At 47.0% G+C, this 70,695-nt stretch overlaps 2 protein-coding genes across 8 annotated transcripts; one reads left to right on the top strand and one right to left on the bottom strand.

Moving 5' to 3' along the window:
* The first annotated feature begins 17,448 nt into the window (after positions 1–17,448).
* AZIN1 (antizyme inhibitor 1) lies at positions 17,449–47,787 on the top strand. 7 transcript variants are annotated; one of them, XM_040972674.1, is made up of 13 exons: positions 17,449–17,869; positions 22,294–22,430; positions 28,391–28,535; positions 33,069–33,265; positions 34,423–34,596; positions 35,263–35,435; positions 37,106–37,240; positions 39,468–39,549; positions 39,833–39,907; positions 43,467–43,629; positions 44,722–44,834; positions 45,108–45,322; positions 45,495–47,787. In XM_040972674.1, exons 4-13 carry the CDS (start codon positions 33,164–33,166, stop codon positions 45,604–45,606), a joined length of 1,344 nt encoding a protein of 447 aa, XP_040828608.1. In that variant the 5' UTR covers positions 17,449–17,869; positions 22,294–22,430; positions 28,391–28,535; positions 33,069–33,163; the 3' UTR covers positions 45,607–47,787. The 7 variants fall into 7 exon arrangements, with proteins under 7 accessions (XP_040828608.1, XP_040828604.1, XP_040828610.1 ...); XM_040972670.1 differs by having other exon boundaries at positions 44,719–44,834; XM_040972676.1 differs by having other exon boundaries at positions 28,391–28,547.
* On the bottom strand, positions 17,841–18,737 carry LOC121151353 (basic salivary proline-rich protein 3-like). Its single transcript, XM_040972695.1, has one exon. It carries the CDS (start codon positions 18,735–18,737, stop codon positions 17,841–17,843), a length of 897 nt encoding a protein of 298 aa, XP_040828629.1.
* Positions 47,788–70,695: the final 22,908 nt, after the last annotated feature.

The following is a 70,695-nucleotide window of genomic DNA, read 5'->3' as shown; positions in this document are numbered from 1 at the left end:
CAACCCCTGTCTGGTCAAGTGCCATCTTCCATGTTTTCTTAACCTCTTCCAGGTTCACTCCAAGGCTGTAATTGTTTCTCCATCTGCCATATTTCCTACGTGACTGTAAGTTTCCTAAAAGCAAGGAGTCAGTGTTTTTTAGTGTTCAATCCCCAGTGTCTAAACATCTTAAATGAGAGACTCAGTTTCTTCGTCTGTACAAGGGAAAACCCAGCCTTTTAACGTGTTTGTGGGGCTTGGTGATAGCTGATGTCAACTGTTGAACATGTCTAGGGAATTACTGGTTTGCATGGGATGATAACTTAGATGCTATCACTGTTGCTAGTTTTTCAATCAACCTAAATGCTGTCCCACTACATCTAAGCCAGTAGACTGGACCTGCACCTATCAGGGAGAGTTGCCATTTTACTGTGCTAGATTTGTCCTTCTTCAGGCTGTATTTGAGTTCCAGGTCAATGGAACCCTTGTGCAAGTACCCCTTGTCACAATAAGCAGAGAATGTACACAAGATGAATAATTCTAGAATTCACTGTGTTTCAATAGAAAGAAATAAATCTTGAAAAGAGAGAAAGAAAGAAAGAAAGAAAGAAAGAAAGAAAGAAAGAAAGAAAGAAAGAAAGAAAAAAGGAAGGAAGAAAAAGAAAGAAAGAGAGAGAGGGAGGGAGGAAGGAAGGAAGGAAGGAAGGAAGGGAAAGAAAGAAAGAGAGAGGGAGGGAGGGAGGGAGGGAGGGAGGAAGGAAGGAAGGAAGGAAGGAAGGAAGGAAGGAAGGAAGGAAGGAAGGAAGGAAGAGCAGTTGGGACTCAAACTAGTGCCTATACAGGATGCTGGCACTGTAGGTAGTGTCTTTCCCTGCTATGCCCAATGCTGGGCCCTACCTGTTTTTTTTTTTTTTTAAAAAAAAAAAAGTTTATTTAAAAAGCAAGTATTTGAAAAAGTAACCTAACAAGAAAGAGATCTTCCATCCACTGGGTCTTCCATATGGGTGTCAAGGTCTCAAGTACTTGAGCCACTATCTGCTGCCTTCCAGGATGCAGGGGGTAGGGAGCTGGATCGAAAGTGGGAAAGCCACAACTGTACCCAGACACTCCAAAATGGAATGTGGACTTTCCAAGATAACTCACTGAGCCATAATGTCCACCCTTGTATTTTTTTTTTTAAATACACAATAAAGGATTTAACACAGGTAATGGCAACTGCAAACATGTCAGTATTGGGGCCAGTGCAGTGGGTCATAAGCTAAACCTCTGTAGTACTGGCACCCAGTTCTAGACTCAGTTCCCTGCTTATTGCCTAGGAAACAGCAAAGGATGGCCCAAGTCCTTGGGTCCCTGTACCCACAGAGGAGAGCTGAAGGAGGTTCCTGATTTCAGATCTGCTCAGCTATATCTGCTGCAAACATTTGGGGAATAAACTGGTGGATAAAGAACTCTCTGTCTCTCCTTCTCTCTGTTAATCTGCCTTCCAAATAAAAATAAATATATCTTTTCTTTAAAGTCAGATATACAGAGAGGAGGAGAGACATAGAAGAATATCTTCCATCCGATGATTCACTCCCCAAGTGAGTGCAACGGCTGGTGCTGTGCCAATCTGAAGCTAGGAGCCAGGAGCTCCTCCAGGTCTTCCACACAGGTGCAGGGTCCCAAAGCTTTGGACCGTCCTGGACTGCTTTCCTAGCCCACAAGCAGGGAGCTGAATGGGAAGTGGGCTGCAGGGACCAGAACCAGCACCCATATGAGATCTTGGCGCGTTCAAGGCAAGGACTTTAGCCACTAGGCCACGGTGCCGGGCCCAAATAAACCTTTTTAAAAAGTCAGTATTACTGTTACATAATCATGTATTGCTACCATTGTTATAGTAGAAAAAGTTTAATGTTGTAATGTCTCCCAACCTATACCCTCTACATTTCTGAAATGTAACTGACCAGGTCAAACTGAGGGCAAGTCCTTTAGTAGGGAACTGACCTCAAACCTCACTTCTTCCGTTTCCTTTTCACAGAGGTGTAACTGCAGGCCCCAGGTGTTGGGTAATCTCTGAATGACATGGGGAGCCCCACTGTACTTTTTGGTGTGAAAGAGGAAGGAGGTGGGGTGTTCTTGCTCTCATACCTAGTTTGCATAACTGTACTATTCTCTTTCAGGCTGAACTGAGAAAGAAGCTATGTGGTGATAACTCAGCAGGATTCTGCATGGAGCAACTTTGGGGAACAGGAAGTTGCAGGGCAACTTTGGGGAACAGGAAGGATGCAGTTCCTAGCATCCTAGCACTCCGTGTTTTGTGACCTGAGCTAATGCTCCCTCCAACTCCTGAAAGTGCCAGGTCTTGCATGTGAATACAAGTAAGGTCTTGAACCTTGACATGAAACTTGTAAGGATGTTCCTGGAATTCCTCGGGAAGCCATGGCAGCTCAGAGCATTCCAAGGACTGTTGGAAGTGGCACTGTTTATAAAAAACACAACCTTGGGCTCTCTCTTTCTCTTTCTGACTCTTACTCTGAAATAAACAAAAATTTATAATAGTAAAACATTTTTTCTTTAAAAAGTATTCAAGATATCACCCTCTTAACAGCTATATGACTTGTAGGTTGCCCTTTAACTGCTAAAAGTGATTTTTGATGCAGCATATTTTTAATTTTCAGGAAGCCAAGTTTGTCTGTTTTTCCATTAACTACCTGTGATTTTGCTGTCATATCCAAGATATCAATGCCAAATCCAATATCACAAAGATTTTGTCTAGGGCCAGCACTGTGGCAGAGTTAATTAAGCCATCACCTATGATGCTGGTAATCCATATGGACACCAGTTAAAGAGTGTTATATGCTCCACTTTGATCCAGCTCCCTGCTGATGCACCTGGGAAGGTAACAGAGGAAGGCCCAAGGGCTTAACCTCTGCTCTTACTTAATCGAAGACCCAGAAGCAGCTCCAGGCTCCTGACTGGTCTGTCCCAGCCCTGGTTGTTGCACTCATTTGGTGAGTGGGCCAGAAGATGGAAGGTCTCTCTCCCTCTCTCTCTGTCTCTCTGTCTCAGTCTGTCTCTCTTTCTCTCTCTGCAACCCTGCCTTTAAAACGAATAAAAGAGGGCCCAGTGGCGTGGCCTAGTGGCTAAAGTCCTTGCCTTGAAAGCACCAGGATCCCATATGAGTGTCGGTTCTAATCCCGGCAGCTCCACTTCCCATCCAGCTCCCTGCTTGTGGCCAGGGAAAGCAGTCAAGGATGGCCCAAAGCCTTGGGACCCTGCACCCATGTGGGAGATCTGGAGGAAGCTCCTGGATCCTGGCTTCAGATTGGCACAGCACCGGCTATTGCAGTGCCGTTGCAGTACTTGGGGAGTGAATCATCAGATGGAAGATCTTCCTCTCTGTCTCTCCTCCTCTCTGTATATCTGACTTTGTAATGAAAATAAAATAAATGTTTTAAAAAAAGCTAAAATGAATAAAAGAGTCTTTTTTAAAAACAAAGGGAGAGGCAGGGAATATCATTATATTCTTGGAACTGTATATTGAATCTGTTCTCTTTGTATTAATATTAGCACGAAAAAATAGAGGATCAGAAATGTGGGAGTGACAGGAAGATATCAGATGATGCATGCCTGGCCGGATGTGGACAGGGCATGCCAGCTGGCTTAATCCCTTACTTATTTTCAGAGCAGTGATCTTCTGGCAGCTTTGTGGAGCCAGGAGAAGACCAACCCTGCCCACCTGCCCTGACATCTATGAGAACTGGCAAACATCCCTCACTTGAAGATGACAACAATAGAAGTTACATGTTTATAAGACAGACCTATTTCTGTTAAGCAGAAAAGTAGGAATATCTGGGGATTCAGGCCAGCTTGTTCATCATCCAAAGGGGAATTCCAGAGGGTACCTCAGAAGGCAAGGAATAGGTCCTGGTTCAATAGCCCTAGTGGCTGAATTCTCACCTGGCATCTGCCGGGATCCTATATGGGTGCTGGTTCATGTCCCAGCTGCTCCACTTCCCATCCAGCTTCCTGCTTGTAGCCAGAGAAAGCAGTAGAGGATGGCCCAAAGTCTTGGGACCCTGTACTTAACGTGGGAGACTTGGAAGAAGCTCCTAGTTCCTGGCTTCAGATTGGCTCAGCTCCAGCTGTTGCAGTCACTTAGGGAGTATCTCACCTTATTTCTATATATCTGCCTTTCCCATAAAAAATAAATAAAATAAATAAAAAAAAGAGAGAGAAAGACAAGGAGCAATGGGGGAATGAGCAGAGGGAAGCACAGGGCAGTCTTGAACCAGTTTTCAGGACAAGACGGATATGCAGAGGCACTTCCATGACTATGAGGAAACTGAAAGGGGACTAATAGCCATGCAGCATCCAGAGAGACACTTGTTATGAGGTTTAGCACCAGTGAAACATGCTTCCAGGGATATGAACAGGATGTTGGACTAGACCTGGGACACCCTGCACAGCAGCATGTAAAATAACACAAAACCAGACAGGCAGAATTCAGTGGGTGAGCAGGCTGGCTCCCAAGGGTGAGGTCGGTTCTGGAGAGCCTTCTAAGCCAGCAGAGGAGTCGAGACATGATTCATAAGAAATAGGGCCTCATTATGGTTTCTTACCAGTGGAGGGACAGGTTAAAAATAAGAAATTTAAGGAAGATTAGTGTAAGAAACATCCACCTTGATAGATTGAGGCAGGGAATGTTGGATTCCTGGAAGATTTTGCAAGCACAAAATACAGAACTTGGGAGGAGAACAACAAAAGAATTTGAAAATAAAAACCAAAAAGAACATTTTCATGACACAGGGGAGGGGAAGAAGAGGAAGTTCAAAATGTTGAACTTCGTTAATTGAAGAGCAGTATCAAGAGCCTGCGCGGGGAACCTCATCTTGGGGGTCTTCTATCCAGCAGGCCTCAGGACCACAGAGGGGTGAGGTGACAGTGCTCTTTTGCAGCAGAAACACTGGAGACAAATCGGTGGTGAAGAATATCAATTATTTGAAAGAAGTCACAAGCTTATATAGGGTAGGAAAAGGGGGGTAGGCAGAAGGTGGTCCCAACAGTATTTCCACCCAACAACAACATTGTGATTGGCTAACAGGTATATCTATTTCTGGGTCCTCCAATAAAGTTAAAGGTCAAGAAGCCCAAGAAACACAGGAAACTGTGTCTCAGGGCAGACTCCTGATCTGCTGAAAAGCAGCTTGAATGTAATATTTGACTTCATACAGTTGTTTGCAAAGGAAATGCTACCACAGTTCATTAAGAGGCAGAGAAGAGAGACTGAGGTGTAGCCCATCACTCTTGCTGCATGCCCAATGAACAGGCCATATTGGTGTCTCAGCCAGCCGAGACTCCTGTCAGGAGTTCCCTTTGGGGACACAGTGAGCCATGTACCTAAGGCCTCCCACATAGGCTAGGCACGCAGAGATCCAGGGGCCATCTCCCATAACCCGATAGAGGCAGAATGCAGTTAAGAGGGAAGGACAATGATGGACTTGGTGTGGAACCTAAATTTATTAGACTTTCACAGCTAGAGGACACTCTTGTATGTGGCTATATGGGTTAATGACGCTGTTGCATAGCTGAAGCAACCTTGAGTTAGAGATCACACAGGACATACTGGTGTAGATGTCCTAGAGGCTGTTAGTGATGCAGAACCATACTTGAAAGGCACAGCAAAGAGAGGAGAGAGGAGACAGGGCTGGACTAGGTTAAGGCCAGAAGCCCAGAAGCCCACCTGGTCTACTGCCTGGATAATGGCAGGGACCTAATCACTTGGGCCATCTTCTGCTACCTCCCAGGAATGTAATAGGAAGCAGGACAGGATGCAAAGTTGCTGGAACTCAAATCGGCACTCTACTATAGGAGGCACGCATCCCAAGAGGTGACTTAGCCTGCTGTGTCACAGCACCTGCCTACATCTGTGCTTCAATGAAACAAAATTACTACACCAATATTGGAGCCACAGGAATAGTCTTGCCAGGTGATTACATAAGAATGGAAGGACTATCCAACAAGGCAGCAGAGTGAAAAGCCTGAAGACTTGGGAGGAGACAGCAGTTAATCCAATCGATTGGCAGAAAAGAAGCAGGAATGCTGGCTCTATTACTTGTTTGCTTTAAGCAGCTGATGATATATCAGCCTTCTCTGGGTCCCAGGGTGCAGTTATACCAAGGCTTCTCTAAGGACCCATCTCAAGCTTACTGGCCAAGCCTCTGATCTTTGCTGGCAGGTGACTGGACATGCATCCTGGTCATGTTGGCCCCTCCAGAAGGCACTGATGATATAACAGCAGCCGGTTCCTTCAGAGCCAGAGAGCAGTCAAGGTGCTAAATAACTCCTGAGCCTTTCAAAAGCTGATCTCTGAAGTGACATCCCAGAGCTAGATCCTAGCCTTGCATGTGCAGGATCCCATATGGGTACTGGTTTGTGTCCCAGTTGCTCCTTTTCCCATCTAGTTCTCTGCTTGTAGTCTGGGAAAGCAGTGGGGGCTGACCCAAAGCCTTGGGATTTGTGCACCTGTGTGGGAGACCAAGAAGAACTGGCAACCCCTCACTTGAAGATGACAACAAGAAAAGTTACGTGTTTATAAGACAGACCAGTTTCTGTTAAGCAGACAAGTAAGAATATCTGGGGACACAGGCTAGCTTGTTCACCAACCAAAGGGGGATTCCAGAGACACCTCAGAAAGGCCCTCTTTCTGTGTGGGAAACCAACAGGAAGCTCCTGGTTCCTGGCTTTGGATTGGCTCAGCTTCAACCATTGTGGCCATTTGGGGAGAGAACTAGTGGATGGAAGATGTCTCTCCTTCTCTCCATAAAATCTGATCTGCCTTTCTAATAGAAATAAATACATCTTTAAAAACAAAATTTAAAAAAAAAAGAAAAAGTGTCCTCCCAACCTCAGAAACCAATCAAGGAGTCCAGGGGAAGGGATTTCACAGGGTGTGAATTCGGAAGGCTGGACCATGGAAGATGACATCTCTCCCTGTAACCACTTCACTGCTGTAGTTTGGATGTGGTCTGTCCCCGGCAGTGAAGGTTTACCCGTTGAAGACTTCGTGCCACTGTGGCAGTACTGGGATGGTGGAAACTTGAAGAGATGGGACTCGATAGGAAGTAAGTAGATCTCAGAGTCTCCATTCTCAAGCAGTGCATCGAGTTTCAATGAATAGGAAGGTTCGTGAGAGAGTTGTTTTAGAAAGAATTTGGCAGCTGCACCCAAGCTCACTGCATGGACCCATTTTTTCTCACTGCCATGTGATTTACCCCTGGGACTCTTGCCAGGACACTGGGCCATACTGTTTGGACTTAGCAGCTAGCAGATTCAGAAGCTAAAGAAAACTCTTTTCCTTATGCACTAGCCAGCATCAGTGACTCTTTTTTTTTTTTTTTTAAAGGCAGATATACAGAGAGGAGGAGAAACAGAGAGGAACATCTTCCATCTGACGATTCACTCTCCAAGCAGCCGCAATGGCTGGAGCTGGAGCTGAACCAATCTGAAGCCAGAAGCCAGGAGCTTCTTCCAGGTCTTCCACGTGGATGCAGGGTCTCAAAGCTTTGGGCCGTCCTCGACTGCTTTTCTAGGCCACAAGCAGGAAGCTGGATGAGCAGCCGGGATTAGAACCAGCACCCATATGGGACTCCGGCACGTGCAAGGCAAGGACTTTAACCACTATGCTATTACACCAGGCCCAGTAAACAAATTCTTAATCCACTGAGTTAGACACAGGCATGGCTAAAGCACACAGAAAGTCAATTTTTTTCCACAAAAGAGAAAGCTCATGGAAATTTCCAGGAAAGGTAATGGTGCTTGTAATAAGTTTTAAAGAATAAACTATCAGATGACAAGATGGGGAAGTTTATTAAGTTTTATCTGATAGTAAGTTTGGATTGTGGAGTTCTTTAGTACTGATTTTTAAGGCTGAGTAGAAGTACGGCAAGCATGAAGCAAATATTTCATAACTTAGATAATCTCTGACCTTATCAAAATGTGAATGAAGCAACTCATAGGGTTTCATCATCTGATTTCAAATATACTTTTAGAAATCCTAATAGTGTATCACACTCTACATTTTCCAAAATTGGTACTCCTAAAACTTCGTGTTTTCTAAACATATTACTAGCACAGTGATCAATTCAAAACTTGTATGAAGTCCACAATTTTCTTCAAGAGTACAATGTATAAAAATCTCTGAAAAACACAAATGTTCTCCTATTTCCAAGGCAGTTACAAGGGAGCTAAAGCTCTGTTTTTGTTTTTTCAATTATTGATTCTTCTGACTTTGGGATCTTTGTCCTCCTCATAATTCAGATTTGCCCCAAATGCTAGTATTTTCCTTGACCAATTTGATATTCTACAAGGTATAGATGGACTGTGTTAAATAAGCTGGTTTTTGAGTTTCCCAAAGTGGCACAAATACCAAGGGCTTTTCTTCCCAGTAAAAAGGCTGTCTCTGTACAATACACTGTCCTTTATTTTCTCCCTGCAGATTTGGCTTGCTCTCAGGGGGCTGCCAGCCCACCCAGGCTTTGTCCCTGTTGCACCCAGATCTGAAGTCCAAGCAACCCCAGGGCAGGATGGAGCAGTGGTGGGGAGTCCAGAGCACCTGGAAGAATGCTGTTTTGCTCTTCTAGCTATTATTCTTCTCTAACATAAGGTTTAGTTCATTATTTTCCTGTGCCTTAGCAACCGAATGCTGGGATCCAGCACACCACCATCCTGAAAGTCCACTGCCAGTGGGTTCTGATGCCCAGGAGGAGGGGGCAGGCCCCAACACAGACCCTCCTGCATGAAATCATCCTCATGGAGGGTGGCTGCTGGCAACTGGAAATTTGATTTAGGAAGCAAGATACTGTTAAGCCCCATTGTTTTCGTGTACAAAGAACAATGAGGTTGTTTCTTTTCAAACATTCTTGTTATATTATAGTGCCCCTCATTTTCTATTCATTCACTTTCTTTGAATAGCAAACACTCTCTTCTTAGTAATTAGGAACAAAAATAAACATGAAACACCCCAGTCATTGTTTGATAGTTCATTTCCATTTTCCTGGCTAAAATTTAAAATTTATAACTAAATTATATTATATATTCCTTTCAAATTAGATCTAGGATTTTTTGTTTGTTTGCTTGCTTTTTAGGATTTGTTTGAAAGGCAGAATGACAGAGAAAAAAAAAAAAGGAAAGGAGAGAGATTGATATTCCATCCGCTGGTTCACTCCCCACATGACCACAGTAGCCAGGATTGGGCCTCTCTGGAGCCAGGAGCCAGGAATTCCATCCAGGTCTCCCCACTTGGGTAGCAGGGGTTCAAGCAGTGGGCCAACTTCTTCTGCTTCCCCAGTCACATTTTGCAGGAATCTAGATGGGAAGTGGAGCAGCTGGGACATGAACTGGCATCCCACAGGCAGGCTTTACCTGCTCTGCTAGTGTTGGCTTTTCTGTGAGAGATTTTGTTTTCAATTTTGTTTTTAGATTTATTTATTTATTTATTTATTACTGGAAAGGCAGATGTACAGAGAGAAGGGAATATAAAGTTCTTTCTACTGGTTCACTCCCCAAGTGGCTGTAACAGCCAGAGCTAAGCCGATCCAAAGCCAGGAGCCAGGTCCTTCCTCCAGTCTCCCACATGGGTGCAGGGTCCCAAGGGTTTGAGCCATCCTCTACTGCTTTCCCAGGTCACAAGCGGGAAGTTGGATGGGAAAAGGAGCAGCAGGGACACAAACCGGTGCCCATATGGGATCCTGGCACATTCAAGGTGAGGGTTTTAGCTTTTTAACCATAATGCCAGTTCCCTGTGAGAAATTTTTAAAAAAGAATCAAAATCCTTGTCCTAAAGAAACATATTGTCTTATTTCCCAAAATTCAGACAGTAATGATAATATTAGACAGATAAATGAAAAGGATCATAGAAAGATGCAAATGGGACTGGCATCATGGTGCAGTAGGCTAAGCCTCCACCTATGATGTTGTCATCCCATAACAGTGCTGGTTCCAATCCTGGCTGCTCTACTTCTGATCTACCTCTCTGCTACTACGCCTGGAAAAAGCAGCAAAAGATGGCCCAAGTCCTTGGGCTTCTACACCTATTTAGGAGACCTGGAAGAAGCTTTTGGCCTCGGCTTCAGACTGGGGCAAGTCTGGCCAGGGCAGTGATTTGGGGAGTAAATCACTATAGAAATGTCTCTCTCTCCCCACTCACTCCTCTCAGTAACTCTGCCTTTTAAATAAACAAAACAACACACTCCAAACCTCCCGGAAGCTTGTAGGAGAGAAGATGGCATATACCTGGTCATGGGAAGCCCAATTGGGTCTGGACCAAGCCTACAGCTTGTTTCTTTTACCTGTCAGTTTGATATATTCCCAGGACAACAGTTCTACACCTGAGCAGGGTGAAGCTTGACCTTAAGCTCTTAATGTCCTTGGATAACTACTGGGATCCTTGCTGTTCAGCCCGGTGACCCTGAGCAAGTTAGACAGTCTCACAGTGCTTGTTTTCCCACTTGCCAAAACAGGCAAAGGAGAGACCTGGCTGTGAGCTTAATGAGCGAGTCAGTTAATACAGTGTGCTCTGAACAGTACCTGGGTCTGGGTGTTTAAAGACAGTAGCTCTGTGACTTTTTTTCTCACTTTTTTCTTCCCCTCCCTCTGTCATTGTCATTGTTAGCAGCACGTGGGTTCCTAGTTCGCCTTTATGTCTTTCCTCTTCCAACCTTGCCAGTTTTCAATTCTCCTGAACAATGTGTTATCATCTGAGAGATGTCAGTCAGATGGAACTGTATTAACAAAATTTTCTCTCAAAATAGAAAAATGAACAGTGGGGTAGCTGACCATTTGTAGTTAATCAAAGCTTTGGTGCCCTCCCAAATGACATCAAATTTGTATTCATATGTATATGTATTCACATATATATACATTCATACATATATACACACAAATATTATACACACACACAAATATTATCTTTGCCTTAAAGCAATTCTGTGCTTTTGTTGATTTATGGCAAAGCCTTTAATGAACTAACACCTCCAGCCACTTTTTAAATAGTAAACAACCAGGCCCTTCCTCTCTTATAACAGTGCAATGGATTTCTTAAGCTCTAAAGGATACTCTTTTATATTTAAGGATGCCCTTTTTATTTCTCTTTTGCATAAGTCTGAACTCTTGGTTGCATGTGACAGAAAGCTAGCAGTACCCACCTGAGATAAGGAGAGTCTTTGTGTAACTCTAGAGCAGGAAAGATGGTACACACAGAAAGCTGAGTCATCCCTCATCATAAGGAGCATTGATCTCTCTCGATCTTTTTTTTTTTTTTTGCTCAAATGGGTTTATTCCAGGCACTCTGGTTCCTGACAGCTCCTGGCTCGTACTGTCCTAACTTGAGCCTTTCAAAGAAATGATCCCTTCAAGTCCTCCTTTCCCTGGCAGGAAAGCAATGCTCTATATAGACATGTGTTATCATCCCTGAACTGCCTGAGGTTGAGGGTATGGTGAGAGGATGTGAACCCTGACACTATGTCAGCACAGGACCAGACTGAGAGGATGGGGCCAGTGCACAGAGTTCAGGCTGTGACAGGGGAGAAGTTCCTGCCAAGGAACTGGGAGAAAGCTTCTCTGCCACAAACCCTGATGGTTTAGAATGAACTCCCTCAATCAAAGCAGAACTAGGATTGGAGGGAGGTTTTTGAGCTACTACTATACTACCTACTGGTGGTTGGATGATCTTTTGGTCTGATCCAAAGCAATCATTTTTGCAAAACCAAGTTGTTCCTGCTTCTTGTCCCTATTTTAATAAAAAGCCGGTATTTTGTTTTCTTTATTACACGGGCTTTTCCCCTTCTAGCCGAAGTTGGATAAAGCAAATTACAATAACTATGTTTATGATTGCAAAACTACAAAGTAGATGACCAAGTAATCTTAAGCATCTCCTTAAGTCAAGTGTAGCTTGCAGTTCCTGTTATTAACCATTTAAGGTAACAGAAAAAGCTCAGATGACAGTACCCAGGCTAGATTATTTATTAAACAATACAGGGCAAACCACAATTCAAACCAGACAAGATTAGATTTCAGAGCTAGTGTTTTCTAAGGCCTTGACTAAAAAATCTAGGCCATCTGCCAGGCAGCTGTTCTGAGACAGATATAAACTTATCTTGCTACTGCTCAACAAACAAAAAATATATATACTTTTGGTTATCAGATATCTGGCAGTAAAATGACAACAAAGTAAATTTTCCAGAGATTTCCTAACTTACAAGGAATATGGAAAAATTCCCGGGTCCTGTCCATTGATTATTCTAGCCAAGATCATTACATTCAATTTGTAAAACTAGATTATTGCGTTGGCCTCTTACACAGGTTTCTAAAATGAGTCCTCTGACACGAGCAGTGAGTCACTTGCTGAGAGATGTCAGTCTCTTGTTTACAACAGACTTATCACAGAAGCCACATCACTCTGCAGAGGTGGAAGTACTAGTCTGCATCTAATACAATTGTAGCCACTGAGATGAAAATAAGACCAGCATTTTTCTAGGCCTCATATCTGACCTTGAACCTGGCCTCTATACACCCGTATGCTGGCCCTACTTACCACTACTTTTTTTTTTTTAAAGATTTACTTTTGGGGCAAAACTGCGGCATAGCAAGTAAAGCTGCCACATGAAATGCCACTCTCCCACATGGGCACAGGTTTCTGTCCTGGCTGCTCCAATTAGGATCTGATTCCCTACTAATGGTCTGGGAAAGTAGTAGAAGAAGGCCCACGTGTTGGGACCCTACCATTCGTGTGGGAGGTCCAGATGGAGCTCCTGGCTTTAGACTAGGCCAGTGCTGGCTGTTGCAGTCATTTGGGAAGTGAAATAGTGGAAGATCTCTGTCTCTTTGCCTTGCCTCTTTCTGTCACTCTGACTTTAAAATAAATACATCTTAAAAGAGTTTCTTTTTAGGACCCAGCATAGTAGCCTAGGATCCCATATGGGTGCCAGATCGTATCCCAACAGGACCCACTTCCCATCCAGCTCCCTGCTTGTGGCCAGGGAAAGCAGTTGAGGACGACCCTAAGCCTAGGGACCCTGCACCCATGTGGGTGATCTGGAAGAAGCTGCTGGCTTCTGGCTTCAATTTGGCTTAGCTCTGGCCATTGTGGCTACTTGGGGAGTGAACCAGTGGACGGAAGATCTGTCTCCTCTCTATAAATCTGACTTTCCGATAAAAACAAATCTTAAAAAAAAATAGTTTATATGTATTTTATTTGAAAAACAGTGACAGAAAGAAGAGTAGTAGGGTGGGAGAGGAGACAGACTGATCTTTCTCTATGCTGTTTAGTTCCCCAAATGGCTACAATGGCCTGGTCAGGTCCAGGCTGTGAGACCAGCAGACAGGAACAGCATTCTCGATGTCAGAAACCTACGTACTTATTTTCCACTTCCCTTTCAGGAGCATTAGCAGGAAGCTGAACTAGAAGTAGAGCTGCTGGGACACAAACTGGAAGTGGTGACTACCTGCTGCAGGGTATGGCTGGCCCCTGGGAGGACACATTCTTACCCACAGCAGCTACTAAACTTGAGTCCTACTGTCAATCTCTGTCAAACTTATATTTGTGACATTTGTATAGAATTTTCCTTATACTTTGATAATGTTTACCTGTTATTTTGGGGAGACCTACTTTTATCTAATATAATGTTTACCTGTTAATTTAGGAAGACCTACTTTTATCTAATATCTAATTCATTCAATCATTTATATCTTCTGGCACACTAGCTAATGGGTTTGAATCAATGCGATCTAAGTGTGAGTGGCATATAACTTCATCTTAGGGCTCTGTATTTAACAATACTATTTCCACTGTCACTACTTCGGTATTTGTGCCTGAGCAATTTGACTTGGCAAGATAACCAAAACTCCAAATGCAATTAATACGCTTTCCTCACCAGGTAACTCTCATTGTGTGATTGGTACACAGTATGTTGTCTAATCTAATGCAGTCCAGTTTATAAGGATCTGCATTCCTCAAAAGCTAGCATTATTCTTTAAGCATGACTACACAAATGCTAAAGAAATGGGCACAAAGTTTAAACAGCATAGTTTAAAAAAAAAGAAAAACAAAAACAAAAAAATAAACAGCCTAGTTGAATTGCTTCATCAATTGCTAATGTTGGATTAGGCCCTAGTTCAGAGCTACGCACTTGCAGGGGGTCAACTGTCAGAGAGCTCACTACTGGTTGCTCAAATTTCTGTAACCCTCTGTTCTTCCTACTCTGACATGTTTAAAGGTCATCGACAGTGGACAGTGCTGTGGCATAGTAGGTTGAGCCACTGCCTGCAACACCTATATTCTATAGGATCGCCTGTTGGGGAGGTCCAGATGCTTCAACTTCCTTTTTCTTTTTAAAAAAGATTTATTCATTTTTTATTACAAAATCAGATATACAGACAGGAGGAGAGATAGAGAGGAAGATCTTCCATCTGATGATTCACTCCCCAAGTGAGCGCAACAGCCGGTGCTGCGTCAATCCGAAGCCAGGAGCAAGGAACCTCCTCCAGGTCTTTCCCATGGGTGCAGGGTCCCAAGGCTTTGGGCTGTCCTCTACTGCTTTCCCAGGCCACAAGCAGGGAGCTGGATGGGAAGTGGAGCTGCCGGGGTTAGAATCAGTGCCCATATGGGATCCTGGCACTTGCAAGGCTAGGACTTAAGCTGCTAGGCCACGCCGGGCCCAGATGCTCAACTTCTGAGCCAAGTTCCCTGCTAATTGCCTGGGAAAGCAAAAGCTGGCACAAGTTCTTGGGTCCTGGAACCCATCTTGGAGACTTGGATGAAGCTGCTGGCTCCTGCTTTGGCCTGTCCCAGCCCTGGCTATTGCAGCTATTCAGGGAATGAACCAGCAGATGGAAGATCTCTCTGCCTCTCCTTCTAACTCTGCTTTTCAAATAAATCAAATAAATCTTCAAATAAATAAAGGTCAAGGGCAATTTCTTTTCAGACCCTAATCATTCTCCATAAATGACAAGTGCTTCCAAAGTGGTCTCTCTTCCACAAACAGCCCTTTCTCTCTCAATCCCTTATCCTCTGCTTTTGAGAAATGTAAATCACTCCAATGATTGTAACCTGTCTCATGATTTTTCGTATAAAATTCCAAATTAAAAAAAAAACTATGTAAATTACTTACTTGAGGCAGGAAGAGAGGGAATGAAGGAACAAGCAAGCCTGTGAGAGAGCACTCCCACTGGCTGGTTGACTCCCTAATGTCCACAACAGCCACAGTTGGGAACCTCATGCCAGGTCTCCAGGGCAGGTGGAGGAACACGACTCCTCGAGCCATCCGCACCGCCTCTCAGGGAAGCAGGAAGTGCTTGGAGTGTGGAACACACCGCTGCCCTAACTTGATATACAGTTTATTACTCTTTTTTAAAAAAGATTTATTTTTAATTGGAAAGGCAGATCTACAGAGAGGAGAGACAGAGAGGAAGATCTTCTGCCCACTGGTTCACTCCCCAAGTGGTTACAATGGCCAAAGTTGAGCTGACCCAAAGTCAGGAGCTTCTTCCAGGTCTCCCACGGGTACACAAGTACCCAAAGACCTGAGCCATCATCTGCTGCTCACGCAGACTGTAAGTAAGGAGCTGTATGGAAAGTGGAACAGCCGAGACACGAACCGGCACACATAGGGGATGCTGGCACCTCAAGACAGATGATTAGCCTGTCAAGCTACCATGCTGGCCCAGAGAAAAATCTTTCAAAGACATGTCTTTACACGGCTGGTGTTTGGTGCAGCAAGTTAAGCCACTGCCTGCAATATCAACAGCCCAGAGCAGGATTGGTTCAAGCCTTGGCTGTTTCACGTATGACCCAGCTCCCTGGAAATATGCCTGGGAAAGCAGACAGTCCAAGTACTCTCATGAGGGAGACTTGGGTGGATCCTTACTTCAGCCTGGTCATTGCGGCCACTGTGACCAGCAGGTAGAAAATTCTCTGGTCTCCTCTGTAACTCTGCCTTTCAAATAGATAAATCTTTTTAAGTTATCTTTGTGCATATCACATTCCAGAATACAAGTCCAAGTGCCAGACCCTTGTAGATCTCACTTCTGTCATGCTCCTATGCAGGAGGCAGAAAAACGACTGAGTTTCCCAGTGTCTGAGACGTCTTATCAGCTGTTCCCCTTGCCTGCAACTTCCAGCTTTCAAAACCCCTCCACCTTTCCCCAAGCAGCCAGTGCCCTAGCTGCCATCACTTTCTCTCTCCCTAACTTCCTTGCAGGCTCTCCTCACTCAGTACTTGTCCTAGTTGCCTGTGGCTTTCCCTCCACTATGGGGTCTGTTGCTTCCACCAGAACTATTGGAAAGTGAAAAACAAAGCCGAGGTACACTGGAGCAAAACAGAGAGAAACACAAACTGCAAATGTCTACAGCTCCTGACTCCTGTGCAAGATCCCAGCATCCCCGTATTGCCTGCCTTTGCCCCGCTGCTGACTGACTCACTAACCACAATGCTGCTGCTACAGCGGCAAAGCAAGAAAGGAAGCAAGGCGTCAGGGCCTTGTTCTCCAAGTCAATACGTATTTCACGGGTGTCACCGTGTCTGCGTGGCACAGGGCAGTAGAAGAGCCCTGGGGTTTCCTGATCACAGGTGCACACATCTTATTAAAAACAAAAAAACTCTAAGAATTGAAAGCTATATAGGTAATTTTAGACCCTGCAGTTAAAAACAAACAAAAAAAGTTGGTTCTACAGGAAATTAAAATGACCGCGAAAACGAAGCCTGGGGGATTAATGTAACTTGCACTTTGAATCACCACTAACGCCTCTCCAGCACAGGCCCCTCATTAATAAAACACAAATGTGACTGCAGTAAGCCTTCTTACAAAAGCCACATTTCTGTAAAAAAAAATATTCCTGCGGCTCCATGCCGCTACTGCCACGGAAGGACAGTGAGGACACTTGCCCGCGGTCACAGGCCTCTGCCACCCACTCAAACAGCGGGGCCGGCTCCTGGCTGGCCCTGAACAACTCGCCTCCATAACGGAGCACCACCCAGTGAAACGCGGCAACTCCCCGCAACACCCTGCCTCCGGCCCTGGGCCTCACGGAGCTCTCAGCCATGGCGCCCCACAGGCCTCCCGGCACCCAGCACCGCACAGGCAGCCCCGGGTCCTTCGTGGCGGCGGGGACGGTCGAGCTCACAAAGCGCAGAGCCGAGCCACGACCGGCGCGGCCCCGAGCGCGGGACTCCCGGGGCGGACGCCGCAGTCGCGCTCAGCCGCCTCCCCGGCCCGCCCCTCCGCGCCCGCGCTCAGCCGCCTCCCCGGCCTGCCGCCCGCGCCCGCGCCCACGCCCACGCCCGCGCCCGCGCCCGCGCAGGGCGGGAAGCGGCCGGCTAGCCGCGCGCGCGGAGGGGCGGCCTGCACCTGCCCCGCCGGGCCGGCCCGCCCCCTCTTCCGCCCCGCTCGCGCGCCGCCGGCCGGCTGTGACGTCCCCCCGGCTCCGCCCCGGACTATAAACACTGGCGTCGGCGGCACCGCCTTCCCACACTCGCTGCCTCTCCCGCCGGCCGTAGCGTTCCTTCTCTCCCTTTTTCTTCTTCCCCCCTCCCCTCCTTGCCGGGTCGTCGCCTCCTCTCACCTCTCTGGCTGTGCTGTCCCCTCTGCGCCCTGACGAGGCCGAGTCCTCTCCCCCGCACCGGGCCCCCCGCCTCTTCCTCCTCTTCGCCCGCGCTGCTCCGGTTTCTCTCGGGCCGCCGCCGTCACTGCCGCACAGCTGCTGGTGTCGGGGCCGCGCTTTTTCCCTCACGTCGTTCCCGCAGCCTATGGCCCAGGCCGCCTTGGGTATTTCTGCTCAAGGTAACCACATCCCTCTTTAAAAATTCCGCCGAAAAAGAGAAGACGCTTTACCCGACTCTTTGGGCCGTTATCTCACGTGAGTAACCGAGGCGGAAGGAAGGGGGCCCGCGGGGCGGGGCGGGATGGGGCCGCGGCCCCGGCACGGGACGGGGGCTCCGGGGGCAGAGCAGGGATCCCCGGGCTGTCCTCCTCCGGGGCCCCGGGGCTCCCGCGCGGCGTCCCCGCAGCGCCCCGAACATGGCGGACGCCGGCGTGTGTGGCGGCTGTCGGTGCCTGCGGCGGCGACGCAGCGGAGCTAGGGCGGCGGTCGCGCCTCGAGGGCTGCGGGCGGCTGCCTGGCTGCTTTTTTTTCCCCCTTTGGGCGAGCGGGAGTCGCCCCGGTCGGGGCGAGGGGGGCGTGTGCTTAGGGGCGTGCGCAGGGAGACAGGGGGTCCCCGCGATCGCCTGGCGCGGCGTGCGGGGGCCCCCATCCCTCTCCCGTGGTGCCTTGCTGTTTCCGGGGAGGGGGACCGGCCGCCGGCCCGGAGGGGCCAGGGTCCCCGCATTCCGGACCCTGCACGCGCGGTGCCTCCACCTTGGCTGCCTGCGGAGTTGGGCGGGCAGGAGGGCGTCGCGCCGGCTTGCAACGGCCGGGGCCCGGGGTTATGAATGGAGCGGGGCGGGCCCGGCGCCCGCCGCTGGTGACAGCTGCAGAGGAGGTCGGATTCTTGGGGGGTGGGCGGCCGTGGAGCGGGAGCGCGGTCCCCCTCTGCTGGAGGAAAGTTGACGCCAGCCGGGGCCCGGCGGCGGGGAAGCCCTGGTGTCAGGTAGCGAGCGAGAGGGAGGCCTTTGGCCCCTTCTGGAAAAGCCTCGGGGCTGCCGCTCCGCCCCTGCGGCGCTCCTGATTGGACCGAGTCGCCTTCACTCACCCGGTCACCTCCCGGAGCCGGAGGATTAGTCACCATGGCTTCGCTTTCCCGTCCGCGCCACGATTCCTAGGCAGACGGGAGAATGGGCTGGGGTGGCTTTTCTGGGTTACTACCTTGATTGCCAACAGTTAGCTGGGGTGTGACGTGTTTGAACCCGGCAAGTCCGTGGATGTGGAAAACCGCTGGTTCAGAGACGTGAAGGACACGTGGTGTTGCGGCAGATGGAGCCGGGTTTTGTGCTGGCGTCTTGGGCACGTCAAGCTCTACATGTGCTGTTGGCAGCATTGAACCTCCACCTTGGATGAGAATGAGCTCACGGGGGAAGGGGTGATGGGCACTAGGGTGGCAGGAGTAGGAAAAGAATTTAGATGGCCTGGCAGGGCTCATGAGAACCCTTACAAACGTGGTGACCAAGATGGAGAAGCGGGAGGAGTTAAAAACGTTAAGTAGAAAGGGGTAAGCCCTGTTCAGTAAAGAAGGTGCTGGAGATCAAATGGTCTTTGCGGTAAGAATTGCATTTCAGAGAAAATGGGAGACAATTGGGGTACTTGCCAACTGTAGCATGCCCATATCATTAAATAGAGCTAGGTACGTTGGCAGTGAGGGTGTTTCGATGTTCTGGAACACCGATAGGATATTACACCAGGCATTATTTTGTATACAAGGCTTTTTTAACTCAGCAAATTTTTGATATCCATCCATTGCTGCTTTTACCAGGTTTTTTTTTTTTTTTTTAAGTTTTATTTTTATTGGAAAGTCAGACATACAGAGAGGAGGAGAGACAGAGAGGAAGATCTTCCATTCAATTATTCATTACCCAAGCAGCCACAACGGCCAGAGTTGTGCTGATCGGAAGCCAGGAGTCAGGAACCTCCTCCAGATCTCCCACACGGGTGCAGGGTCTCAAGGCTTTGGGCCGCCCTCTACTGCTTTCCTAGGCCTCAAGCAGGAGCTGGATTCAGGAAGCGGAAATGCCGGGATTAAAACTGGCACCCATATGGGATCCTGGCATGTTCAAGGCGAGGACTTTAGCCACTAGGCTACCCGGCTGGGCCCTATCAGGTTATTTTTTTACTTCTGAGTAAGTCATGTGACTATATTGCTTCATCTTTTTTTTTTTTTTTGAAGGTAAATAGTTTTTCACAGACGTTAACAGACTTCGCATGCTTAACAGTTGACATTAGCATTACCTTGCCAAAGTTCATTTGTGGGAATTAGGAAAATGGATTTGGTAGTGTGGACTCCAGATTTTGCTTGGATTCCCTGAGCCAGAATCCAACCCAGGGCACTACATGGTCTTCAGTTGTCATGTCTGCCCGTATCTTTGGCCTGAGACAGTTTCTTGGTCTAACCTTGCTTTTTATACCCCTCCCTTGACAAGAGAAGTGTTAGCTAAACTGTATGTGTAAACACCTCCCAAAGACAAAGTGTGTTTCTAAGTGAGAATAAAGTATTTTTCCAATCATGCCTTATCTTAACTGGATAAACATCCCATCTATTCTGTGTGTAGGTGGCCCTCTTTTATCCCCATGTACTCCTTTCATTACATTGTAAAATAAACCTTTCAAATTGGGGGGTTTTCATTCCTTACCAGTATTTTTAGTTGTTCATTACACATGTTGCAGATACTCAACAACATTTGTGAAGGTCTGAGGCATAATGTTCTTGATGTTGCACCTCACTGCTTGAGTTGCATAGCAGGAAAAACATGAAAAAATAGTGATTATTCTGTTTATTTGAATGATCTGGAGTGAACTGTCCCCAGCATAAATTGGCTTCCCACTCACACTCCCCTTCCCCCCTCCGCCAAAGGCAGGAGCCAGAAGCTAGGAGCTTCTTCCGAGTCTCTCTTGGGTGCTGGGGACCAAGCACTTGGCCATCTGCTGCTCCTTTCCCAGGTGCATTATCAGGGAGCTGAATGGGAAGTAGCACAGCTGGGACTCCACCTGGTACCCATATGGGATACCCATGCCACATTCCACTGTATTATGCCAATCTCAATTGGCTTGTTTTATTTTTAAAACCATTTTTGATGTAAAAAATGGAGTGTGTGTTATGGTTGTAGTATATTATTTAGAACCTACAGTTAAAAGTCTCCATTACCCAAGGTAGGAGTTCTTTTCTAATCATCCTTGTCTTTCAAATGTGATCTAGGAGGAGCTTTTCACCTCCCTTAAGGGTGTCCCTGCTTTAGTTGACTGAGATAAGCTTTATCAAGGCATGCTTAGGATGCTCATTACCTTCTTTGTAGCAGGTGTTAGGAGGTTGTGCTACATTAAGCAGTAACTCCTGGGTTAGAGGTAGAACTAGAGGTCTCCCCTCTGAGCTTAAGTGACAACTCTAGCCGGTCAGTCATGGCAGCTGGCGACTTTTTTTTTTTTTTTTTAAGATTTGTTCATTTTTATTGGAAAGGTGGATATACATAAAGATATTCCATCTCCCCTTTCACTCCTCAAGTGGCCAAAATGGCTGGAACTAAGCCAATCCAGAGCCAGGAGCTTCTTATGGGTCTCCCGTACAGGTGCAGGGTCCCAAGGCTTTTTGGGCGATCCTCAACTGCTTTCTAGGCCACAAGCAGGGAGCTGGATGGGAAGTGGAACAGCTGGGACATGAACCGGCACCCATATGTGGGATTCCAGCATGCAAGGTTAGGACTTAAGCCACTATTAGGCTGTTGTGCCAGGCCCAAACTGTTTTTGCTTTTAATTTTTTTTTTTTATTTGAAAGGCAGAGTGTTACAGAGAGAAAGATTTTTCATCCATTGGTTCACTCTCCAAATGGCCACAACAGCTGAAGCTGGACTGACCAGAAACTAGGAGCCAGAAGCTTCTGAGTCTCCACATGGGTGCAAGGGTCCAAGGGCCTAAGCAATCCTCTGCTGCTTTCCTAGGCTTTTAGCAGGGAATGGAATCAGAAGTCGATCAGCTGGGACTTGAGAAATGAGATCTCCATATGGGTTCTGGTGCTGCCAGCGGAGGCTTAGGCTAGTATGCTACTGTGCTGACCCCGATCATTTCTAGGAATTACTCAGCATGTTACACAAGGTGCTAAGCACTTAAGCATGGGTTGTTCCTGATGGTGATATAACGGAAAAGAGCAGCACAGGGTGTGTGTGAGGAGACAGAGCTTACTTGCCCAACATTGAGTAAGTGCAATATTGAGATAGTTCTCTATTATGTCAGATACATACTGTAATATATTAGTTAATCACATAACTAATATAACAGCCGTTTATACTTGAAAAAGTTGAATTTAGGAATAAAAGGGTATTCTGTGGACATTCCAGACCATGCTAGTTAAAAGTGTTTCATACACAGTTGAACATTTTAAAATTTTAGGCCACCTACAGATTTGGGTTTTGGGGGACAGACTGTGATGTCAAGGTCTGACTTTTGTGGTACAGTGACTTAGCAAAGTCCTTGGTATTATTGTAGAACCCTTAAAAAAAATTGTGTCATGTGACTTTAGTAAAACATACTCTATTAAAAATACTGTTCTCTAGTTCATCCAAATCAGCCTAACCTGCTTGAAGCGCAACCTAACCATTGTTTAACGTAGGACAACCTACTGCTTCTTTGGTTTTCTTCTTTAGGGCGAACTTTCTGACCAAGTATACAACTACCCAGAGGGCCTAGGAGAAGTGCTGTATAGAGAGCAGTTCGACTTCAACGCTGAGCCACCTTGGGAACCTAGCTGATGATAGGGGGTTCCATCTCCTAACTTGTCCATGTAAGTATTTCGCCTTGGGGGTGGGGGTCTGAGGTAGAGTACTGTGTTGCTGTCTATTTCTCAAAACCTGAGATTTTGTTTACCTCCTTATAAGTGCATTGACCTTAAAGCTTTTTTGAAATTCTGAACTAGAAACCTGATGGTTACTGGTTACAGGCTTGACCGAGTTGTAGGAATCATTTACCATTGACTAAAACACTAAAATTTATCTTTAGTATGTGATAAATATTACTTTTTTTAAAAAGATTTGTTTATTTTTATTGGAAAGGCAGCTATATATATCTAGTGAGGAGAAGAGAGAGAGAGGGGAAGATCTTAAGTCCGATGATTCACTCCCCAAGTGACCGCAACGGCCGGAGCTGAGCCAATCAGGAGGCAGGAGCTCCTCCAGGTCTCCCATGTGGGTGCAGGAACCCAAAGCTTTGGGCTGTCCTCAGTTGCTTTCCCAAGCCGCAAGCAGGGAGCTGGATGGGAAGTGGGGCTGCCAGGAATCGAACCAGCACCCATATGGGATCCCAGCTCGTTCAAGGCGAGGACTTTAGCCGCTAGGCCACCACACCAGGCTCAGGAGACACATTTCACAAACAAAGATCAGCGGAAACTGTATCTCGTGGGTTTTGATTTTCTTTTCTTTCCTTTTTTTTTTTTGTTAATTTCATCTCTTCAAAACGCTTTCTTATGATCAAATTCTTCAATGACTCATAGACAAAAGGAGAGGTGTGGGCGGCTGGGGTCATACCTTCCATCCACTTGTTCATTTGAAAGTACCGAGACAACTAGGCCTCAGTTCCTGGAATACAGCTGACATTATCCAGACGCTCTAGCTATTGATACTAACTACACAAGCAAAGCTTCCAGGGCCACTATAGCTGCACCTTGATGTGTGGTTTTATTAAATAGTCCATCAAATAGAAGTGTATTAAAACGAGCAAATACACTTGATAAGTCCAGTTAGAAATTTAGCTTAGGTTTATTTTACTTCTAACATCTGATGTTTTCACTCAAGTTCTCAGGGAGATTCAAAACTTTACTCTTATGAATTGGGGTCTAGTTGACATAGTTACTGGTGAATTCTGAGGTGGGAATTCAAGAACAAAAAGGATATGTCTCTTATGTTTACGGAATCTTAACCTTCTTTTTATCTTAAAGACTTAAGAGACTGATACCAGTGAGCTGATACATGAATGGTTCTACCAAATCAGAAAAAGTAATACAGTGAATAGTACTGTAGGAGTCAGAAAGGCTATAAATTTCCCTCTTGGTGTTGGAATAGTTATGACCATTCCTTCCTTAGATTGTGCTAAAGAGACTTAACAGAAGACGCAATGCAACATGCATCTCTGCTTCCAAACATAAGATGGACTCCCAACGAAAGTGTCGGATATATATATATTTAGACAGTGGGATGATGGACTGTCTGACATTGTCTGTACCAGTATTGTCGGGGCACACTTAAATAGCAGACTGATGGAATTGTAACTCATTGTGAAGAGTCTGACATGGGACAAATCAATGGGGGGAGGCGCGAGGAGAATCCCACACTACACAGAATTGTATAAGTTTTAAGAATTAAAAATATATATGGTGCAAGCATTAAAAAAAGACTTACTTTCAGGTCTGTCAGCCAGAATGACCAATTAAATTTATCATGCCCAAGTACAGTGTATATTAAACTGTAGTACTTTATGCTTTACTATGAAGCTGAAGGTCCATAATTCCTTTCCATATTCTGAAATGCCAAGAGCTGTTGAGATTTTTTTTTTTTTTCTATTTATTTGGAAGGCAGAGACAGTGAAAGAGATCTTCCTTCTGCTAATTCATTCCCTAAATGTCAGCAGCGGCCAAGGCCGAGCCAGGCCAAAGCCAGGATCCAGGAGTTTGTTCCACCCAGGGTCTCGTGGGGTGGCAGGGGTCTGGGCTCTTGTGATATTGTCTGCTTCCTCCCAGGTTTGTTTAGCAGGAAGCAGCAGCAGAGGTGGATGCGGTCCTAGGCGCTCCAGTAATGGAAGGTTGGTGTCCCAAATGGGGCTTAACCTGCTGGGTCGTAGCACCATCTCTGCAAAGTAATTCCCTTATAGCTTCCTTGATGTGCCCTAAACTAATTTTAGAAAATAAACCTGACCTGAATCTGTCTTGACCTGTGGCTATTTTTATCTTATCCCATTTAATGTTAATATTCCTAAATTTTGCTATAGAAATATTGTGATTACAGGATGCTGACTCACATTCTTCTGGTTACATAAAATACTGTCTGGTCCCAAAAGTTTCTTGAATTAATTTTAAAGGTGTGTGGGGCAAGAGAAATTTCCTTATCCCAGAAATGTGTTATTTAAGACTTTCTTTGCCTGGTTGTCATAACTCGCCTGTTAACGTAGGAAGTTCATAAAAACATCAGCATTTTGTAAATTGACGCTCTGCCTTCTAATTATTTTGAATTTATACGTCTTAACAGGCCTTGCACTCTTTAACCAACATGAATTTGCTAATGCTACTTTTTAAAGGTATTTCAATCCCATTGGCATGGAGAAAGTAATATTTAAGTGATGTCTTACAAATAAATGGTGTCTCTGTATTAGCACAGTGTGAAAAAATGGCACATGGATGGATAAAGAAGGTTTTGGGGCCGTGATATTCTTGCTTTGGGAAAATTGGAATGTTTTCAGAGAGAGCTAAAGAGATTACAGGGCATAGAAGACAGCTCTTGCATTAATTCTAAAGGATAGTTGATATTCTGTATGCTTTGTTAAGATAATCTACATCCGTTCTTATGGAGTTTTTCATATCTTGTATATTTTCCTGAAAAGTAAGGATTACTTAACTCCCAACTATTACAAATGAAGTGTTACAGAAACATTAAACTATAAAACTTAAGTGGTAGGCTGCTATTCCAAGCTGGTTATTGCTCAGATGGCCTGAGGAGGCTGTCCTAATTGAAGTACTCACATACTGGTAAGGCCCAGAAAACAGATAATGTCCTTCACCTTCATTCCAAAATTCTCCATGCCCACTTAAGGGATTTTTCACATGGTAAGAAGCAGAGCTTCAGCCGTCCAGTTCTCTAACCTGTATTCTTCATGTTATACTGATTTAATAGGACTAGTCAAGCCATATCCAGCTATTATATGTTACGAAGTGTTAACAGCCAACTTCACTTAGAGCAGCAGTCAAGACAGCACATTGTAGAATACCCTGCCCTAAACTGTGTCTGGTGTAAGCGCATAGTTCAAGTCTATTCAGGACTTGATATGAAGTTTTTTTTACTGTTTGCTCACATAGGCATTGTGCTGTAAGCTTTGGGTTGATTTTTGTTTGCTTTTTTAAATTCTGATGTATGCAGACTTAATCTCTACCATGGAAAAGGTACCCTCTAGAACTTTTTTCCCCCCCAAAATGTATTTTATTTTAAAGGCAGAGATCTTCACCTGCTGGTTCACTCTCCAAATGGCTGCAGCAGCTGGCGCTGGGCCAAGCTGAAGAAGCCAGGAGTTTTCCAGTCTCCCACATGGGTACAAGGGCCCAGGCACTGGATCAGAAGTAGAGCAGCCAGGATTTAAACTGGTGCCGATAAGAGATTCCAGTCCTACAGGCAGCAACTTTACTTGCTGTGTCACAGCACCAGCTGTTGAACATCTCTTCAGAACAGTAGCTACTAGACATATTGTAGCTATGGATTTAATAAAGCTGAATTAAATTAGAGATTTACATTCTAATGTAGATGTAAAACCCACATATGTAGCTGGTTATTGGCTGTTGCTTTGGACAGTACCAATAGAGGACATTGTAGTCATCCACAGAAAGTTCTGTTGAACAGCAGTACTCTGGGATAGTTTTTAGGAATGGAGGAACATTAGCCGTAATTTTTTAGTTTCTTAAAAGCATATGCTTAGGAAACAGCTCCTTACTATTTGTATGTGCTTCTATAGGTTGAATTTAATATTAATTTTATGCTGACCTTAGTTAATTTCTATGTCTGTTGTTTGCAAGGATTTCCTAACACTAGCTTTTATTTTCTTTGTATTCAGTGTAGTCAGCCTGTGTTTGGGATCATCAGAGCTAGGAAAGGATATCACAGCATGATAACAAAGGGCCTGGCACGGTAGCCTAGTGGCTAAATCTTGGCCTTGTGCATGCCAGGATCCCATATGGGTGCTGGATTCATATCCCAGCTGTTCCACTTCCTTCCATCTCCCTGCTTGTGGCATGGGAGAGCAGTAAAGCATGGCCTAAAGCCTGGGAACCCACATGGGAGACCCGGAAGAAAGTCCTGGCTTTGAATCAGCTGAGCTTCACCCATTGTGACCACTTGGGGAGTAAACCAGCAGATGGAACAGGAATATCTGTCTCTCCTTCGCTCTAAAAAATCTGGCCTTCCAATAAAAATAAATCTTTTTAAAATATGTTAACAAGGACGCAAACAATAATCCCAAATACAGAGATTTCTGGGGAGGGGAAGCGTGTTTCTGAATATTTCTTATTAATCCAATAAGAAAAAGCAATGATGTATGTTTTAAAACTGTTACTAACCCAGCAGTGTAGCTGTTGTACGCGGTTACATGCTCTGAACTCCAGCACCTAGACCAGTACTGCTTACCTGTCAGGATAGAGCCTCTTACCAGAAAGGGAAGTGTCACACTGCCAGATTCTAGGTCGAATACAATCAACTGTTAAGTAATAAGCAGTTGTTTGAAAAATTGCAAACAACATCTAAAGGAGTTAGAGCAAACACCTGGGAGATTTACACAGGGGACTGTTTATTTGGAAGGCAGAGGCACAGAGCTGACTCGCTCCCATCCTGGTGTCCCACGTGGGTGGCAGGGCCCAGTCACTTGGAGGATCATCATCTGCTATCCAGAATCGTTTGCAGGATGCTAGATCACAAGCATTGTGGTCAGAACTGGAGCCAGAGCTCTGATGGAGTTGCTGATAGTGCAGGGGCAGTTTAACCTGCCGTAATGTCATACCTACGTGTAACTTTAATGCATAATGAAGACAAATTTTCATTGAGCATAGACATCGGATGGACAATGAGATCTTACTGAGATAAATAGGGTTATTTGCTGTGCTGCATGGAAACCAGCAAAGCTAGAAAATTTGCACTTAATATGCATCTCAGTTACCAAAAGTAGTTAAGTATTTAACTTGTGTTTAAGTATACACCATCTCCAGAAAAATGTTTAGTCTTTATATCAAATAATCAAGAATTGCCTAAGAGTACCTGATCATGCCTTTTCCATTTGTAAAAACGATGCAGATTGCTGTGAAAATCGGCAATCAGTGAAAATTTTCTCATTAAGGTATGTTTTAGCATTTATTTTGAGGCAATTTTGTTTAGGTAGCCTTTGCACAGTCACTTTGGGTATCTTTATGCTTTTCTTAAGTATAGCATGTTTATTCTTACTCCCTTTTTGAAAAATTCTTCAGTGGTCACCTTTGGTGTTCTTTCTTAGGGTTATTTAGCTTTTTTTCAGCCTCATCACCTGAAAAAACTCAACGTAGGCCTGCCACTTGTTTTTGCTCCAATATGGCAAAAGTTCATCCTTTTTTTGTTATCTGACTTGCTCCGGGCCTCAAATATGTTAAGTCAGTCATCTTTTTCAAGTCTTTCTAGTGCTCTTTCGGGCAGTCATTTATAATTATTTATAAAGATATTCTGTATGGGTAAGTAATTTTTTTGTTTGTTTCTCTTATAGGTAGAATGTAGAGGGAATTTAAATTGTCTATTTTTTGTAAAATTGTGAGCTGAGTACTGAGTGATGGAGTGTTGTATGAAAATAAAGGGGACACTGCCAGTAGGCATCATTAAGAGTTGTGTAAATTTCAAAGTCCCTCTTAAGTTCTCATTTTTAATGAGGCAGAAGCGGTGCTCGCCAGGAGCACTGGTGTGTTAGGGTTGGGTTTCCTGCGTAGGTGTCTGGGAAGCCGTACTCTCCGCCTTTCAGCTCTCCCTGTTCTACTTCCAGGGAGCTCTTCACTGCAGAAACCCAAGACTCATATTCATCCAGCTTGGTGTCAAGTGGGCTGTGCTGCCAGAATTATCTTGTGATTATTTGAGAGATGTGTCAGTTTCTTCTGAAGTACAATCAACTGTAGACGCCTTTGTAGCAGGTGTGTAACAAGGCAAGTGCCCAGCTGCTGCAGCCACTGCTCCTGGATCTCCACTCAGGAACAGGAGGGCTGAGTGCCCTCAGGAAAGGCTCCAGGGAGCAGTGAACGATTCTTTGGAACCTTTTTCTTTCGGCAGCTCTTCATGACCATGTGTTCTCCAAACACACCAATACAGCGGTGTAAATAAGGGTTACTGTTGTGCTTTTTTTTTTCCCTTGCCATATATGATCCAAAAGGCATCTTATTCCGTGAAAGTAGTATTGGGATTATAGCTATTGTTAGCAAAATAACATGAACTTTTGAAATATGTATTAATAAGGTCTTTGATTGTGAAAATAGTTTTAAAGTGCTTGTGAGTAAAGAATACTTACTGTGTATTACAAACGCCCAAATTTTTGTTAACAGTAAAATTGCTCTTCTGTTTTGAAGAGAATCTTAAAACTTGCTTTGAATAGATTTTGGAAAGTGTGATGAAACTAATTCAAGGTCCAGCAGCATCAGGCTGTAGTACAATACTGATCCATTATGTGTTGGAGCCAATTAGTGTTATTTCTTAATCTGTAAGCCAGATAACAAGATGTGGTGTTAGTTGGGGGTTGTCATCATTGTCAGCAAGAATTGCAGAGACTTGGTCTGTCTCTGTAAGCTGGGCTTGCCTTCTTAGTGGAGGGTATGGTGAAGTCTTGGGAACTGAAGTGTGGTGACGTGGGCCTGGAATGTGGTGCTGTTACCTCCCAGCATGTGTCATTCACACTGGCTCTTCAGAACATGCCGCATCTCGAGATTTTGGTTTAACACATGATTCACCAGTTAATTTTAGTAAAATATTAGTGTTTTAAATAGAGCAAAAATGTGAGAACCTAGACCCTTGTGATCAGGGGAGCTGTGATATATTTTGGCCTACCATGTTAAGAAACTTGCAGGAGAATGATTTTAAACCACATTTTAGAACTCCTTTATATTTGGGGCTTTGAAAGTAAGAAAGACTAAGGATCATCCCATCCTTATCCACCTGAAAATTACTAGAAACTTTGAGCTTCCAGATGATTTGAACAGTTTGTTGCCCAAAATGTATTAGAAAACCTGTCTCCTACAAGTGTTTATATTCTGCAGATTCCAAGGAGTTAGTTTTTCCTGGGTCTGGGAAGGTGTTACCAGTCAGATAGTCCAGCTTTGAACTTACATGTGGATCACTTGTCTATAAAGGTTATGGACTGTTAGAGATGTGAAAGGTGGGCCTTTGTTTTTAACACACTTTTGGGGAATTTGTTATCATTACTTGTTCCTGAGAGAGACCTCACTCTGGTCTAGGAATTTGTATGAATCCCAAAGCCTTCAGACTGCATACAGTATAATCAACTATCTTCGTGTTAATCTAATTAAGGATATCAAATAACACTGGCATGTAATGCATCTTTTAGTGCACTTGAATTTGCCTTAGTCCTTTTTTGTTGAAAACTGCTAATAGAGCAAATGAATTTTATTGTAATAGAGTCTTTTTGTCAGTTTGGTTAACTACATTGCAATTTCTTCTGAAGTGACCATTCCATTTCAAAGATGAATCCTCACTTCATAAGCATTATATCTTTCCTTTAGAGCAGTACTTGATTTTCATATTTGTACTCCTTGGTGTATGTTTTTATTCATTGTGATCCCATTATTTGTCAACTTTTAGATTTTGAGTTGACATTTAAAATTATTTCACTTGTATGAAATGAGTTTGTAGTGTCAAGAAGCAGGTGTCTGGTTGGCTTAATTGTGTGGATGAAATCAGATTTACTACCAAAAGCACTTGATAATACGGTTGTGGAGATGTGCCAGTAGAAGAAATAGTTTAAGGTTCAGGATCTACTTATCTAAAATCAAAGAATAAAATAAATGGAATCATAAAGGAAAATAGAAAGGCCTAGGTGTAATAGGAGATTTATTATAGCAAGAGTAAATTTAGAGTTTATTCACTACCTATGGGAGTTTAATATGCCTCAAAGTGGTTACTTGATTTGGGAAATGTAATAATTTTATTATGAGAGCTCTGTTGGATTTCCTCTCCCTCTGCTCCTCAGAAGAAGACATCCTGTGCTTTATAGGAATGAGGTATTGGGAGCACCATATTGTCTGCTTTGCTTAAACACAGTTTGATTACAAACTTGTCTGTGCCTCAGTGTCTTCATCTGTAGAATGGGGATAGCGTGTACCATTGTGATTTTAAGGATTCAGAGAATTGATACTAAGAGCAGTATCTAGTATATTGCTAAGAACATGCCTGCTATGCCTGCTATGATACCTAAGCTAGTTTAGCAGCCAGAAGGAGTTGAACCTACTAGATTATGTTGCTTGAGAGTAGTTGAGAAATAGTCTGCTCTTGTGCTCTTACTACTCCAGAAAAAGCTCTGAAGAACGTGGCAGTCAGCAAGAAAGGCACAGTCTGTTCTGGTAACAGTTGGGGAGCTGAGTGAGAGGCAGAGGGCCACCCTGCAGCTGTAGGGAATGGAGACTGAGTCTTGTTCTGATGGGAATTTTCTGCTCATGGGAGCATTTAGTCGCCTGCAGTGGTTCCTGATTGGATAATCAAGTGTTTTTAAGCAAAACATATGGCAAAGAATTTGTGGAAATTGATAAATGTTTTGGTGCAAAACATTTTAAAATCGATGGATATGAGGGTTCTTCAAAAAGTTCATGAAAAACACATGAAGTAAATTTCAAAACTTCTTGCACCTAAATAATCGTTACTCATTACTGCTTTGACATTTACCTCTTTAAGTGGCCTTGTATTGCTCTTGATGCTTGCTTGAATGTTATTCTAGAATTCTTCTTATCTTTTGCTTAAAGTAGACACCCTTACTCTGATCAGATTTAATCGTTAGTCATGTAGCGGCCTTTAGAAGAATGCTAAGTTGTGCTTTGACTTACTGCCTGAGTGTTAGATTTCATGCAGATAAGCATAAAATAACTTCTTTGGTAAAACGAAAATATTCCTCAACTTTTTTGTCTCTGCCACAGCAAGAAAGAGATTTGACAGTTCAACTAAATGTAATTAGGTCCTTGGGATATGAACTTGGTGTTTAAAAATAAAATTTTGTATTTCATGAACTTTGACTATTGCTATAGCTTATTTAGGATATTTTGGGAATCACTGAAATTGGAGTACTTGCAGGATAAGAACGAACCATCACCCAAGGTGACCTCTAATGTGATGCAGAGGGAAGATGAAGGAGGACACGCAGCATGAATGAATGACAGGTTTTAAATCAGGTTGCCAAGACAGCTTGTGTTGGCCACTATTATGTCTTGATACGCTGCTAAAAAGAATAGGTGAACTAAACAATGGGGAAAGGTTTGATTGGAGAATAGGATTAGGCCTAAATAGAGCTAGAGGGTTTTGTTTGTTTAAATAAGATTTATTCACTTTAAAGGCAGAGTTAGATCTTCCATCCACTGGTTTCCTTCCCAGATGTTCACATCAGCTGGGGCTGGGTAGGTCCAAAGCCAGGAGCTGCTTTCAGGTCTCTCACATGGTTATACGGGCCCAGGCACCTGGGCCTTCTCTGCTGCCAGAGCAGAAGTGGAGCAGCTGGGACAGGAACCTGTGCTCATTGAGATGCGGGGCTTTACTCACTGTGCCAAGCTGATCCCTAATCAGAGTTCTTGGTAACTGAGTGAGTGTGCAGGTAGCTGGTTTGTACCTTGTTACCAATTTTGATGGCAGTTTTTCTGTTTTCAGCAGTTGACAGTCCATTTGGACCCATTCTTTTAAACAAATGTTTTTAATTAATGTGCTGTATGATTTTTTTTTTCCTTAACACATTTGTGTGCATTTACCTGGAAATGCCGTTGTATGGATGTAGTATGTTGAAGACAAGCTGTTAACTTCTTGACTGCAGATAGATCACTAGCTGCCTATTGACTTACGAATTTATTTGGAGGACAGTAACAGACCCCTCCTCCCCCCCCCCCCCCCCCAAAAAAAACAACTCTTCCATCTGCTGGTTCACTCCTCAGTTGCCTGCAGCAGAAGTGACGTCAGTTATCCAATACTCCCAGTTTTCCGTGTGAGTGCCAGGTAATGAGTATATGTTAGAGAAGAAGTATAAAGCAAGGTAGGGACACAGATGGTATGCAGCAGTTGTCACTGCTTGAGATATACTTAACCATCACTAGGACCTACTGCTAGTGCACATCCTGGGAGGCAGCAAAGATGGCTCAGAAACTGAATCTCTGCCACTCATGTGTAAGACCCAGTTAGAGTTCTGGGCTCCTTACATTCACTTTGCCCACCCGAGTTGGAATTTGGGCACTGAATCAGTATTTGAAAGATCTTTGCTTATTTTAAAAGATTTAAGATTTACATTTTTTTAAATGTGTGAGGTGTACATTTGCTTTTCAATAGCATGAAACAATATTACCTGGTTTTTCTAAATAGTGCTTATAATTGTATAAATTCAGTAAATTAGACATGTTGCATACGCTTTCATTAATAGTTCTGTTTAGCTGTTGAAATAATACGAACTTTTGATCCAATTTCTATTTTGACAGTTTGTTGCATATTCTAAGGACCCAGACATAGGCTTGCTGGCCCATCTCTTGTTTTTCCTGGTATATGACTTTCGGCTTTGTGGAATACGGCTGAGATGAAAGGATTCATTGACGATGCAAACTACTCCGTTGGCCTGTTGGATGAAGGAACAAACCTTGGAAATGTTATTGATAACTATGTATATGAACATACCCTGGTAAGTGTATCTGACAATTTCAGAAGAAAAAGTCCCTTTATTTCTCTCTTCCTTTACCATTAGGCTTCTTGAAATACTAGTTATACTATTGTCAAATTGTTCAGCCCATTCCTGCCAAGCCATCCACAGGAAGCTGGCAGTCAGATGTCACTCTTTTCTGACTTTAGCAGTACTTTCCTGGCTCTGTTACCCACAACCAGTAACATTTCAAGACTCAGATTATGCCTAAGAAAACGGCCTACCCACCTTTTTTTAAACCCTTGCTTTTTGGTGGTGCCCATAAATCCTGGTGTTTTTCCACCAGAGTAGTTTATTTGAAAAGCAGTTACACAGAGAGACGAAGGTGGAAATGTTCCATCTACTGGCAAACTCCTAAATGGCTGTAATGACCAGTCCAAAGGCAGGAGCCAAGGGACTTTTCCAGTTCTCCCATAAGGTTGAAGGAACCTAAGAACTTGGGCTGTCTGCTTCTTTCCTAGGCACACTACTCTCAGGAAGCTGAATCAGAAGTGGAACCAGCCAAGGTGCCTGTATGGAATGTCAGTGGAGTAGGCTGTGGCAGATCTGAAAGAAGTGCCACGCTCCTGGCTTCAGCCTGGCCCAGCTCTGGCCAATATAGCCATTTGGGGAGTAAACCAGTGGATGGAAGATCTGCTGGTTCACTTTGCAGATGCTCTTGACAGCTGGGACTGGGCAAAGCTGAAGCAGGGCTGGCCTCAGTCCAGGCTTACGGTATGGGTGGCAGAAATGGAGTCTGCATCATCACTGCTCCCTCCCAGGGTGCATGTTAGCAGGAAGCTGGACTCCCTGCCAAGTGATTTGAGCATTCCGAGTACTGTCTTAGCCATTTCACTGACAGATTCCCCTCTGAACAGATAGGTCGTCTTCTCTCAACTACCAAGAAGTGAAATTGAGGCAATTATCAAAGGTGCAGGGTTTTTTGTTTTTTGTTTTGTTTTGTTTTGTTTTTTTTTTTTTTTTTTGCTTTGCTGTTTTAATTTTATATGGCTGTATACAGCTGCACAAAATCAAGTTTAAACAGAAAATGAATATATTCAGCAGTTTCCTTTTCAAATTCAATAGATTTGGTTAAAGTGTTCCAATGTGTATGAAAATAATGTTCAATTTCTTTGTGTTTTGTCTTTTTTTCCCAACAGACAGGAAAAAGTGCATTTTTTGTGGGAGATCTTGGAAAGATTGTGAAAAAGCACAGTCAGTGGCAGAATCTAGTGGCTCCAATAAAGCCGTTCTATACAGTGAAGTGCAATGCTACTCCAGCTGTACTGGAGATTTTGGCAGCTCTTGGAACTGGGTTTGCTTGTTCTAATAAAGTAAGTTCAGTTTTGTGTTACTACACATCTTAAACTCTTTCACTTGTAAGGAAATTAACACAACAGAGCAATGCAAGGGAGTTTGTCTTTGGATGGTTTTTTAAAAATTATTTAAGTTTACAGTTTGATACTCAAAATTTTCAAGTATATCAATTACAGGAAAATTTTGTAGTGAGTCTCTGTAAATAATAATGATTATTATTATTGAAATGCAGAATTACAGAGAGCAGAGACAGGTCTTCCATCTACTTCCTCACTCCCAAGATGGCCATAGTGGCTGGAGCTGAGCTGATCCGAAACCAGGAGCTTAGAAGTTCCTCTGAGTCTAAGATGACTCTAGATGCTCAAGGGCTTAGGCCACCATCTGCTGCTTTCCCAGGCCATTAGCCGATAGTCAAGGCACAAACCGGTACTCATTAGATGTTGGCAACTCAGGTGGAAGCATCGGGAACTATTTGCTCGTGGTTCTTAGGCTAGAGCTATCTCTAGATCAGTCTACTTCTGAATTGTGGGATTTTCTCTGGTAAAACAGAGCATTGCCAGAATGCCAACTGTAATATCTTATTCTAACCTCAAATTTTTAGCCCAAAATATTTAAATATAAAAGAATACTGTTGAAATATTTTTCCCTTTTAGATGGTAGTATATAACATCTTGTTTTCACAGAATGAAATGGCTTTAGTGCAAGAATTGGGTGTGCCGCCAGAAAACATTATTTACATAAATCCTTGCAAGCAAGCATCTCAGATAAAATACGCCGCAAAAGTTGGAGTGAATATCATGACATGTGACAGTGAAATTGAATTGAGGAAGATTGCACGTAATCATCAAAATGCTAAGTAAGTATAAAATAAGTGATCAGTGACATTGTCTTATTCTTTAGAGTGTTGGGTTTCTCTTTTGCCTTGACAGAAAGAGCATTTATGCTAGGGCAGTGGTGTTTATTGTGATTATAACTTTCCTTAGTTAATTTTGCTATCCTTTCATCAGATATTTTTTCTTTTTTAAGATTTATTTTTTATTTGAAAGGCCAGCTGAGCCCATTCCAAACCATGAAATTCTTCCAGATCTCCCAATTGGCATTGTGATCCGAGTATTTGAGCCATGCTGTTTCTTTCCCAGACTGTAAGCAAAGAACTAGATTAGAAGTAGAGCAGTTAGAACAATAACCAGAGCCCGTATGAGATGTGAGGGCCACAAATGGAGGCTTATCCCACTATATCTTGGAGTTGGCCCAGATACCTGTTACAATCTTAAACTGAAAGAAGGAATCTTTATGTGGTCATCAAATTATAGCCATAGCTATGTATATTAGCTCTGTCAGTTATTTGACAAGTTGGGAGTAGGATGTAGAGATACTTCAGAAAATTCAGAGAATGAAGTTAAAAAGTTGACTTTGGTTCACAGAGGTAAGGTTTATTTGAGGGGGTGGAGTGTGCAGCCTTGAGAATCACTCAGCACTGTATAGTAATACATGCTTCTCACTGTCTTGCAGCAGTGCCCTTGTAGTTTTGCTTATTCCTATTTAGGTAAGGGTTTCTATCTATTTCATTTCACACTTAACTTTGAATGTAAATCTAATTGTACTAAGAACCTTAGGATAAGGCCCTGTGGGCACCCTGTAGAGAATACCTGTTCATGGTTTTGAAAGAAGGCCTACTTTGCACTGTTGGCTGTGTTAGCTTGTGTGGTGACTGGTACCACATAATGTAAACATAATTTTTATATTATGAGCATCTATTGCAGGCATGGGGAACTTTTTATTTATTTATTTATTTTTGCCAAGGGCCATTTGGATATTTATAACGTTAGCCATAGTAATTATCAGTTTAAATGAACCTGCTTCAGATTCATTGGATTTGAAGTCCCACCTACAGTTAGTTACCTTGGCAGGACTAGACCAGATCATTTCAAGGATGTTATATATGTCCCACAAGCCAGGTATTCACTTCTGTTTGTTCATCTTTCTGTGATGGTTTGGGAGGAAATACTGAGTAGTAAACCAAAAGTTTACTGTTGGAGACGTAACTCAAAGCCTCCAAATTTTTTCAGTTAGAAATCAGCTGGGAGAAATGTGTAGATGTGTTAGAGAATGACTTAGATAGGACCATTTCTGGACTTGGAAGACAGTTCAAGCCCTGATGTTTCTATTGAAAGACAATGATGCATTGCTATTCAATTTAGTCTTTTGGGGTAGATTTATGAACTGATGGACTTCATTTGAAAGTAATGTCACCTTTCATTACAGGGCCCAACTGACTCTTGCTGCTATACAGTCTTAACTCGCAGCATTTTCCATATTCCTGTCCTTGTAAGCTCCATGCTTTAGGCCCTAATTGCTAGTTTTTTCTCTATGCAGGATTGTTTTTCATTAGGTTCACTTGATTCATCCGACGCTGGATTTTGGAGCACTGTCAACATAATCAACATACTTCCTACAACCTTCAGGCTTCATATAAAGATGATGATGTAAACCAACTCTGCCCCAATCATCTTCCCCTTCTCTTAGGGTCTTACTACATATTGCAACAGAAGACAATATTGGAGGTGGAGAAGGTAGCATGAAGTTTGGCACCTCACTGAAGAACTGTAGGCATCTCTTGGAATGTGCTAAGGAACTTGATGTCCAAATAATTGGAGTTAAGTAAGTACTTGTTTTAAATTTTGTGGTATGGTGATAGGTCTTACTGGTTGTTGATGCAGGACTTTATTTTCATGACATCAAAGATTTGACTTTCGGTCTTTAAATATGCATTAGATTTATCTAAGAAAGGCAAATGTTTTCCAAGGTAAGTGCACCTCCTCCCTTGCCTGTACCCCACCCCTCTCCCAGAGACAAAGTGGTCCATAGGTTAATGTATGATTGAAGTCCATATTAAAATGATAGTCAAGTGGCTGGCTCAGTGGTGTAGTGTGTAAGGCTGCCACCTAAGACCTCACCCTCACACATGGGCACCAGTGAGTCCTGGCTACTCCACTTCTGATTCAGCTTCTGGGAAAAGCAGTGGGAGAAAGATGACCCATGTGATGGACCCTTGCAACACACATGGAAGACTGGAATAAGTCTTAAACTTCCAAAGATTTGTTTGGGAGCCTGGTGCAATGGCTCAATTGGCTAATCCTCCCCCTGCAAGTACCAGGATCCCATGTGGGCACTGGCTGGTGATCCAGCTGCTCCACTTCCATCCTGCTCCCTACTTGTGGCCTGGAAAGCAGTAAAGGAGAGCACAAAGTCTTGGGACCCTATACTCATGTGAGACCTAGACGAGGCTCCTGGTTTCTAGGTTTGGATTGGCTCAGCTTCAACCACTGCAGCCATTTGAGGAATGAATCAGTGGGTAGAAGATGGTTCTCTATAAATCTGCCTTTCCAATACAATTTTTTAAAATGTGTTCTGCTTATGTTAAATCAGAGGGCACTGCTGATTGGGTAAATCTGCCTTTCCAATAAAAATAAATTAAAAAAAAAAAAAAGAAAAAGATGTCTTCCATCAGCTGGTTAACTCCCCAGATGTCTGCAAGAACCTGGGCTGGGCTAGGTCATTCAGGAGCTTCTTCCAAGTCTTCCATGTGGGTGAGGAGTCCAAGTATTTTGACCATCTTGTGCTGTTTAGCTATTGAAGTAGTTTTTAACTTGAAATCCCCGATGGCCAGCCCCTTGGTGTAGCTCTTGGAGGGCCAGGGTCGGAGTCCTGGCTCTGTTCCCCATTCCAGCTAACTGGGAAGCATTAGGTAACAGCCATGGGTCTCTGCTGTCCATATGGAAGGCCTACATTAGGTTCTGGGCTCCTGGCCACATTTTGGCTATTGAAATATTTAGGAAATAAACCAGCAGATGGGAGGTTTCTCTTTCTCTGTCTCTCCTCCTCTCTCCCCCTGTTCCTCTCTCCGTCTCTCCCTCCTTCCCTCGCTCTCTCTCCCTCTTTTCCTCTTACTGTAAGATACTTGTCCATTTGCGGACTTTCCAAATGTCCCCAACAGGTCAGTCTAGATCTGAACCCTGAAACTTCATCTGTGTCTGCGTGAATGGTAGAGGCCAAAAGCACCCCAGCACCCCACTGTCTTCTCTCCGTTCCCAGGGTACAGTAGCAGGAAGCTGAATTGGAAGCAGAGCTTATCTATGGACTGGGCCCCCACCCTGCCTTGTTTTTAAATTGGGGGTGGGGGGACTAAGACCTGAGTAAGTTTAATTTTACTATAGTTTGGGTACTAATCGAGAGCATAGCAATAATAAGCCCTAGATTTGCTAAATTGCTAATCTTGGCTTCATGAAAGTTCTTGCCTTGCAATTGATCGCAAAGATCAACAATATGTTAAATTATTTTTCTATACGATTTTATATACAGGTAAATGATTTTAAAAGAAATGATTAGAAGTAGTGAATCTTTCTGTGCTCTAGACAGTGATAAGACTGACCAGCTAGTAATCATTAAGTAATGATTATTTTTCTTCATGTGATAATTTTGACACATTTAAAAATTCTCATTTCATTATACTTAAAGGTTTTGAAATTTGTATATCCACTGTTAAAATTAATCATATTTCTATGAAATTTAAGCATTGTGAAATTTTAATAATGGTATTAAGTGTGGCTTACTCAGCTGAGCTAGTATTTGTACTTATTTTGCAATAGATGTATTTTATATTTGATGAGAAATTGAAAGCCTAGAAATTTTGTGATCCAGTTTGGTTGTTATTCACATATAAGCATTTCCTGTTTATTTCTGTGGAGCAGGTTGATTTCCTATTCAAATTTGAATAATTAGGCTAATTGGAAAAGTTAATATGCTTCCAGTGTCAGTACAGGGAGTAATAATTCCAGGACTAGAAAATGTGATGCTTTACATTTATTGCTCTTTTTCTTTATTTCAGATTTCATATTTCAAGTGCTTGCAAAGAATCTCAAGTTTATGTCCATGCTATATCTGATGCACGATGTGTTTTTGACATGGCTGTAAGTTCTTGTTTTGCTATTTCGGAGCAGGGTCTTATTGAAGAGAAGGACTTGGTGCTTTCTACCAGTTTGAACTGCTCTCATTACACTTAATATCAAATACTCATAAGTATTCAGGGCTTAATAAGGTCATTCACCTCACTAAGAGGGTTAAGGATTGAAACCATAATATGCCAGAATGCAGACAAGGTCAGGGGGACAGTATACATAATGTTGAAGTTGACTTAGTCTGGTTTATTTTTAAAAATACCTTAATACTTTAAAATGTGTTTTCTGTTTCTAGGGAGAGTTTGGCTTTACGATGAACATGTTAGACATCGGTGGAGGATTCACAGGAACTGAATTTCAATTGGAAGAGGTAACTTTCTCAAAGATTTACTTTATTTGCAAGGTAGTTATGGGGACAGGGTGGGAGACAAGATGCCAAGAGAACGTCCCCTATGATTTTCTCAAATGGCTGATATTGCGTCAGGCTGAAGCCAGGAATCTAGAATTCATCTGGGGCTCCCGTATGGATGGCATGGACCAAAGCAATTGGCCAGCCATAACTTGAACTAGTGCTCATATAGAATGCCAGTGCTGCAGGTAGTGGCCTAAATTGGCAGTGCTACAAAGTCAGCCCCTGTGATTTGAAATTTTGCTCATTGCTACTGTCAATTAAGTATAGAAAATAATGACCAAAAAAAACCAGTGGTATTTGCTATTGGAGTTGCTTTTTTTTTAAATTATATTTTTGACAATCTTTATATAGTTAATTGGGGTAAAAAGGTTCAAGAGCTATAGGAAAGTGGGCAAGACTATTATTTCCATATTGTTTCCTTCATGTTTAAAGGGGGGTATTAAGGGAGAAGGCCCATCCAATTTCCTACCCTCCCCAGGTACCGGATGTGGGGCAAGCTCCGAGAATCTTGCTCAAGTGGTTTTGATACTTCACCAGTTATAAATTGCTGCCAATCTTGCCACTCCAAGCACTATGAGGTCTTTGAAGAATCCACTGATCGAAATAGTCCATCATAGAGTCTCCATTTGACCTGTATTTCACTGCCAACATATAGCTGAGATGGTTGATTGACCTGTTCTGTCTTCTCTCTTTTCTTGGTTAGGGTTCTGAGTCCAGTATTTCGATTGTGGAGATCCCCAAAGAAACTTTGTCTGAGGTGTTCACGGACCAGATTCTTGTATGTGCTAGCAAGTACAGGGCCCGGCACAGTCCATAGCCCCGATCAGCTGGTGGTTGCAATTGCTGGGTTGATTCTGTTTTCAGCCCTGGCTTCCACTGGAACCAATGGGTGTTGTAGTCCAGCCTGGTGCTGCCCAGCACATACTTGGCCCTCACCTAAACCAGTGGGAAATGCAGCCTAGTTGGAGCAACCCACAATAACCCCCACCAGGCCCGCCCCGTCCTGGTTTGCCAGTATGTGTAACAATAGTCCCGTCTGTCCCATACCTCGTTCCACCCCAGCCCCTGTCCTGGTTTTCGTGCCCTCCTGTAGAAGGGGTAACCCAAGAGGGAGGAGCCCACTATTTCCCTCCCAGGCCTCCCATCCCAGCTCATGCTCTCCAGCGGGAGTAGCTGTCCAGCAAAGGAACCCTCCCTTACTCCCCTGCCGGGAATTCCTCTGCCTCCTCCCTTCCTGGTTCTTACAGGTGCTGATTGGGTGTGCAGTTACATCCGGTACAAGCAACCTCACCTTGGCATTCCATATTGTGCACTGGTTTTTGTCACAACCAAACCTGGCTTGACCCACACTCTGTTCTGGTGCTCGGATTCGCCAGTGGATGACGTGAACTGATTCAGCCTGGTCTTCCCCCAACCCATGCCAAATGTATACTAGTGGTTAACTTTCCATGGCCTTTTCTGGGCTGTTTCCTATCATGTTTCTTGCACTTACCTGCAGGGTCTGTGTCCTGCCAGAGGAGTTGCCCAGGCTCCTCCATCAGAACCTCTCCCTATGCCAGATTTCATGCACATACCAGGGGATCCATGAGCCAGCCCTACTCAGTTCACCTCTTGTCCTAGCAGGAACAGTGGCTTTTCCTGACCAGCCTTCAACCCAAACTGGTTCTTGCTGTTGGATGTTTCAGCCTAGCCATGGCTCGTCCATACCCACATACAGTTCACACATGGCTCAGTAGGGGGTTGAGACCTAGCTTAGTCCATCCCACATCTACCCTGGTCCTCCAGGACACCAGATGGTGGTAGAGTCTGGTCCGGCTCGGTGCATCCAATCGCAGTCCACACTTGTGCCAAGGGAGACTACAACTATATCCTGAGCAGAACACAGCCCCTATTCCAGCCCATGCACCCCTTGGTGGGAACCTCAGCCCAATTCAGGGTGTCCCCTTAGCTCTCCAACCAGGCCTGTTCTCAGCCATAGATCTCGTGCATGTCAGTGGTTGCTCTGACTTAGCTTGGCTCAGCCCCTCACCCTTCCCGACCTCTGCCTTAGACACTGTGGCTTAGCGTCCCTGGCTCATGCAGAACAGTAGGTGCAAGAGCCTAGCTCGGCATGACCTGTGCTCTGTCCTGGTTTCTAGTTTCACCTGTGGGCTAAGGTTTGCTCAGTTCTACCTGGTACACCCCATTCCATTACCAATTGACACATTAGCCAGCTGTTGGAGCTACTTTTCCCAGCTTGTCCGACCCCCAGGTCTGGACCACATGTTCAAGGGAGTTTCCCAAGTTCCTCCACTTGATCCACTCCCAGACCCAGTTCTCATACATGCCATTGGGTTTAGGCCAGTGCCTGGCGAAGTCTGGCCTTTCATTTGAGCTTGTATGAGCTGATGAAGGTTGAGGCTGGCCCACACCACACCCTTTTTAGGATGCACATTCAGGTACTGCTACCTTGACCAGTCCAGACTGTTGTCGGTTCCTTTACCAGTGATTGATGGCAGGCTCCTTGGCCACACCTAGCTTAGTCCATCACCACCCCATCTCTTGAGCTAACCAGTGGGGCTAGAGTTTTCCACAGGGTTTGGCCCACACATCACTCACAGAATCTACCCCCTGGTTCTAGTGCTAGTTAATGTCATGGCCCTGCTTATCCATCAGCATCTCAGGTAACAGGATATGATTCTGCTGCACAAGCCCTGAGCCATAGCTTTTGCATGGACTGGTGTTCGGTGGTCAGCATTGTTCAGTGATTACAGAGTTAGTGTCATTGGGGATCTTTACAATTGTTTCACGTCCTAGAAGCACTGTGGGTTCAACCTGGATCTACCTAAGCAGCAATTCAAAGAACCAAAACCCTACAGGTCACTGGCTGGGGGGCCAGCAGGTGGAGCTTTTCACCAAATAGCACACTGGCCCCATGGGGACACCTCACAACTTGCATGCGGTCTTGTTATCAGGGATCCGAGCATGGAGATACCCCATCCTGAGACCCACCAGCAGCTGGGAGGCTGCTGGAAGTTTAAACTCCAGAGTTGCTTTTAATTTTTTTAATTAATGTCTTTGGTCAGTTAGTAAACTGATTTAAAAACCTGCCTTAGGGCCTGTCGCAGTGGGCTAGCAGCCAAAGGCCTCGCCTTGAATACACCAGGATCCCTTATGGGCACTGGTTCTAACCCCAGCAGCCCCACTTCCCATCCAGCTCCCTGCTTGTGGCCTGGATGGCCTAAATCCTTGGGACCCTGTACCTGTGTGGGAGACCCAGAAGAGTTCTCTGGCTGTTGCAGTCACTTGGGGAGTGAATCATCGGACAGAAGATCTTCTTCTCTGCCTCTCCTCCCTTATATATCTGACTTTGCAATAAAAACCTATAAATCTTAAAAAAAAAAAAACTGCCTAATGAGCTGCTAAGTTGATAAGCTTTATAGTCTTATTGAAACTGCTGGAAAGTGCAGTTATCAATTAATATTGTGAAGTGTTTTCCTAAATATTGAAGCCATAATCTGGAATTTTAAATCCATAGGTTAATCATGTTATCAGCCCTCTGTTGGATGCCTACTTTCCGGAAGGATCTGGTATTAAAATCATTTCAGAACCTGGCAGCTACTATGTGTCTTCTGCATTCACACTTGCAGTTAATATCATTGCAAAGAAAGTTGTTGAAAATGATAAATTTTCTGCTGGAGGTGAGTTGTAAAGTTCAGTTTTGTTTCTGTGAGCACATCATTCTAATTAGTGTGGACATGTAAAAACTAGAGCTACTAGGACAGCTGTAACAGACTAACTTTTAAATTGGTAATTTGGTGTGGCCTACAAATGATACTTACTATAAATAACCCACCCCTGCTATGTCCTGTCAGGTCAGATAACAAGAAGGCACTATGTGGTCTCTTGTCAGTGCTTCTCGAAAAATCTTCATTTCTTCTCAGGTGTGGCATGTCCCTAATACTGTGAGCCACTTCTTGGTTTCCTGATCTGGATGTTGTACTATCATTTTTTCCTTTTTCCCCTACCTCAGTTCCATAATCCAGTGTTTCTCCAAGGTACCTTGTTCATTTTTGAACTACACATAGAAATCACTGGATCACAGAGAACAGATGTTTTCAAAATGATTAGCATTTTTACTCTCCTACTCAGTGTATGTCCAGGAGGTGTTGTCCTTGCCTTCAGTGATTTTGTTGTTTTTGTCAGTGTCTTGAGTGTTTGTAGTAAGTAGCTGGTGGTAATTCATTATGGTTGTAAACTTTACCTTATGTCTAGTGGCACAGAGCAGTTTTTTAATGTGCTCCTGGGTCTCCTTTGTCAACTAGGTGTTCAGTTATATTTCTATTGAAAACGCAGATTTATAGAGGGGAGAAACGGATCTTCTGTCTACTGGCTGACTCCCCAAATGATCACAGTATCTGGAGCTAAGCAGATCAAAGCCAGGAGCTTCTTCCATGCCTCCCACATGGGTTCAGGGTCTCGAGGCTTTGGGCCATCCTCTGCTGCCTTCCCAAGCCACAAGCTGGGGGCTGGATGGGAAGTGGAGCAGCCAGAACTCAACCCTACACTCAAGGGATGTCAGTACTTGCTGGTAGAGGATGTCTGTTGAGCCAGTGTGCAGGCAGGCCCCTCAGCGTTCCGTTTTTAGCCTGTTTTGTTTATGGGTGTGTCAGTAAGTATTAGTCATTTTAGTTGAAGAATGGTAGAGATTGCATTTATTTGTTTTATAGATTAACTCAGCCTATTTAATAATAGTTTATAGTAAATTAAACTTCCTTGTTTGATTTCAGTAGAAAAAACCGAAAGTGATGAACCAGCCTTCGTGTATTACATGAATGATGGTGTTTATGGTTCTTTTGCAAGTAAACTGTCAGAGGACTTAAATGCCATTCCAGAGGTTCACAAGGCAAGTGTTATTACAAAAAATGCTGAAAGCTATTTTCCAATTATTTTAGAAGCACTCTACAGGGGGTTGGGAAGGAGTGTACTTTTTTGGTGATTTGCCTGTTGGGGCTGAGCCACTTTAGTTCATGGCCATGACGTGGCTAAAGGAAGAGCACCCTAGCGTTTGACCTGGGCTTACCTTGGATCTGACCGTGAAGAGTGCTTATCAATCCATCAGATTCAGTTATCTGAGTGAGTAAAAAATGAAAGAGAACAAACTTGCCCTTTTTCACAGAAATGCAAGGCAGATGAGCCTCTGTTTCCAAGCAGCCTTTGGGGTCCATCCTGTGATGCACTGGATCAGATCGTGGAAAGCTGTCTTCTGCCGGAGCTGAATGTGGGCGATTGGCTTATCTTTGACAACATGGGAGCAGATTCTTTCCATGAACCATCTGCTTTTAATGACTTTGAGAGGCCAGCTGTTTACTACATGATGTCATTCCGTGACTGGTAAGGGGATTTTGTTTTAAAACTGATGGTGTTGGTGAGGTGATGTTTGCTAATAATTCCTATATAACTTAATTCTTGTAAGGGTTGTTTAAAGGCTAGTTATAATCCTGTTGCATTATTCATTGTTGCGGTCTTTGGACTTAAATTCAGCACTTTGCTTATTTTTCTTTAGGTATGAAATGCAAGATGCTGGAATTACTTCAGACACAATGATGAAGAACTTCTTCTTTGTGCCTTCTTGCATTCAGCTGAGCCAAGAAGACAGCTTCCCCACTGAAGCTTAAACAGGCATTACTGCTTCATTAGATCTGAAGTTGCAGGTTAAGCTTGTCTGGTCTACATTCCAGTGGGTGGGGGGATTCAAACAACCTTATTCTGTTAATTCTCTTGGAAACAAAAATATTAGTAATAGCCATTTGGGACCAGACAAAATCAGCTTTCATTTATAATTCATTGGGGGTTATAATGGGAGATTAGATAATGTATCCAGATTTAAATTTAACAGTTTGTCCTACCCCTCCTTAAGCGTTTAAAATAAAATATGCAACAAAATGGATGACTTAGTGGAGATGGAAGCCCATTAATTGGGTTCCCCATTAAACCGTTTACATACAAGTACACAGTTTTTATACTAAGGATTCGTGTTAAAAAGTCTTGTAAAGTTACTGTCTTTCACCCAGATATATCAAATGTCAGTGGAAGACAAACAGTGTGACTTCATTAGATATGTTTAGTGTATTTAGGATGTGTAAATTTGTGCTTTGAACTGTAGCTTAATAAATGTAAAATTGCATCATAGTATTTGTTGTATTTGACCTAATGTAACCCTTGTATGATTGCAATAAAATTTTGTGTAGATTTAACTTTTTTCAGGCTAAAACTTTGGGAAAGGGGCTAGCTAGCAAAAATAGCTTTGGAATAGATGTGTATATGGACTGTTGTTGGAAATTATTTTTCTTTATAGCCCATTTTAAGTTTAGTTTGGCTCAGAACTTTTCATTTATTTAATTAGTAATTTAAGTAAAGTGGTAAATCATTGTGAAGTTCAGATTCCATTATGGAGAGTTGATGTGCAGTAGTAAGCATGATGTTTAACAATTTTTAACACCAAAAATGTTAATCCTGCATAAACCAATTGTAATAATCAGTAGGTGTTTTTGTATAGATAGGATGCATAGAGTATCTTAGTAAATCTTTGAACCACAAATCCTTTGACTGAAGTGGAAGATTCTCTTAAATACTTTGGATAAACGTGGGGAAGGAAATACAGTTGCAGAAAACTGCAGAGCCCTGATACTTAAAGAAGGGCTGCGTCTATCCAGAAAGCGGATGCTCTTTGCGCAGATATTTACATTCAGAGTAGGGGCTGTGGTAAAGCACACTTTGTTTCTTCAGTTTCTGATTTCAGTCATTTCAAGTTTAGGCCTTTTTGGGTTTGGTTTCAACTATTAGTTTCTTATTTCCAATCTGTTCTGCTTAGTAACTACTTTTCATTCTTTTTATACTAAGATTTTATGGTAGTAGGGGAGGGGAGTTAGCATCACTAACCTGACAGCTGTTTCCAGGACTTGGCTTTTTGTTCACTGCTTGTGTGTTAGTAATCCTGGATCTCAGAATCACAATGGTAATAAACAACAATGATCACTTCTTCCTAACTTATTCTATGTTCAGATGTGGAATTTCTGTCTCCCAAGAGGAAATGTGACTTCACTTTGGTGCCAACAGACAGAAAATTCTACCTATGCTACATAGGAGAAGTTTGGAATGCACTTAATAGCTGGTTTTTGTACCTTGATTTCAAGGTGGAAAGGAATTAATCATGAATTTCTAATAAATTTCAATCTCAAACCAGTAGGTGCTTATTACTATTTTTGATTTGATTATGCCCATTGAATTTCATGGGTTGTCTTAATAAAAGAGAAAATTAGGACCCCAAAGTCCTTGACACTTAATTGCCCTTGGGCTTTTCCAAGGAATAATAATTATGGGGTTTTGTGTAAAATTCCAAGCTACCTTGCAACATTTTTTTTAATCATAATGAGGAGGAGGACTTGTTTCCTGCCTTCTCTACATGTGCATTGTGGTCTGAAAATGCCAAACCTTGTCAGGTGGTCCTTGAGTTCTTCACTATAAGGCTTGAGCTCATGGCATATCAGTTTGCTATATCTGAGGGAGGGTTGTTCTGTGTGAAATAGCTTGAAGTTGCAAACACCACATGTGAATGATAGGATAACTTAAAGAAATGTCTGTACCGCATTTTAAAGACTGTCATAAATCTGAAGTTTGAACCTTGTATTTGAATTTGGTATGCTTAAACACTTAATGAATTAATGTAAAACTTTTTTTTACAGTATTGTAATCTCAGATCAAGATTTAACTGAAAATATAAGACCCAAATGATTTCTGTATAGTAAATTGAACTGTAAAGGTAACTTGTGTGATTCTGAATACACAGATAAAATGTTTTTATTCCTCATGTTTTACTTTGGCGTCTTGTCATGAAATAGTAGTGAAACTTTACACAGCTGCTTTGTGTAAGCCTTCTTTAGGATCCTAGTATAAAGTGATTCTGAGAGTTCAGTATGGAACAAGTAGCACATGCTGAATGAAATAGTTCTGAGGGCGGGATGCCGGTCAGGTACTTGGGGGAGTAATGACTGCTCGCAGTGGAGGGTGCAAGGGAAGCAGATCTTGCAGTGTGCCCCATGCTGATGGACTGAGGCCCCAGAGTCCGTTTAAGCTGTTGGGTAAACAGTGGCGTCTGCATCTGGTATGTGTTAATACTGACCATTGTTTTGTGTTTTGGAAGATGTATTTATCTTTATTGGTGAGGCAGATCAAATTTATGGAGAGGAGAGACAGTCTTCCATCCATTTCACTTGAGTGGCCAATGACCAGAGCTGACGTCATGAGCCAGGACCTTATTTTGGGTCTCCCATGTGGGTGCAGGGTCCCAAGGCATTGGGCTGTCCTCCACTGCTTTCCCAGGGCCACAAGCAGGGAGCTGGATGGGAAGTGGGTCCACTGGGACACAAACCGGTGCCCATACGGGATCCTGGCACTTGCAAGGTGAAGATCCAGCCATTGAGCCACTGTGCTGGGCCCAGTACTTAGTTTTGTTGCCCCTCACCTTTTAGCAAAAATATCCAGGGGATGGGAGATAGCTAAAGTTTATAATTTTACTTCTGTAGATTTTTTTCTTCTTTTCTGAATTTAATGATTCCAACTCTTCACTCTGGCAGTTTTAAACTTCAGGCTAATATTGGAATTTCTGTGTGTAAGGATTTATTTATTTTTATTGGAAAGTCAGATATAGAGAGAGAAGGATCTTCCGTCCATGATTCACTCCCCAAGTGGCTGCAACAGCCAGAGCTGAACCAATCCAAAACCAGGAGTCAGGAACTTCTTCCAGGTCTCCCACACATGTGCAGGGCCCCAAAGCTTTGCACTGTCCCTCCCACAGGGAGGGAATTAGATGGGAACTGGCGCGTGCAAGGTGAGGACTTTAGCCACTAGGCTACCGTGCCAGGTCCTTGAACAGAGCAATCTTAAGACTAGTTGATTTGGGGAAGTTCACTTCATCTTAACCTACCTTCCCCTAAACCTTAGACAGTGTGATGATTATTTTCCCCCGCTCGCGAAAAAGGTCTGGGACTGGGCCAGGCTAAAACCAGAAGCATGAAGTTCCTGGGTCTGCCACGTGGATGGCAGGTGCCATTATTCACTGCCAACCCAGGTACAAAAATGGATCTGAGGCAGAATAGTGGGATTTGGGTATCCCAGGTGGCAGCTCAACTTGTGACCTCAGGAGCAGCTCCCACCTGTCTTACAGTTTTATTTGTACCGTTCCTGAATGAAAGAATTCTTTAAAATGTCTGGGTAAACTTCATGACAGTGTGGACAACTCCTGAGAACTAATGGGAAGATTAGTCAGCTGAAAAAAATGATTTGACAAATTAGTTGGACCTTAGGTTACTGAAGTTTTGTGGATTTTCAGTTAGTGCTTTTGGGTTCCCTGCCACCTTGGATGGCACCTGGCTTGCTTTCTTGCCAGTCCTGCAATGTAAGAGAAGAGGTCCCCAGCCCTGGAGGTGGTGTGCACTGCCAGTTTCTGCTTGAGAGTCTGAGTCTGCTCTCTTCTGGCTTCCATTTCCATCCTTGTGCTTGCCAACCCACCTGGTCTCCCACTTGGGTGGCAGGGGCTCTAGTCCCTGTGTCATCTTTTGCTGCTTTTCCTAGGCCATTAATAGGGAGCAGCTGAGACATGAAGCAGTGTGCATATGGAATGTTGCAGACTGACTTTATCCATAATGCCAGCCTCAAATGTTAAAGGCACCAGTGCTCCACCCAAGCTCACAGGAATGGTCCATGAAGCCTTTTTGTGCATAAGTGGTATGCATAAACAGCGAGCCTTTTCCTCTGGGAAATGGAAAAAAATGGAGTTCCTGCATTTATCTAAAATTGTTTTCAAATTGGGGCTGGTGCAACAGCCCACCAGCTGGTTAGCTTGGGCACCAGCATCCCATGTAGTAGGCACCAGTTTGTGTCCCGGCTGCTCCACTTCCCATATTGCTCACTCTATTGCCTGGGAAAGCAGTGGAAATGGCCCAAGGCCTGCACCCTGAACCTGTGTGGGAGATCCAGAAAAGGCTCCTGGCTCCATGGTTTTAAATTGGCTCAGCTCTGGAGTGCAGGACTTCCCTGCCCTGGTGAACGGAGATAGGGGTCCCTCACTTGACATGTTGCCAGTTAAGACTTGACGGACATGAGCCCTACAAGGTAGCCTAGCAGCTAAAGTCCTCACCTCGCATGTTCCAGGATCCCGTGTGGGTGCTAGTTATAATCCTGACAGCCTTGCTTCCCATCCAGCTCCCTGCTTGTGGCCTGGGAAATCAATAGAGGATGCCCCAAGGCCTTGGGACCCTGCACCCACGTTGGAGACCTGGAAGAAGCTCCTGGCTAAAGATCAACACAGCTGTAACCTTTGCAGCCTCTTAGGAAATGAATCAACCGATAGAAGATCTTTCTGTCTCCTCTCTGTATATTAGATTTTCCAATAAAAGTAAAGATGTGCCAAAGAATGGGGAGGGGGATCCAACAGTTTTATAGCAAGTAGACATGACTGCAACCAATGCAACATTTCACTTTTGGAAAAGATAGGAAGTGGAAGGGTTGCAGTTTGCAAGTTATTTTCAGGTGGAGAAGGAAGATAATCCAGTGTTGGATGGAAAGTTAAAAGGCCACCTCTAGACAGAGGAGGTGGCTCCTAGCAGTGAACCAAGGTGACTGATACCTGTGATATTTACAGTAGAAAGTGCTACATAAGTATAGTGAGCAAAGTGAAAAAACATGAAAATTAGATTAAGTGGGTAAGCATTACAGCTCAAAGAATTGAACGGCTGCTTGGGATACCCACCCCCTATCGGAGTGCCTATATTGGACCTTCTGTCCAGCTTCCTGCCAGTGTAAACTGGGAGATGGCAGCAGGTGATGTTTGGGTCCCAGCACCCACTACCTGCTTTGGACCTGGGTGGAAATCTCAGCCCTCGGGCCTCAGCAGGGTCCAGCCCTGTGCCTTTCAAAGCTTTTTAAACTGACGGAGCACAGAAGGTTATCCTGCCATTTTTGCCTCAGTGTGACACAATTGAAGCTTTTTACAGCCTAAGCCGAGTTCCCCAGGCTGGTGTCCCACAGGTGAGATCTCAGGGGAATCTGGCCGGCTGCCTAGGTCAAGTCCAGCCAGTGCAGTTCCCAGCAGGGCCTGGTGGCACTGGCAGATGCTACCACGAGGTGGCGCTTGGAGATTGCCTCTGCTCATGGTCCCTGGGAGTTGCAGCAAACCCATTGGCGTATCAGAAGTGCCCTGCTTCCAGCTTAAGCGGCACTGTACTTAGGTGGGGAGCAGCAAGGAGGAAGAGGACGTCCCTGCCTCACTTTTCTTCCTCTCTCAAACTGCTACTTAGCCCAGCAGCGCTTGTCATCACTGTTTGTCCCAAATGAGTTGAGGTTTGGGTTACTGGGACAGCTGCTGGAGCCAGCTGTGGGGATTTAGAAGAAGGTTGGTGATGCTCGGCCTCTGTCCTCCATCTTCCCAAGGTGGCTTGCTTTCTGGGAGCCATGCTGGTTTCCCATTTTCAGGTGGATTTTTTCCTATGAGGCATTCCCCCTTGGCATGGTTTTCTGGCTTCATCATCTGAAATTTGCACAAAATTTGGGCAAGAGAGTATGTTTGCTGCCATGTCGTTGCTGTGGTGGCATCCCTGTACACTCCCCAGTTCTGACTGCCTGTTTCCCACCCACCTGCCCCCCTCGGACCCAGAGGCCACCCTATGTGACTGCCCCCACGGGTGTTTTCAAGGCAAGCAGGAACAGAGTTTTTCCAGGATGCACTCCCTGCTCAGATGACTCTGGCTGCTTGGATATTGGCCTTCCACGTCACAGCTAGGATTCTGATCCTCCTGGGCTTGTCCTCCAAGAGGAAATGAGAGCTCCACGCATTACCTCAGGGGCAAGCACATAGAGTAGCAGATATCCACACAGGTTTGTGGCACCCCTCGGGGTGGGTTGCTGAGGCTCAGGGATTGGCATGGGTCTAATCAACATACGTGTAACACGGCCTGGAGCTGTGAGCAGCGAGCAGTTAGCTAGATGGAGAGCACTGCACACAGAAGGTGCAGCAGAATCCGAGGATCTCAGCCAGGTGCCACAGAGGCCTAGGCAGGGCAGGGCCACTAGGCTGGGTTCTGCAGGCCTTTTTATAGATGACCATTTTAATCCTAAGAGAAATGGGAGGAGGCATCCTATTTTTCTAGTCCACTCACGGTGGCCCTGGGAGGGGTGTGACATGGAGCTTATGTTTCACATAAGTTTGTCTGGCTCACAACAGGAAAAGGATGATGGCACAGGACTGGAGTTGGCAGGGCACAGCATGCTCCTGTCCTGGACCAAATGGGATGGGGGAAGGTTGCTAGGGGAGAGATGTGCATAGGCAAGGGGGTGACAGCTGAGTAGCTGGACAGCCCGGGACCCTGATCCCTTTAGTGTGCAGGTTGAAGAGGACAGGTGGCACTGGCAGGTTGGAGGCCAGTGTCCACTCTAGCGCTTGGGTACAGGGCCAACCTGCAGGCTGCCCATGGGAGCAGCTGTGTGACACTCAGCCTTAGGTCACTGAGAGGCCCTGCCCCTTGTACCCCACTCACTGGGACTACTGGGACAGGTAAAGCCTCAGATGGGGTCTAAGATGAGGAAGGGACATCCATAAGGGGCTGAAGCCTCTTGGAGTTTCGGCAAAGTCCATTTGGCCTAAGTGAAAAATACATTGTTTCCTTGTAGGGGGTGTCCCAGACCCCATGGGGGGCACCTTATATGTGCACTGTGAATAAGTCTAAATTCCAAACCCTTTAGGCCTGCAGACTCGGTCAAGGAGCACAGAAAGTATTACCCTCACTCCCTTCTAGGGCTCAGGGGAGCTTACGAAGAAGTGCAAGTGTGCTAAAAAATGTTGAGCCTCACTATGTAAAGTATGGTGCGTTTTTGGTAGAAACAAGTTTTTTTGTTGTGTAGTTCTTGGTTTTTAAGGTTTTGTTTGACTAGGCAGAATATCAGAGGAGGAAGAGCTGAGTCTAACAGTAGGTCACTCCAAATGCGCCACCACCACCCCCAGCCAGGGCTTAGACAACTTTTGGCTCTCCCACATGGGTGCCAGAGACCCAAGCCATCACCCTCTGCCTCTCAAGGAGCACATTGGCAGGGCTCTGGCATCAGGACGGGGGAGCAGGGCTGCATCCCCAGGCCCTGGGATGTGGGATGTAATGTCCCAAGCCAGACTTCACCTGCCAGGTTGCAGTGCCCGTCCCCATCACTGAAGACAGCGGCGAAAAAGACCAACTTCTGTGTTCAGACCTAGCAAAATGGCAATGTTTTTATTCCATGATGATGCGTTGGCTAGAATCACAGTGCTTCTGTCTGGATAGACACGGAGCGATTGGTTTGTCTTCTGCATATTTCAAAATGCGCTTCACACAACTCATTTGAGAATTTGGCATTTTAAAGGGGTAAAGAGGCCTGATTGAATCGGTGTTCCAAAGACCAGCCTCCCCCCCTCCAAAATCAGACTGCTCTAGTGTCTCCGAGCAGTTGCGCGGCCGCCCCAGCAGGGGACGCTGCGGCCGCGGGGCTCGGGGCGGGGCTGCCCCGCGCTTTTCTCCCCAGCAACACCGGCCGGCGCGGCCCCTCAGCGGGGAGGCGCGCCTCGCGGCTTCCCCGGGCCGGCCTCTCCCCGCCCGCGCCAGGCTGGGGCGGCGGCCGCGACCCGGGCGCGGCGGGGCCGGGCTGCTGGCAGAGCCGCCCGCGGCGCGCCGGAGGAGGAGGCGGAGGCGGAGGGACCGCCTCCCTCCCCCGCCTGGCCGCGGGCTGGGCCCGGCCGCCGCTGGCTCGCACTTTGGAGCCGGATGGGGAGACGTGACCGCCGCGACTCGGGCCGCGCCGGGAACAGGCGCGGGGGCGGGACGGGGAGGCCGTGCTAGGGGGCACCTGGCGGCCTGGGGCGGATGTGGGGGCCCACCCTCCTCCAGCAGCGCCGGATTCCCAGGGCAGGGGGAGGGGATCGCTTCCTCCGCCCGGGGTCGGGGCGTGTTGGCGCTCAGCGCCCGCCCTGGCGCGGACCTCCGGACTGCGGGCAGAGCCTGGCGGGGGGTGGGAACGGCCTCCAGGTGCCCCCTCCATGCCCGGCAGCGGGGAGGGAATGTGTGCATTGGAGCCGGGTTCACCCACCCAGAGTTCAGGTCATCCTCGGTGCTCTGGGGGGAAAACAGAAACCCACCTCCCGTTCTGAACCGGGAGAAGAGAGGTGCCGGTGCCCCCCCCGCCACACACACACACACACACGAACAAAAACGGCCAGGATTTGCCCTTCTGCCGCAGGAACCCAAGAAGGAGCCAGAGCTACGGGGCCTCAGGCCCAGGAAGGAGCTCCCCCAAAGGCCCTGTAGGAGCCATGAACGTCCCCCTCAGCCCCCAGTACATAAGGGCCTCTTCCCCGGCTTGCTTTCCTGTCAGGGGGCTGCACCAGAGTTCTAGAACCTGCTGAGGAGGACCGGCTTTTCCGGAACCCGAATAGCAAGTGTCAAGCAGAACAACAAAATTCCTGGCTCCTGCGGCCGAAAGGGGGGGGGGGGCGGGGAGGAGGGCTGCTCTTTCCGATTCCAAGATCCCCGAATGGCCCTCTGCCTCAGTTTTCTCAGCTATCGGGTGGGCATACACACCGTTGACATGGGGAGGGGGACAAGAGCTGACGCTCTGGGAGGGGAGCCCCGTCTTCCCTGTGGTAGCTCATGCCTTTGCACTTGGCAGCCACTGTCCCCTTCCCTGCTGGAGCTGTTCATCTCACCCCGGGGTCTCAGATGAGATGCTTCAGATGATGCTCCAGGGAGCTTGTAGGCTATGGGGGAAAGGGGTGGGAGTGGAGGGTCAATGACCACAAGTTGCCCCCACACTGACCACTGTGCTACCCTCTCCAAGCCCCTCAACAGAAACCTGCAGGAGGAGTCCAGTTATGGTGCCACCGCGGGTTCTGCCCACACTTGGTGCTACTGGCACCAAGACAGCTAATGGCTGTCTGGGAAGCCAAGGAGTGGGCGACAACCCTCTAGGACATCAGCCAGGCGGGCGTACAAGTCTTTTCTGGAGCTCCTGGCTTGACCTGGCCCAGCGCTGAGGTTTGCCAGCACCTGAGGGGGTGAACCAGCAATGAAAGAATCTTACACACACATCATTAATTGTTTAAAATCACCTTTGGGACAGGAATCAGCTCAGAATGTGCATGGCCTGTCCCCCTAACCCCTGCCATGGCCCTAGTTGGGCCTTACTGAGCCTCCAAGGGCTTGCAGGAGGTAGTGCCCCCCCACACACACACACACTCCACATCCCCCTGCTGGGCCCACTTCCAAGTATGCGGAGTTGATGGGAAATGGCTGCCATTCCCACCCAGGCCAGGTTCTGCCACCAGAGCAGTTCCTGGTGGTTATCACTGCTGGGAAGGTCAGCCGGCTCTTGGGAAATAAATATTAGCCTCACCCTCCCTTCCTGTGGAGACCTTTGGCCTCAGCAGCGGCAAGAGTAGCTGCCTGGGGGAAAAAAAAGACTGCTGCCACCGCCAGCCTTGGAGAGTCTAGCTGCATTGGAGCCCTGCCCAGGCTGCTGGCAGGGTGGCAGGGACCAGGGCTGAACGTGGGGCTGACCCAGCTGTCTATCCCTGGCTCTCTGCCCTAGCTGCCTGTGGGATCAGGTCTCTGGAAAGGGGACCTACGCATGGGTGGTTTTGCTTTAAAAGCACCTGCCTCACCTCTATCCCCCTTCCCCAAGTAATGGGCATGAGCTGTCAGGGACCAGAAACATCCACATAGAGACATACAAGAGGATGGCCACCAGGGCAGCTGAGGAGGAGTCTTTGAAATAGCAACCTGGAGGACCTGTACCAGTCAGTCACCAAGTCTCAAAGGCTCTCCTGGGTGGCCAGCTCCTGCAGCTGTGACGGAGCAGGCCTGTGGAATTCTTGGAAGGAAGGAATGTCTGAGAACCAGGGAGACCTGGTGCCCAGGGTTAAGGGGGTGGGGTGGGGGCGGGGCCTTGTGACTCCAGACCCTTCTGGGGCTGCCTGCGGGACTGCTCTCAGAGTCCCATCTGCCCAGCTGGGCCAGCCTACTGCTGCTGCTCCTTAGAAAGGGAGGAGGGTGCCTGGGTCCTGCCATTCCCAGAAGTCACCACGCCCTTTCCTGCAGCCTCTGGGTTTGGGTTCCAGGCATTTGTTTGTGTCTGCAACGTCCCTCCTCTAATGTGTTCAGATCCTTGGTTTTTAAGGTCACTCTCTTAAGGCCAGCTCCACCTCCCGAAAGTGCCCACTGGCATCCTGGGAGCACCTGGCATGTCTTCCCCATCCCATCCCCATGAACCCCCATCCCTGGGCCAACGTGAAGGCAAAGGTGTGTAAATCCCCAGACTCCTGTGTGCCGCTTTCTCCACCCCCACTAGTCCTAGGAGAGGGACAGGCTGGACAGGTGCACAGGGACCCTGTTCTCCGGCCCCATGCCACAGGACCTTTGCGGCCAGCCCTGGAGTCCGCACCCGCTGTCTACAGCGGGGAGCACCTTCCGAGGAGAGGGTCGGTGGAAGGACCAAGCAGGCGCGGGAACGAAGGTGTGCAGGCGATCTTCTTGTAGGCAAAGTCAGGCTGCAGGCCAGGGGGTGGGCTGCACATTCCCCCATAAAAACGACTCTGTGCTGGCACCAAAACCCGTGAGGATATCTGGGAATTGCCTTCTCCCGAGGACACTGCGGGGAGGGAAGGCGCGCTGCAGGTGACCCCAGCAGCTGCCAGCTGTGCCCAGCAAGCGCCAGGGGCCCCCTAGCTGCAGCAGCCTTCTTGGGGTTTTCCGGCTTGGCGTTCCTCAAACGACCTCGGCCTCGCCTGCCAGGCCGCACCCCCGCCCCCGGCGCGCACGACAGGGTTTTCTGATGAGTCAGCGCCAGCGCGGGAGCCTCGGCCAAGCAGGCCCCCTGCTCCATGACGCACCGTGAGTAAGCGACGCTCCGCTGGCGCAGCCCACCCACCTACCCACCCCCGACCACCACCACGACCACGGCTGCCGCGGGCGCCCCTTCGGCCCGAGGGCATGCCCCACGCACCCCCATCGCGCTGGCCCCGCTCCAGCTGACATCAGACGCTGGCTGCCCCGCCGCCCTCTGAGTCAACAGTTTCCGCAGCGGAGCCCTCTGCCAGGGGCCTGGGAGAAAGCGCTGCCTCCGGGCCAGGCGGGCAGGGCGGAGGCGGCGGGGGCGAGCGCGGCGCGAACAAGAAGTCACGAGGGAAGGGGGCGCGGAGAAGGCGGAAACCACCCGCCGGACTGCCCGCGGTGGGGAGGAAGCCAGCGGCGCGGAGCCGCCAGCCCCAAGCTGCGCGCGCTGGGTGGCTGGCTGGCTGGGCCCGCCCAGGAGTGGCCTGCGGTGGGGACCTGCGGGAGGGTGGCAGACGTGGGGGAGGTCCTTGCTGGGAATGGCCCCTTCCCTCCACCACCACCACCAGCACCCTGGCCAAACCATTGGTCACCCTGGGCCGCAAGGCAAGGCGGCAACTTTTGTGTCATACCTGGGCCGAGTTTGCTTTGCTGGGAGCAGCCCTGGCCAAGCCTTCCGTGGGGTCCTGCTGCGGCCTGCATGGAGCTGGAGCTGAAGCAGCTCGCTAGCCTCACCTTAACTCGTCATGGACAGGTTCTGTCCCCAAGGCTGAAGGAAGCAGAACAAGCCCCGTGCTCTTAGCATGGACTAGAGGAAGCAGGGAGGGACTGTCAGCAGTGGAAGGAAGCAGGAGACTTGGGAATATGTGAGGCTGGAGAGTGGACCGAAGCTTGATGAGGTCCCAACTGAGAATTCAGGCCAGAATACTTCCATCCCACTTCCTTGTCCTTCTCCCCCGCCCCCTCCCTCCATCCCCCACCTCCTGCGAATGAGGGGAGAAGGTGGACTCGCTATACACAGGGACCCCATATGTGAAGGAGTGTCGCCTTCGAAGGCAAAGCAGGGGCCATGGTCAGAATCACACAGCCATGCTCAATGTAACTCTGCCATGCTCAATGAGGGCCCAAGACCCCTTGGAAAGCATCGGCTGCCAGTGGCTTCTGGAATTTTCTTTAACCCCTGCCTATAGGGTCAGACAGGAAGGCGGCAAGAGGAGGAGCCAGAACCCACATGTAGGTCCTGGGGCTTCTGTCTGGTTCTGCAGAATCCCACTTCACCTACCTGTCCCACTACCCAGCAAGGCACAGGTGTCCCCCTACAAGCCTCCATCTGACTCTGTTTCCAGTCTCCTTCCGGGATCTGACTGACTGTTTTCCAAAATCATAGAGCAACAGTGGTGTCGACCTGCAGCGCGGGGGGTGCTTGGGCCTTGTCCTGCTGGCAGAAGTCACTCAAAAGCTAGAGGAGCCAAACCCCTCAGGGGGCTGACCATCAGCCAGCAGGGAAGGGGCCACAGCAGTGTCTCCTGCCCCCTGTGTGACCCTCTTTTGAACTCTGCAGAAAAAGCTCCCAGGACACTTCTCATGTGGCAGCCTTTTCCCGAGTGAGCCTTTTCCAAGGGCGGGTACCAATCTGGTCCAGCTCAAAATAGCCTTGAACCAGACTTCTGGGAAGCCCTGTGCTCAGACAGGCATCTGCAGAAAAGAGTTAAAAAAAAAAAAAAAAAAAGCTCTTGGGAAACCAAGGCATATGATTTCTGAGATGGGACAAGATGCTGTGACATCAGAGAGAAGAAATTGCAGCCAGGGAGAAGGCTGGGAACGTGTTGTGGTGGAAGGCATAGGTCCTTCTGCGGTTGCCTTTCGGAGAAGTCCGTAGGCTGGCCACGGGGTGGGGAGGTGATCTGGGATGCTGAGGCCAGGTGCAGGAGAGGACTGTGGTTGCAGGCTTAAAGCCACAAACAGCCACTTCCACGTTGTCCTGCGTTATTGCAAACCCTGGCTGGCTGATGCTTCTGGCGTGGTCCAGCTCAGAGGCCACCTCTGTGGAGGTGCCCCTAGTCTTACCCTCCTGCTGGTGCCCCACTTGGCCCTTGGTGCCTCCCTGTCAGCCTTCCCACACCTCCCTTCAGTGGCTGCAGAGGCTTGGGGGATTCGGCCTTCCTCTGTGTCAACTGGCCTGCTGCTGGAGACAATTTCCTCCGCGCCCTGCGCCACTCCCTCCTGCTGGAACACCTGGGAAACTAACTGCTTGTGAGTGCTGCCTTCCTCTGCTTTTGCACTTGAACCTCAGAGATTTCCTTTGTGTCTGGTGGGACTTCCTGTTGGCTATGGTTGCCTCCACGGGGAGATCATCTTGAGATTTCACACTGCCTGCCCCATTGCAGCCTTTGGCCCAAGGTCCCCCGCCAGCAGTCCTTAGTAGGAAGGGCCTTCAAACCTCCTCTCCTAGCCATGGCACCCAGGGCCGGCATTCAGTGGATCTGAGTACCCCTCATTAAAGCTAACCACCCTCTAGAACACAGGCAAACCCACTATAACTAGTGTGCCCCCCCCACTCGGTGTGAAAACTGCAGTCACAGAGAAAACAAAGCAGGGTGGCTTCCCACCACTCCTCCTCTGAGGATCCTTAAAGGTAAGGTTCCTTGTATGCATCCAGAAGATGCATTTTCCTTGCAACTTTTTAGGGACAGCTATGTTGAAAGTGAAATGCAAGGTCAGGAGATGAATGAAGAGGGACACAACCATTTTCAAGGATCATGAGATGACAGAATTCCGTATTCCTGCAGGTGCCATCAAAGTTAGAGATGAAACAGAATTGAACTGGGAACATCTGCCTCCACAGGCTTGGCACAAATCAAAGCAGCTGGCGTCCCTTAGCATGATTGTCACCATACAGAAAAGCTGCCTTCTACTCATCCTCCAAGCCATCTATGACTGTCCATCTCCTGGAGTGGAGAGCTGGGACTATGTGACAGTCTGGATTCTATAAGAGCTCAGCCACCCTGATCTGCCTGCTAACCTGTGTGGGCCTCTGATCATTCCTTCTTTCCATCCTTCCTTCCTTCCTTCCTTCCTTCCCTCATTCCTTTCCTTTATTTTGTCTGAAAGGTAGGGGAAAAAGAGAGTGAGAGAATCTTCCAGCCATTGGTTCACTCCCTGAATAGGTGCAAGAGTTGGAGCTGAGCTAGACTGAAGCCAGGAACCTGGAACTCCATCTGGATCCTCCACAAGGATGGCAAGGCCCCAAACCCACGTGCTGTCATCTGCTGTCCCCTTCCCGGGTGCATCAGCAGGAAGCTGTGTGGGAAACACAGAGTAGAACTCAGAGCAGCACCAGCTTCATCCACTGCGCCCCTACAAAGCTGAAGTCATACCTCACACTAGGTAGAGCCCTTCTGTGACCAAATGTAAGGAGTGAGAATTTTATCCTCCACCAAACAAAAAAAACAAAACTCCAATACCGGCTGAGTTGCCCTGCAAATTCATTTCTGACACTTGCAGTTAGTGAGGTCCCCAAGAACCTGACTGCACCTATAAGCCAGAGTTTGCATAAGCCTTCCTGGTTAGTTACAGAGGGTAGTGCAATGGCCTCCAATGAACGAGATGACAGCAAAGGGAAGGGTGAGGTATGTGAGGAAGGCTGTAGAGCTGGCATGCCCTTGTGGGAGCACCGACTTCCATGGACTGTGCAATCCAGAAGCCGTTCCAACCCCATAGTACAGGGACCTTTCTGGAGGCTTATCTAGACATGGTGGGTTGTTGAATCTATTTCCAGCCCCTCTCCTGGGAGTCAACGGAGACTGGGGCTGCCCTTAACTTCGTGCTTCATGCTTGTACTCATAGCTTGGCCTTTCTGCTGACCAGGCCTCCGCCAAAGTCACCTTCTTCAAACAAAGGACGTTGCTATCACCAGGAAATTCCAAGGGATTTAGGAGCTCTGTGTCGGGAACAGGGGTCAAGGGCCAAGAAACAGAACAAAAGAGGCACCTAGCACCCTTATCCTTCAGGACAATGTCAGAGTTTCAGGGACTCTAAGTCAGGAACTTAGGGGCAAAGAGCACATGCGTGTTTCCTGTTAAATCACAACTTAACCCGGGTTCCGTCCAATGAGTGCTGGAGGAAGAGGCAGAGGATCACTACAGGATGGTTTGCAATGTTTTAGACGCTGCAACTGCTGGGGATAATGGCTGGCCAAACCCTGTAACCTCCATCTGGGGGTTTTAAAGGCCACTTCTGTCCAGGTTAAGACAGTGATTTGTCAGAAGCTGGCCATGAAAAGATCCTGCCAGGGTGAAGTAAGGAATCCAATAATAGCACAACCCTCCTGAGAGGCCCTATAAAGAAATTGTGGGAGGCCTCATCAATGGCAGATTGGCCTTTAGCTCAGAGGCTGAATCCTTGACAGGCTCCCGCAAAACTATGTGTGCCCAAGAGTCTGAAGCAAAGTGCTAAGCCTACGATTTTGCTTTATTAAAGCTTTATTTATTTTTTATTGGAGAAGCAGATTCACAGAGAGAAAGGAAAACAGAAAGATATCCCATCCACTGGTTTACACCCTAAATGGCCACAATGACTGGAGCTGGGCCAATCAGGAGCCAGAAGCTTTTTCCAGGCTTCCCATACAGGTGCAGGATCCCAAGGCTGTGGGCCATCTTCCACTGACTGGGCCCCTGTCACCCAAGTGGGGGACCTGGAAGAAGCTCCTGGATCTTGTCTTTAACCTGGCAAGGCCATAGCTGTTGTGATAATTTGAGGATTGAATCAGTGAGATATACAAAGAGAAACATCCTCCATCCACTTTGTTTACTTCCCAAGGGGCTATAATGACCAGAGCTGAGCCAATTTGGAGCCAGGAGCCCTCTCCAGGTCTCCCACACAGACACAGGATCCCAAGGCATTGGGCCATCCCCTGTTGCTTTCCCAGGCCACAAACAGGGAGTTGGATGGGAAGTGGAGCAGCTGGGATATGAACTGGTACCCATATGGGAATCCTGTTGCATGCAAGGCAATGACTTCAGCCATCAGGCTACCATGTGAGGCCCAAATCAATAAATCTTAAAAAAAAAAAATCAATCAATCAAATTATTAAATAAGCCGAAGGGTACAATTTATTTTTAAGAAGGAAGCCATAAAGTGAAAAGCTTTATGCGAAGTTATTCTCAGTACTGTTGACAGGATTAGCTATTGAGAACCCCTTCAATTCCTAACCACTAGGGAATGGTTACTTAACCAAAGCATGTCCCATGATGGAACTACATGCAGCACTATAAAAGTGATACTTCAAAAACAAACAAAAAAAAGACAACGTGGAAAAAGCGAGATACAATGATATGTTCAAGATGTTGTCAACTTTGTAAAAACAGAAAAACCCATCGGGCTGAAAGCAGCCCCCTCCCTTTTTGTGGAGGGATTACAAGTGAGTTTATTATTTTTATTGCACTACTACATAAGTTACCTGGGTTAGCTTTATAAGCAAGGAGAAACTAACATTATTTTTTAAATTGATGTATAAATAATTCCCTAGAATAGACATGCTAGAAACCTGGCAAGGAGGACAGCAGCTGCAGGGTGAGCAGCGGAATGCTGGGCCCGGGAAGCCAAGGCCACGACCCTTGGTGGGCTTTCTCAGCATGTAGCTGGGAGGGGAGAGGGGCTGCTTGGATCCGAATTAGCCTGATTACTTGTTCAGAAATACAGGGTGTGGAGACCTCTGCAGCCTGCTGCATCAGCGCCTCCGGGCACAGGAGTTTGCACTGCTATAGGCTCTGCTCATCTGAATCTGGAGCACTAAGCTTTAGGGGCTGCCGTCAACTGCCTCCCCAGGAACCCAGGGCACTGTCAGACTAGCTGGATTCGGCCCTTCAGTCTTCCTGTTACACAGCACTGCACTACAAAGTTGTATTTTTAAAAAACTTTAACCACTATGTAATGAAATAGACATTTTTTCTTCATTTACTTCAAAGAGAGTATGCCAGGGCAGAGGGTGAGGGGAGAGCTTTTATCCATTGATTCTTTCTCCAAATACCCAAAATAGCCAGAGCTAAGCTAGGCTAAAACCAAGAGCTCCATCTAAGTCTCCTCCCCTGGTGGTAGGGACCCAAACACTTGAGCCTTTCAGCATGCTTCCAGAGGCAGCTGGATTGCAAGTGGAACAGCGAGACCAGCCAGCATGCTGCAACATGGGCTGTACAAGTTACCAGCAGTGGCTCGACTGCGGCTCCTCGATGTTTGCCCCAGTTATTCCTTTTTAAAATGTCAATTCTTGGTGATACCTAGGATGGGAAGTTGTCAAGTTATACAAAATAATCTAAAATACATCACCATTTCTCATATTTGGGTTTGCCCATTAAAAAGGGAGAGTTCCATGTTCAGTCCTGCAGAATCAACCCTTGTCCCAACCTCATGCTGGATTCCTTCATTGGCTGCCACTGGGAAGCTATCTCCCACAAAGGGAGAATTCTCCACTTTGAGATGCACCTGGCTTGGGGCAGGACAGGGCTGGCAGAGAAGGCCCTTCCACCTGGGAGATGCTGTGACTTGTCAAGACCAGGGGCGGTTGGAACACCAGCTGTGCAATTAGCCACCTCAGCCCAGGTGGAACCCAACCCTGCAGAGAGGCCAGCCCACACTTGTTGCTTCTGGGGGTGCTCATGGCCAGTGAGGAGCAGTGAGCCACCCCGAGAGCATGCCAAGGTCTACATGGGGGAGGACAAGAGGAACCCTGTGCACTCCTCCCCCCACCCCCCTACCCGAGCCCCATGTTAGGCAGGAGGGCAGGAAGACAGGATCCCAAGGGGTGCAGTGCTGGGCACCAAAATAGCATCTTCCGTTGGTGTTTCGTCATGAGCCCCAGGCTCTGGAGGGTGGGGACACCCCACACAGGAAACTGATAGGGCCACCCCCAGCCCGGGCAGGCCTGGGGAGAGGGAGAAGGGGGAGGGGAGCTAATCCCAGCCAGGAAGCCAAGGAGGAGGCTGCCTAGGGTTCCAGCCCCCTAGTAGAATTTTTTTTTTTTTTTTAATGGAGAGCCTGGTGTTGTAATTAACTTCCAGAGCAAGGGAGTTGGCCACGGGGAAGGCGACCTCAGACAAAGCTGAGGTGGCTCTTGGGAGTTCTGGTGATTTCACCTTTCAGGGACCACAGATGGCTCTGCTTTGGCTAACAGCAGGCGTTGGGGTCCAGGGCCCTTCCCTGGCCCTCCTGCTGCCCACCGGCCCATCGGCCCCCTTAGTCTGCCCTAGCCAGTCGGCCAGCCAGCTGTCCTGGCGTTCCCCAGGGTCATGCTCCTGGCACAGCCAGGGCCTCCTCCTGGGGCCAGGGGCCTCCTCCCACAGGGCTGCACCTTGGGAGGAAGCGAGGCCCAACTGCAGGCCTCCGGCGGGCAGTGCCTGGAGGGCAGCCAGAACCAACAAGGCCAGCCTTCTCCCAGGCACAAAGGGCCCTGTGTCAGGGGTACGCTGGGCCCCATGTGGAATCCAGGAGGCTCACGTTTCCACACACAAAGGAGGCCCATTCCCAGCCTGCCTGGGTGGGGCCTGCCAGCTGAACCCTGCTGGCCCGGCCCTCAAACTCCCTGTGACACATCTGGGCTGCCTCAGTCCACATTATGATCTGAGCTGCCCAGGAAGATAGAGCCATCGTCACAGCACACTGGCCTTCCTGTCCAGCCCCCCCCCACACACGTACACAGTTACACCTGGGTGCTATCACACACCCACATGCGTGCCGTGAAAGGAGATTCCCCGCCTGCCCACAGGGGACCCACCAAATGCATGGGAGGAGCCTTCTCCCCCATATCAAGCCAGCACCACAAAAGAATGAGGCAGGGCGCCAGAAACACTGCCTGCCACTAACTACATCCTCAGTGTGCCCCTCCTGAATGTGCCCCTGCTAACTGTATGCAAGGAGGAGAGTGTGTGCTGGTTTGGTTAAATCCAACAGCAGGTGGGCCTTCCAGTCAGGCCTGAGGTCCTTATGGGTGGAGGCTGTGCCCCTGGTAGAGAGGGCCTGTGGAGGGAATCCCTGAAGCCCTTCCCAGGTGTCTCGGGACCTTTGGGCTGTAACATGTAACAGCCAGGCTAGGCTTGCTCCTGGCAGTTCTTTTGTCAGCCAAAGCCAGCACCCACTGTCCAGCCACCTGCTAAGGTCCCATCTCATCAGGTGGCTTCTTCCAGACTGCATGATCAGTCGGGGACAGGGAGGGTTGTCACAGCTGGGATCCCATTGAAAGGACAAGAAGCAAGTGCGACCTTGCCATCTTGGGCCTCTCTTTATGCTGTACAATGCACACACCATGGACAGGTGGAAGACATCTGTGTAAAGAACCAGCATGTCTGATGCATCATCTGTGTGTCGCAAAGAATTTGTACTACATCCCCTGGACACAGTACAAGAAGCCCTCTGGGGCCCGACGCGATAGCATAGTGGTTAAGGTCTTTGTTTTGAATGTGCCAGGATCCCATATGGACCCCGGTTCTAATCCTGCAAGCCCCACATCCTTTCCATCCAGCTCCCTGCTTGTGGCCTGGGAAAGCAGTGGAGGATGGCCCAATGCCTTTGGACCCTGCACCCACATGGGAGACTCAGAAGAAGCTCCTGGCTCCTGGCTTTGGATCAGCTCAGCTCTGTCAGTTGCAGCTCCTTGGGGAGTCAATCAGCAGATGGAAGATATTCCTCTCCGTTTCTCCTCCTTTCTGTACATCTGCCTTTCCAATAAAAATAAATAAATCTTAAAAAAAAAAAAAAAAAGAACAAGAAGAAGCCATCGGTTTACTAGGGTAGTGTTAGGCCCGTGCAACAGCTGGCTGTCACCTCACGGGGAGGCAGCAGCAAGGCGTGGGTCTTCCCAAGGGCTGGCTGTGGGGAGGCCCTGCTGTGGCCCCTCTCCCAGCTCCCAGAGGTGTCTTGGCTGTCCCCTGGCTTGTGTGAGCAGCACACGGATCTCTGCCACTGTCATTATGCGTCTGTTGCTGCCCATGGTGGTGAAGAACCTAGGCGTTTTCTGCCTTTTGTGATTCTGCCTTAATGGCTTGGCTGGGGGCTGTGTGAACCTCAGGCCTGATAGTCTACGTGACACCCGGCAGGACACCTGGCAGGTCACGTAGGCAGACCACTCCTCAGGAAGGAGGTACCTGGTGTTTGATAAGATTCACAGCCCAATAGCTTATCAATTTGTACTTTTTGAAAGTTGCTAGTTTCAAACCCACCAATAGAAGCCTGCTAAGTCATGACTGTATAATTAATAGCCTAAGATGTATAAGAACTGGGGGGCTTGGGCTCTCGGCCCTTCCCTTGGCTCTTCTGGCTCTTTTGTCCTCCTTGTGGATCCTTGCAGCCTCTGCTGCAGCTGCCCCTCCCCCGCCCAGCCATGCTGGGCTGGGGGAGGTGGCTGGGAGACCTAGGCTAACCTGAATAAACCACCTTTTTGCCTCAGCACCGACTTGAGACTTGATGATTATCTGGGGGTTTCAAAAAAACCGGCACAACAGTGGCGATAGGGGTCTGTGTCCATATACCTCCCTTTTAAGATTTATTTATTATTTTTATTGGAAAGTCATAGAGGAGAAGCAGAGACAAAGATCTCCCATCTGCCGATTCACTCCCCAAGTGACCCCAATGGTCAGAGCGGAGCCAATCTGAAGCTATGAGCTTCCTCCAGGTCTCCCAAACAGGTGTAGGGTGTAGGATCCCAAGGCTTTGGGCCATCCTCGACTGCTTTCCCAGACAACAAGCAGGGAATTGGATGGGAAATGGGGCAGCTGGGATTAGAATTGGCACCCATATGGAATACCAGTGTGTGCAAGGCAAGGACTTTGGCTGCTAGGCTACGGTGCGGGGCCCCAGATTCCCTTTTTTATAAGGACACTGTCAGACATGACTAAAGCCCATACTATCGACCCGAGCCTGACCTTATCAGCAAAGACCTGCCATATTCTGAGATCAAAGACTAAGAACAGGGCCTGGTGTGATAGCCTAGTGGCTAAAAGTCCTCACCTTGTATCAGCACAGGTTCATGTCCCAGCTGTTCCACTTCCCTTTCAGCTCACTGCTTGTGGCCTGGGAAAGCAGTCGTGGACGGCCCAAAGCCTTGGGACCCTGCACCAGTGTGGGAGACCCAGAAGAAGCTCTTGGCTCCTGGATTCTTGGTTCTGGTTGAACCAGCGGATGAAAAATCTTTCTGTCTGTCCTGCTCTCTGTAAATCCGATTTTCCAATTAAAATAAATAAATCTTGAAAAAAAAAAAAAAGAGAGAGAGAGAGAGACTGAGGACGTCCAGCCTGTCTTCTTGCAGACACAAGTCGACCCACAACACCTGCTATGGATAAGTGTGGGAAAACGCAGAACACCTCTGACTGGCATAGAAGAAACCCATGCCTGCTGGGGCAACCAGGTGCTGTCCCAGGAGCCCCAGAGCAGAGAAGACCACAGCTTCAAGGTGAGTTGGCTCCCCCGGCAGTGGCTCTGTGGCATGCTGCTCCCAGAGAGGCCAAACAGGGACTCCTGGCCAATCCAGGCAACAGCAGGGGTCTAGCACCACACTGGGCAATGTTTTCTAAACTGTTTCCACCGTACTCTTCACAATAGCTTCATGAGACAGACACACATAACCATCTGTTTCTCACCCTCTGGAGGCAGAAAGGTTAAATCACCCAGCCTAGCAGGTGGGAGAAGCAGGATTTAAATTTAGCAATCCCAGTGGAAGACTGAGAGCTTGGCCACAGGGCTTCCTAATCAAGGGGGCGGGGTTGGGGGGGGAGATGGAGAGAGGAATGGGTGGGGGGATGGAGAGAGGAGTGTGTGTGTGGGGGGGAGATGGAGAGAGGAGTGGGGGGAGGAGATGGAGAGAGGAGTAGGGGGAAGAGGAGAGGAGTGAGGAGGTGAGGCAGCGGGGAGAGAAGTAAAGGAGGGGGCTGGGCAGGGAAAGGAAAGAGCAGGGTCAGGGGAGAGGCTGGCAGAGGGAGAGAGGGCCAGAGGGGTGGGGAAGGGAGGAAGAAGGGGGAAAGCAGGAGGGGCAGGGAGGAGAGGGGGAGGAGGAAGCCTTCCCAGCCAATGTTCAGAGGAGGCAGGTGGGGGCCGGGACACGTGGTCCAGGTGACATGTATCCTAGGTCAGAGTGGGCAGCTGCCGGCCGTGGGTGTGCGGCCGCCTGTCCTCCCTCCGCCAAGGCATCCTGACCAGGGCGGGGCGCGGCGGACCGCAGCTGGGAGGCAGCGTCAGAGACGGCAGAGCTTCCGGGAGCGCCGCCCTGCAGCCCTCGGCGTGGCCCCAAGCTGCTCCCCTGCCGGGTGAGGCCAGACAGCGCCAGTTCCCAAGGCTTCCTTGCCAGTGACCCAGGGAAGTCGCCAGGCCTCTCTGGGGCGAGGGCAGATACCCCTCCCAACAAAGCTGCTTCTGGACCCGGGCTTGTTCCCCTCCCGGAGGAGCCCTCTCGCTCCTCTATCTTGGCCAAACAGGCTTAAAAACAGGAAAGTATGTCCACCAAAAGTATGTGCAAGTGGGAAGTCTATTAACTGGCTCACTGGATGACTCTGAGTTAGATAGCAAAAAAAGTTTTTAAAATGCTTGCAAGGATGAGCTGTATTCCAGAGGAAGACTCAGGTGCCTGCTTGCATGCCTTCCTCCCTCCCTCCTTCTCTCCCTCTCTCTCTCCTTTTCCTCCTCTTTCTTTTTCTTTCCAAGCTTTTTTTTTTTTTAATTGGAAAGACAAATCAAATTAACCAAGAGAAACAGGGGAAAAAAAGATCTTCCATCCACTGGTTTACTCCCCAAGTGGCCACAGCGGCTGGAACTGAGCCAATCTGAAGCCAGGAGCCAAGAGCTTCTCCTGGGTCTCCCATGCAGGTGCAGGGTCCCAAGGCTTTGGGCTGTCCACGACTGCTTTCCCAGGCTACAGGCAGGGAACTTAGAAGGGAAGTGGAGCAGCCAGAACATAAACTGGCATCCATATAGGATCCTGGCGAGGATTCGGCCATTGAGCTTATTTCTAAGTGTCTCCCCAAAGATAAAGAGCAGAGGAAGAGAGGGGTGCTCTTAGAAGATAAAGCAAGGTGGAGCCAGAATGTCCAGGGGCCCTGTTGAATTTGAGTTTAGATAAACAGTTAAGCAAAAATAGGTTTCCAATACTGTATGGACCATATTGAACTGAGAATGAAATAGAAATGACCACCCATTAACATCCCCACTAACATCCAGCTCAACAGGGGAAGGCAGAAAGGCAAGTTCTGGAGCAACAGCTCACAGGGAGAGGGAGGAAGGGAGGTCGCTGGGGCTGGCTCCAGGGTCACCATCTGGACCCTGGGGGCAAAGCATGAGTCTCCTTTCCAGAGAGGGGACAGGTGTGGGCCCAGCCTCCAGGGCAGCTGGCCGGTGTAGGCGAGGTCAGGCTCTGTGTGGCCCCACCTGCAGGTGCCCCAGGGCCCTGCTGAGGCCACTGCCCCACCCAGCAGGCTCTTTAACTCCCCAGCTGGGCTGACAGGCCTTCCAGCCCAGCAGTATGGCCAGCTTCCCATGGAATTCCCCCACATGCCATGCAGCTGAGGTTACTGAAGTGTCCATCTCGTACCACCCCAGGGTGCTGGGTCCATACAGCACCACCCCAGGGTGCCCCGCGAAGGAGCATCTCTCTGTGTCTTCCTAGGGGCAGGAGGGACCGGCCCAAGGCCATATGTCAGCCAAGCCACTGACCAGAAAGGACCAGGACAAGACTGGCCATCCCATGCTCTCAGGCTCCCCTGCCCTCTCTCACAAAACAGATGAAGGATGCTGGCAGGAAGTAGGGCTTCCCTTTCACCATTCTGTGTAGACAGGTCAAGGCCCAGAGAGGTTTTGGGTTTTTTCTCAGAGCACTCAGCAAGTGGTGGGGTTGGCTTCCATGAAGCCAGCACTTCTGTGGTGTAGAAGGTCAGTCCAATCTTGACCAATCACCAGGCTCCTTTCAAGCCCCTGGCAGAACCATTGCAAGAGAATGATGAAGCCGGGGGGTGGGGGGAGTGGGGTTCTGTAAAGCAAAACTCAGAAGATGCCGCCGGCCGTTGACAAGGTGGTGTTCCTGAGAGCTTACTCATTTTACAAAAGTACAATGTAGAAGTACAATGTAGATTCACTTAGGGAGTGAATCTCCTGTTTTAAACAGAAGCAGATCCACGTGCTCACAAGACAGTTGGAAGAGTCCATTCCAGGATCTGTACTGTTAATACTACTCCCCCAAAGACCATCAGGAACCCATGTGGGACAGGGACTTCCTGGGGTCAAGGAGTACTCACAGTGTGGGAACTGGTGGGGCACCCCAGAAAGAGGGGGCAAGAATGGAATCCTTTTGTGATCTGGCCTTGAGGTGGGCACTTTGGAGTCTGGGCCAAGGAAGGATGGGCAAGATGGGATGCTGTGCCCCACCACAGGGCTGGTTCTAGGACAGACAGATGAGCAGCAGAACAAAGAGGAGTCGTCCATTAACTGGGGAAGGGAGATGACTGGTCTTTTTTTTTTTTTTTTTAAGATTTATTTATTTGAGGGCCCAGCATGGTAGTCTAGTGGCTAAAGTCTTGCCTTGCATGTGCCTGTGATCCCATATGGGTGCCAATTGGTGTCCCTGTGGTGCCAATTGGTGTCCCTGTGGCCCCACTTCCCATCCAGCTCCCTGCTTGTGGCGTGGGAAAGTAGTAGAGGATGGCCCAATGCCTTCGGACCCTGCACCCACATGGGAGACTCAGAAGAAGCTCCTGGCTCCTGGCTTTGGATCAGCTCAGCTCTGTCTGTTGTGGCCCCTTAGGGAGTGAATCAGCAGATGGAGGATCTTTCTCTCTGTCTCTCCTTCTCTCTATATATCTGACTTTCCAATAAAAAGATCTGTTTATTTGAAAG

The sequence above is a fragment of the Ochotona curzoniae genome, unplaced genomic scaffold (genome assembly GCF_017591425.1).
Source record: "Ochotona curzoniae isolate NIBS_2020 unplaced genomic scaffold, NIBS_Ocur_1.0 contig_2318, whole genome shotgun sequence".
Classification (NCBI taxonomy): domain Eukaryota; kingdom Metazoa; phylum Chordata; class Mammalia; order Lagomorpha; family Ochotonidae; genus Ochotona; species Ochotona curzoniae.
Note: the sequence above shows the minus strand (reverse complement) of the source record. Positions and strands in the feature narration are given on the sequence as shown.

Excerpts from the sequence above, each read along its gene's own strand:
- LOC121151353 (XM_040972695.1), bottom strand. The coding sequence starts at position 18,737 with ATGGTGACTAATCCTCCGGCTCCGGGAGGTGACCGGGTGAGTGAAGGC.
- AZIN1 (XM_040972670.1), top strand. The coding sequence starts at position 33,164 with ATGAAAGGATTCATTGACGATGCAAACTACTCCGTTGGCCTGTTGGAT. Across the intron at positions 37,241-39,467 it reads GTCCAAATAATTGGAGTTAA|ATTTCATATTTCAAGTGCTT; the intron begins GTAAGTACTTGT and ends TCTTTATTTCAG. Across the intron at positions 39,908-43,466 it reads CTGAATTTCAATTGGAAGAG|GTTAATCATGTTATCAGCCC; the intron begins GTAACTTTCTCA and ends TTAAATCCATAG.